At 38.7% G+C, this 50926-nt stretch overlaps 2 protein-coding genes and 1 pseudogene across 4 annotated transcripts; 2 read left to right on the forward strand and 1 right to left on the reverse strand.

The window, feature by feature from the left end:
• The first annotated feature begins 538 nt into the window (after positions 1-538).
• Positions 539-5182, forward strand: LOC146653459 (uncharacterized; annotated as a pseudogene).
• On the reverse strand, positions 2745-38333 carry LOC146653460 (vascular endothelial zinc finger 1-like). Of its 3 annotated transcripts, XM_085379491.1 has the most exons (7): positions 38184-38333; positions 30868-31625; positions 16156-16225; positions 15554-15722; positions 8447-8488; positions 7778-7843; positions 2745-7587 (listed from the first exon to the last, which is right to left on the reverse strand). In XM_085379491.1, exons 1-7 carry the CDS (start codon positions 38214-38216, stop codon positions 7220-7222), a joined length of 1506 nt encoding a protein of 501 aa, XP_085235617.1. In that variant the 5' UTR covers positions 38217-38333; the 3' UTR covers positions 2745-7219. The 3 variants fall into 3 exon arrangements, with proteins under 3 accessions (XP_085235617.1, XP_085235618.1, XP_085235619.1); XM_085379492.1 differs by lacking the exon at positions 7778-7843; XM_085379493.1 differs by lacking the exons at positions 7778-7843; positions 8447-8488.
• Positions 38334-42159: 3826 nt separating this feature from the next.
• LOC146653461 (gap junction delta-2 protein) lies at positions 42160-43266 on the forward strand. The gene has a single exon (XM_085379864.1). It carries the CDS (start codon positions 42160-42162, stop codon positions 43264-43266), a length of 1107 nt encoding a protein of 368 aa, XP_085235990.1.
• The last annotated feature ends 7660 nt before the right edge of the window (positions 43267-50926 follow it).

Genomic DNA, 50926 nt, shown 5'->3' on the forward strand with positions numbered 1-50926 from the left:
GGCGTGTAAGACTGCAACTCTGCTTCCTGGTCCCAACTCTGGACGCGGACTCATCAGGGCTAGTTCTTTGCAAATGCACCGTGACACCATGTCAGAACTGTAGGAAACCTAATGGGCCTCTGGAATTGGTTCAGCCTCCCAGAGCCAATGGATAGAAACGGTTAAGAAGGAACCCGAGAGCACTGTAAATGCATGTGCCCAACAGAACTGCCCCACTGCCCCCACGATATGGCCCCACAGTGGCCAACAGAACCACAGGAGCCAGACAGAGCCCCAGGAGGAGTGTGTGAGCACCGATGAAAAGCCCTCCTTCTCAATCGCCAGCAGTTCCTTCACAGATGCACCATCTAGAGGCAGCCAGGAGCACGACACAGTAAAGTTTGGATCAGCACCTACTCCAGGTACACATCAGAAATGTCAAAGCTGCAGTCTAAATGTATCACTTTATACAGCTAATAATAAGAATAAGAATAATATTAATCATGATAATAATAATAATAATAATTTATTCTAATAATACTTTAAAGTGTAAGAGATAATGTACAGTAGCTATAGTGAATACGATTTGATCAACTGGTCTCTGAATGCTATTGACACCCTTTTGTCAATGAGAAGTTTGGGCTCGGGAGAGCCCGAGTGCCCTGGAGGGACTTTCCCTGCCGGATACACGATGGACGGGTGACAGACATGGAGGATCGTGTGCCTGGCGGGACTGTCGATCGAGGACGCTGAAGATATCTACCTATTCGGAACCATGATAACAGGGTTCTTGCTGATCGGAGCTGGCTTGGCCCTGGCTTATCGGAGAATTAAGAAAGCGGAACCGGCTGTTCAAACCCCTCCCCCAAGGCTGCCCGCTGGGATTGAAATGATGGGACGAGGTGCGGCTTCTCAGAATGGGCTCACTGAATGCAGCATGGTTAAGAGCTTGGAGGAGCTAACGGCTGCAGTCAAGGCTCAGAATAACACCTCTGAGCGTATATTGAATTACATCAGGGAAGAATCCACTTGGAACAACACCTCTGGGCGGAAGCTGGATTACATCGCGGATCAGTTGGCTGCGGTCGTGAGGTCTCAGAATCTGCTCTGTGAGCAAAAGACTGAAAAGACCACGGAACTGAAGGTAAATAACATCATGGAGAAACTCACAACTACCCAACGGGAGATTGAGAGACCAGTGTCGGTGTTAAAAACAGCTTGAAATTCTCATGAGTTGTTTGTAAAAGAAAAATCACCATTATAATAATGCGTAGCCTCATTCCTCAAAGAGTATGAGGCAAGCCGTCAGGCAACTCAGGAGAGGAAAGCCTGATCTGTGTACAGTGGGGCGCTGCTGACCTTAACTGAGAATATTGTCAGGTGTTGAAAGGAATACTTGGAGGACCTCCTTATCTTCTATAGAGGAAGCAGAGGGGGATGACTCGTCCATCACAGGGGGGTGAGGCCAATGAGGCAATTGAACAACTTCTTGGTGGCAGAGGCCCTGGGGTGAATAAGGTTTGCCATGAGTTCCTGAAGGCTCTGGATGTTGACATTGACAGCTGCAGAGTCTGATGTGTTAAACATGAAACAGGAAGTGTTGATCTGAAATATGCTCAGAATGCAGCTGTGTCACAGGTTCATCCGGCTGGACTGTCAAAGTGACAGTGTAGCATGCGCGGACTAACATCCAGTCTGAGTGCAGATAACATAAAGTGTGAGCTGTAGTTAGGCTGGCAATCCTCACATCACAGAAAGGTTTGTGTGAAGAATAATAACGATGCCAAGATTTACTGAACAGTTTCATGTTGACAAAATTATGATGAGTGCAGACACCTGTCTGGTGGGTTAGGATTAGCGGGAGTTCAAAGCAGCCACTCCACTGCAAAAGATCAGCGACTCCATCTACTCATTTTCTGCTATTTATTTGTGTTGTGGGCGACAAAGATAACCTTTCAGAAATCTCAACTAAATCTAGTAAAAGCAACAAAAATTATTAGTCACTACAACTTCTCGCATCTAGATGATCTGCATCACTCCAGAAATTTATCTTGAATGAGCACTGAAATTCCTCTGTATCAGACGGTCCACAAACAAGTTTGATTCTTTTCTTTTATTTAAACAAATTAAAATAAAAGGCACATAAAACATTGGAAATATGTTTACATAATTATTCTCAATGGACATACATTTAAAAAAATGTAGGAATGTTTTACCTTTCTGCTAATCAGAAAGCCTAATCTTCATATATACAAAAATTACCACTGTTAATGTTCTAATACAAAAAGGATTTATAAAAGTTTTTTTTCCTTGTGTGTCATAACTAGCATGTCTTCTGAACTAAATGGTTTATACAAAGATATACATTCATTTGCCTTCACATCTGCCAAATTACAAACTTCACCAAAAAACAAAACAAAACTCAAATAATTATTTGGCCAAACAAATTGTTTTTCATATTAGGCTGGATTACAAAGTGAAACCACACAGAGAAATGTCAATGATACGTTAACAGGAGCATGCGCTTTTAAAGATCAATCACTTTGCGTTTCAAGATTAGTCCTTAAGTAGAAAACATTAAGTTCATTATTGTTAGCTTTAAAGAACAAAGCCAAAAACTGGCCATGCAGGACCCTAGGCCATTTGAACTAATGAAGGATTCCTTCACAAGGCTATTCTCTTGCACAGCTTAACTAGAAGAGGAAGTATCAATGTGTGAGAAAAGTCTTGTAAAGTATTTTAGGCACACTTGTTAACCAGCCACTAAAGAAGGACAAATGACACCACATACTAAGCTTTCATCCTGTATGTTTTTTTTTTTTTTAGTGTTTTTATAAAAAGTCTTCACCCTTCTAATTACCTTCTAATCAACTCATCATCCACAGGCAACATAAAAACAAACAAACAAACAAACAAACAAACAAACAAAAGAACCAGGAAATATATTTTCAACAAATAATGCCATTTAAAATTAAAAGCACCTTCCCTTGTGGACTGTTAGCATACATAAAATGAAATTAATGAGCTAAACAACTGAGTTGACAACATACAGATGAGCCAGGTGAAGTGGGACTGACAGTCATTGTCCAGTTACACCAAACTGGAATGCCCCTCTATGTACCATTGTCCTGTAGTCCCTATATCTTACCATTTACTGCAGGTGCTACGGAGTTCCTACACTGTAAAAGGGTAAAAAACTACAAAATCCAAGTATCAAAAAACTGTATATTCATGTTGCTCAAGACACTCACAGCCAGGAAACATGTTCACCCTTTCAAACAATCAAGCAGACATCTCCAGATGTAATGTGCTCTGTAAACCTATTCCTGCCCAAGAGAGCAGCAGAATATGTGCAAGCTCACAAGTCTCAACTGAAGGGGGCACAAATGAAAATTAAATGGCTGAAACAGCAGGAAAAGGTATGTAAACATTTAGAGTCATGAGCCTGTAACTTCTAAGGGCAACTTAGTGGATGCTGCATGCACATGGTTGCAAATTGTCAAAACCACTAAGTAATAACATCAGTAACACAACACCCATCCTTTAGCATCTTGATCTTTTGTTTACACCTAGGCAAATGTTCTTTATTAATTATCCCAATTATCTAGGTTGCTAGAGTGACAAGAAAACAATAACAACAACAATAAAATAAATAAAATAAGGAAGCATATGAAACCTACAGAGAAAACTCTTTTACACAGAATAAGGCTGTAGTTTATTTCTCTCTTTCTAGCAACAGATAACTTTCCTAAACAAATTACAAACATCGAGAACATTTCTCTGCTGACAGGTTTGATCTGTGCTGCTATAGTTTGATATTACTAACACTGTGCCACGGCTAATGGAAATACAAGCAAGACCTAATGTCCTACTATACTATTGCACTGGGGATTATTCTAGAAGTAATTAATGGCTTCATGTTCAAGCTCTAATTAGTAGCACCATTTGGAGTGGACAACATGTAGATAACTTTGTACTATGACCATTTTCCTATTTTGGTAATCTTAGATGACAGACAACACTCAGTATTCCGTATTGGAGGGATAAGGTATAGTTAAATCCACAAGCATTTGAATAACATTTTTATTATGTTGCGCTTAAAGCACCACACTGGCAATTTTAATTTTGAAACCAAAAAATTAAAAACCAATATAATTAAATTAAAAAAAATAACCAAGATGTGATTAAGATGGACATTTTCTGCCTTAAGTCAATAGTTTAGCAAAAGTATTGCTTTATCTGTTTACTAATGTTTAGCAACGGTAATAAAAATGATTATCGTTTGCAGTCAATGACTGCTGGAAGTCTTCAACCCATGGACATCACCAAGATGTGGACATCTGCCTAGGTCTCCAGTTTTGTCTTTACTAACTGAAAATATGAATTGACACCAGGTGACTGGTTTGGCCAATGAACATATCTCACTTCTTTTTCTCTTGGGCTGGTTTTGCAGTCTACCTTGCAACCTTATCTATTTGCCATTAATAGAAACAGAAAGTATAGTTGTACACTTCAGAATTCATCCTACTAATCCTATCAGAAGCCACGTCATCAATAAACATTTGTGGAAGCCGTACATGCCCGTGCCAAGGCTTTGTTTGACAAATTATGTAGTATGCTTCGGATCTCTTCCTACTATTCTGGTAAATGATAACATTGGTTTTATTTGTCCAAGACAAAACCAAAATGTTTTCTAACCTGGTCTTCTTTTTCTTGAGTGTAACCAATGGTTTGACTCCCACTCATATTGAGGTTAATAACTACCACATGCAAATTCAACATTTGTAATGATGTCCAGATAATTTACCAGCTAAAAATAATCAAAGAGGTGTCACTTTGCCATGAAACTGTTTGTCAGCTGTCTAATTGGGGCCTGTAAAAAAAGCTGCTGTAATTCATAATAGTTAATACAGAATGTATGTAAAACCTCTTAAATTAAAATTGAAAGTCTGCATTTTAATCACATCCTAATTATTTGTCTTAAAATCCAGTGAGATGGTGTACAAAGGGCAAAATTTAAAAAAATTGTGAGTGCGTCCAAATGTTTTTGGACATTTGCAGCTGTATAAAAACTGCAGCAAGTAAAACATGTTTTCCTTTTTAGTGGGATTTTTCTCATAATAAAAATAAAGTGACACCAGGCTTATGTATAAGACTCCTTATTCTCCTTTCTCTCCAGGCTGGACGGCCACATCAGTGTTGATGAAGTTTTTGCACCAATAACATGTAGTTAATAGAAAGGCTTTATCTACCATGGGTAAAGGCAATAAAATAGTGTTTTACATTATTGGTTTGAAAGGAAAGAAAAAGAAAAAAGGTCAGTGTAAAATGTCTGACATGTTGACACAAATGATGGACAGTGATGGGATCCACTATCTGCTAAATTAAAAATCTAACCAACTGAACACACCACAGAAACTTTGGGACTGCGCCACTTAAATTTAATGTCTTCTCTTTTGGCTTTCACGTTTAAAAAGTCTTAAAAAAAGCTAAATTTAATGTTTGACTTTTGATAATACCAGGATTTTAACAGGCAAAGCCTAAGTGACATTTTTCAGGAAGCAATACTTTCACCTGTCACGTTCAAATACAAAATAATACAACCCCTCCAAACTTAGTTCCACATAAACTTGTCTCCAGCAGTAAGGAATGATTGTGCTTCCAGCAACTTTAACTGTAGAAATTCTACTGGGGAGGGGCGCAAAATTTATCAAAACATACTCCAAATAAACATATCTTGTTTTAACTTTAAAACATATCAAATATAAAATACTGAGAAGTCCACTAAAATAAAAATCAGCTAAAAAGGACAAAAAAAAAGAAAAGAAGAAGCAACACAAATATTAAGACATTTCCTAAATATCAGTATAGCATCACACATTATCCATATTTTAAGATGTCCAGTTGCACAATATAATTTTTACTTCTCACTCTGATAAGATCAACAGTGTCTTGTCAAATAACTTGACAATAACTTGACAATAATGGTTTGCCTCCCTACAGTATATTGCGTTTACGGTAAAGACTCCTGCACTGAGTTTGCTCAATGTCAACCATTACAGTAAAATTATACATATTTGTAAAAGGGTAAAATGCAAATACAAAGTAGTTTAACATGGAACAGCTGGAAGTGTAATAACTGCCCAATAATTTAAAACCATGTTTAAGTGAAAGAACCTACTTTTTGGTTTGAGTCTATAGGTGTAATTAAAACTGTTCACATGATCAACTGTGAGTAATACAATTGACTAATACATCAATATTAGCATTATCAAACATTAAAATGGTACAAAAAGTAGAATTCATATTTGAGCAATATACTGGGTCCTGGAAACATTTGAGCGTAATCGTGTGATGACCAGGACACGTTAGCATCTACTGTGTTAGTCTCTTTAAAGGCAACAATTTATTCTCTCTGGTTTTCAGATGAAAAAAAAAAATCTCCATACTGGTTAAAAGATTCCCCCACTTCTTTTTGAAAATATAATTCATGGGCAAAATTACATTTATAAAATTCTTTGGCTTAAACCTATTTCCACTTCTCCCAAACTATGAAATCACATGTTATCTGGTTAAATGATGACGATGTAACAAATTGGAATTACCTGAGCATGAGAGCTCATTCGTGACGTTGAAAGCAAGCAATGACAGCTCTTTAAAACATGGACATGTAAGACTGGCTCTGCCTTCAGGGATCCAACTAATAGGTTTGACAACTATTTATCAATATTATTGGACATATTATTGGATTTACAGATTTTGCATCAATATGATGTAGGACTGTGGTTTTTCAGGTTCACTGAATTAGGCAAAAAAACCCAAACAAACAAAAAAACAAAACAAACAACTCACAATCAACAAAGTCTTCCCCTATTAAAACATTTCTACTAATGTCCTAAGGTAAAATGCATAAAACAAAATGCATATATATTCTATAAAAGAACAATTTATGTACATGCTAGTACTCTGATTAATTAATTTCTGACCATTGCTAAGTTACAAAAATATGTATTTTCTGTATTAACTAAAAATAAAATTCATAATTACCACATAATGTTGTAATAATGCTGACCTCTGTAAGTAACAATCATTGGTTACCATCTACGTGACACATTAGTTCACCTTTTTATGCCCAGTACACTATCAACTCATTTAGAGGGAGATTTTACTAATATCTAATGGCTTTGTCCGTTATTAGGCAGTTAAAACATCACTAACTGTTACATGAGGAACAAAAGATCTACCAAGGAGGGGAGGATGGCAGAACCTGGGAAAGAAAAGGCATAGACTCCATGGGCCTCATAGCAATATTGAGTGGCCCAGTTATATTCATGGGCATAGGAGTGGTGATAGCTACCGGGTGGGCAATATTCATGTGTGCTGTTGTAGGGATTCCAACAGAGGTCAGGTTCACAGGGCCAGTGATGGTGACAGGGTGCTGCAGGTTAACTGGCGATGTAATGTTAACGGTGCTGGTGGCAGTATTAATCTGAGCTGTGATGGTAACAGCATTGCTGGAATTGACACTGCGGTTCACAGCAGAGGTGTTGGCTGCAGAGTTGGTGACAGGTGTCGTAGCCGCAGAGCTGTTGTGTAAGTTGTTGGCATCTGTATTAGAAAAGAAAAAAACAAACAAACAAAAAACACATTTAGGGCTGGTCAGCCTTATAGATACATATTACCCTTTCAAAACAAGGAGACAACAGCCCTCTCAGCTCCTTGGCTGTGGGTGACTGAAAATATCAATACATCATTATCACATAGTGTCAACTGTGGTAATATATTTGAAGAAACCTACCTTTATGAGAGTTGTCAATTAGGACTTGGAAGGAGTTATTTAAAATCTCTCCTACCGTCAACTCACCTGAGGGGTAAATTCAAAAAGCAGGATCAATAGACTAACCAGTTAATTATTGTTAATGTTATAATTAAAAAATTTAAACAGAAACATATTAAGGACATCTTAAGTTCTGCATATTCCTAAGGTTGGACACACACTGCAGTGTAGGTCTTAGACCAGTAATTAGCAGGCCTAGGTAAGCTTAGGATCACTGACTAGTTTCACTCTTGCCCACAGATAATTGGCACATTGCTGGGTCATTTGTGATCCGTTCTCAAAAAGAAAATCTAAATTTCGAAGTCCAGACAGAAATGACAGCTCGGTAATAGCAGATGGCCTGTGATGAAATGTAAAGGAGTGCACATCTACCCCGAGTGCTATGGTCCTTTTTGTGGTTAATTTAATTGATCTACTGATCCTGCTTCATGAAATTTAACCTTACATTAGCAAAATATCTATTATCTACACATGAGAATAGCCTCAACTGTACCAGTGCTTCAAGAAAAAAAAAAAATCTCTTTGTACTTAGGTGACATGGTACAACATGAATTAAAACTGGCCACTAATGTTTTGCAGAGGTTATGCTTAAATAATTAGGGATTTCTGCTATTTCTGCTACGGGATTACCTTTTCGTGGCCCTGAGTGGTTCCACTGCCAGTCACTTATGCCTATTCAGAAATACAGACACATATTGGGTTACATAAACAAGGGGAGCACTGCCATTATTCTTGGAATCAACTTGATCAATTAGTCAAGTTGTGTGTAGGTGGGAATGGGGTACAACACCTCGACCAGGGTTTTAGCCTTTCTAGTATAAAATAAAACCAAAATGTTAGTCTCTCAAATTAAACTTTGTGTGTGCGTTTTTTTTTCTATTAGGGTAAGCAAGGCCAAATATATGATTTTCAAATAAATTATAAATGTCTGGGTCTTTGGGTGATTGATTAGCTAGGGCTAAAGAGGGTAACATTCCTCCATCTTGGCCTGTGCTTCGAGGATTCTGACAGTATGACTCATGGTATCAAGTTAAATATGTTGCAAGAATGTCAGTGCTTCTAGAATAAAATTTGGAAACGTGTACAAAACATTCATATTTACTTGTATTTTTTTCCCCACACTTGTGTTTTAAATTTACAGTTACAGAACAAAAATATTGAAAAATGTGTAGGTTGACATTTAAATCATGGCTTGTCTCTCATTTGACCCAGTTACTTCAAACCTACACTGAATTTTGTTACTACAATACACACATGGTGCATGCTTGTACACCTTTATTCTGTCCATAGAAAGTAGAAGTAAAGAAAGATTTTCTAAATGGATCAGTAAGTATTTAAAAGTACAATGGAAGTCAGAGCCTTCACCTTTCAGGCTCCTCTTCTGTGGAACCAGTTTAATTTGGATTTGGGAGACAGACACAGTCTCTACTTTTAAGATTTGGCTTAAAACTTTCCTTTTTGCTAAAGCATATAATTAGGTCTAGATCAGGAGACCCTAAATCCTCCCTTAGTTATGCTGCAATAAGCCAATGGTGCTGGAGACCAGTACCATTTCTTCTTCACTCACCTTTTTCACTCAGCATTCTGCATTAAATCAGTAGTTATCAATAATATCTGTCTCTCTTCCACAGTGTGTCTTTATGTTGTTTTCCTCCCATCACACCCAACTGGTTTCTGCCCTTTCCTTCCCACTGTTGACAAATGTTCACTCAAAGAGGTAATTTAATTGCTGGGTCCATTAAGCGTCTTTACCTTACAATATAAAGCGCTTGAGGCTGATTTGGCCCTATATAAATAAAATTGAACTAACTAACAGTCCTCTTTAACTGACAATGCTGGTAGAAACTAAGTGAGAAGACACTGCTGGCATGTGGACTGAACGCTTGCCAAATATCTGAGCAAATACTAATGTCACAGAAGCATACTGGTCACTGCATTTATGCTGGATAACTCGTTAGCAGTTGCAGATATACAAAATTCTCTTTCAACTTCATTTTTGCTGGTTGAAAGAATGAGGGATTTTGTGTCTGCAGTGATTTGCTCATGAATCACAGGTGCTTTGTGGTTACAAATCCATGTGGTGGACACAGGACAGCTGAGAATGAGACATCTTGGTCCTCTGCTTTGTAATAAACTGCTCGTTCAGCAGGTTTTGCAACATGTTTACCACAAAAAAATTTTTTTTTCTTTTTACTTTTAGGTAACTGTAAATTTAAAACACAAGTGAAAACATCTTAAAAGTAAAAATGTGAAAATACAAGGTCAAATTTTTATCCTAAAAACTTTCCCATTATGTAACATTTCTCAATTGATGTTGATACATTTACACCAACATTTTTTTCTCCTGGAAGCAGGTTTCTTTGAGACACTTCGTTGGTCTACGAGCTGACAGTCTTTGGGATAGGATTTTGGAAATCTGGGTGGTCACATTTTGGAAGCTTTAATAAATACTATAAATATCTAGAAATGAAACCTACCATCTAAGGTTAGAGATATGCTATTTCCCCTAATAAGACCAGGTTTTCCTCTGAAAGCTTTCCTTTATAATCCACACGCTTTGTAGACATCACCTAAACTGTCCAACTTCTAACATTTGCCCTTTCATGTGATGTGTGCAGTTTAGTAGTTAGGGATTACTTATAAGAAACATGTAAACAAACAAACAAACAAAAAAAAAGGTGATCTCAAATTCCACCAGCACTTAAACCTGCACAACCACAGTAAGAAAATATAATTAAAACATGATATTGTACAGTTCTGTGGAGTCCATTATCTCACAAGAAAACAAAAAAAATCATTAAAGACTATTTCAAGTATACAGTACAGTGCAAATGTCTTGAGCCAGCTTTCATTTCTTTATGACTTTCCAGGAAAACTGGAAATGGGTGTAGTCATTTTTTAAATGCAAGAAAATAAATGGAAATACAGTATATAAGGGGAAAATTGAGTTTTTACAATTTTAACAGGCTTGAAAGTCAATATACAAGTCAATATTGCTACCTTTACAGTTTAACACAGCCTGAACTCTCTTAGGCAAGCTTTCTTTAAATTTCTTTAAGTAGTCTTCAGGAATATTGTTGGCCGTTGGCTGCCTTTTGTTCTTTTCTCTGTCAAGATGATACCACAGTCAAATTAAAGTTGAGGTCCAGGCTCTGGGGAGGTCAATCCATAACTGTGTCTGTTTTTCAATTGAAGTATGCTTAAGCAATGATGCCAAAAGGACTGGCAGTCTATTCTGGCATCATTGTTGAAGAATGAGAGAAGCCATTTCCAATCAAATACGTTTTTAGATGGTAATGCACGGTGGATCGAAATCTCTCAGTACTTTTCAACATTTATAATTCTCTTCATTTTGATAAGATCCCCAATACCAATGGCTGAAATGGAGCTGCAAACCATAACAGTGCCTCCACCTTGTGGTAAAGATTGCATTAGACTATCACTCCTGACCTCCACTCTACATACTGATGACAAATTAAACCAAAAATCTGAAATTGTGTATCACTTCATAAGACCTGATGTCACTAATTATTAGTCCAGTTCTTGTGTAATTTAGCATACCTCCACCTTTCCCGTTTCCCCTTTCTTAAGAATAGTTAAAGAAAAGTTACCCTTCAAATTAGACCATTTCTGATGAAGCTTCAGTGAATAATAGATGGATAGATGGAATGATCAGCTGAAGAGCCAGATGCATCTTTCAGGTCTCGTGTTAGGTAATAATCTTATAATGATGCATTTTTAAGTATGTAAAGTGTATTCATTAAAAAAAAGAAAAGAAAAGAAAAAAATAGTATCTTCTAGCTGTCAAACTGCTATGTTTGGCATTTTTTCAAAGATTCAACTGGAGAACTGGGAACAAATTATGTGTTTTTGTCACAGGCTACTAAGGGTGGGCGGTATAAACGGTATACGGTAGAAATTATATAAATTGGGCCAACGGTAGAGATTTTGACTATACCGCTCTATCGCGATAGCGCATGTTGATGGTGTCATCAAGTTGCGCCTGTTTTGGTCGAAAGCATTGCAGCGGCTGCAAACAACATTATCTGCAAATTATGCCGGGTGACAGTAATAGCAAAGAGTCAAAGCACTTTTGGAATATGGGGAAAGCCAAAAACGGTGCTTCCTCCACTTCCATACCATTGATTCATTAATGCTGAATTCTCTCGCAGCTGCTCTGTTCCCATGTTGTTGCAGTATATTAATGACTAACCTCGTATTGTGGATGGATTATCTCAGTTGTTCTCCTGACTGAATTTTGGTCCGTTTATAGCATCCTGCCATGCAATTGCATTTGTCCCTAACCACCAGAAACCCTCACGTTAACTTTTATCGAGTAGAAAGAAGTTTGCGTTCATCCTTCAGCTTCACTTTGCTAATGTTATGCTAACATAGCTGTTTTGCTAGCGATCACGTAGGACATCACTGCTAGTCAAACTTCAGTAACCCTACAAACGTCACTGCGGTTTAGTTTTCTGTCTTCATTCCACTTCATGTTGGAAGTGATAGCAGAGCAGTACGTTTAATTTTTTCAGAAATCTCTCAGTCAGAACATGCTATATCATGTTTAGGTGGAAACTAGCGAGCTAACTTCCTGCTAACTTTAACTGCGTTGAATTTAATAAATTCTGTCTTCATGGATGCCTGGATGTTAAACTTAATTGTTACACCTGGTAAAGCAGCAACGCTGATCATTTTATTAAAGATGAAAGAATTTAGACAGTTGTTAACTCTCAGTAATGCCGTAGTGTTCGTTTGACTTTGGGACCTGAAGCTGACAGAGTTTTGGACCCAGATTACTCCGCAAGGCTCCTGACTACGGCAGTTGTAATGCTCCGACAATCCATCAAGCGGTGCGGCTTCATAGCTTACCAAAGTCGTACTAAAGACAGATTTCTGTGCACATTGTCGATTTTTGAAAAAATTAAAGGATTTTAAGTGTGCCTTATAGTGTGTAAAATACGTTCTACAGAAGAAAAGAATATATCGTGATATATATCATTACCGCACTTGCTTCAAATTATACTGTGATATTAGGACTGGGCGATATATCAAGTTTTTAAATATATCGATATATTTTTATACGAGATTTGAGATGTGACAATATCGTTTGTATGATATAGTCTATGTTATGTTATAATTATACTTGTGGAACCGCAAGTTTGCCTCTCTTTCGCCCACTTTTGTCTCTACGCAACGTTACTCTGCCTCGGCTCTCTCCTTCACTGAACACAACTCCCACTCCCCCATCGCTTCACCTGCAGGCAACGACAAGATGGACACAGCAGCTATCAAAGAGGAGCTGGTCGGTAAAAAGAAAAGATTTGGAGATTACCGTTTTAGTGCTGTCAGCGTGACATTAACGCCATAGCTGCATTAACGGGGCAAATCTCTGATAATGAGTTACCGTAGATGACCCTGCGCGTAGGGCTGGACGGCATCAACGAGCTGCGCTAACGCGTTGACGCCTAAAATCCTTTCATTTTCTCAAAGACCGACAGTGTGCCATATGTATGAATTCTGGTTGTGCTTACTAACCGCGAACTGATTTTGTGGTACACAGCGCTCAGAAACCTTTCAAAAAAATTTTTGGTACGACTTTGGTAAGCTACGAAGCTGCACTGCTTGATGGATTGTCGGAGCATTACGGCTACCGAGGAGCCTCGCGGAGTAATACGTACTCTGCTTCAACGTAATATTACCGTACTGTGTGTGTATAAGGACCACAAATGGCACCTGTAAGAGACATGGTTACAAAAAGGATTTCAAACTCTATGGGCTCAAATTGTGGTCATAAATATTTAGTACTTGTAAATCAGTTTTGCACTTGTAAATTAGGATTTGTATGTGTAAAAAGAATTTGTGTGCGTGTAAAAAAGATTTGTGTGTGGACTTAGCCCAAAAATACTTGTGAAACTCTGCACTCAAGTTTCAAGTTACAAATACGAATTTTGACCCTGTTTTTCTTCCTTTCATCTGATTGGCCAATGTCATGTCAATCACAAATTTAACTATCCAAACAGAGGGTGGGTTGGATGGGTTTGAAATGAAATAAACATTTCATTGTTTGCAATGATTCTTTTCTCTGTGATTACAGATGCTGCCCTGAGATTCCGACCTCAGCACCCCCAAGTGGCAACAGACAAATGATCCTATATATTCACTCTTTGTAGTAACTCCAAAATTAACTGATGAAAACAGTACTAAGACTAAAAAGTACCACATGAGATGCTGTCAGTGAAGGCTGCAGCCGTTTTATTGATAAAAGTCTAACATCCAGGTGACTGGTCTCACTATACAGGAGCATAAGCAGTAACTCAGCAGAAACCTGCTGATCTCAGATCTGCACAGCCTCTGCTTTTAACACTGACTGTAGTCAGCTGCATGAAAAGGACATGATTTGGAACGTCAAAGGTCTTTACTTGTATATTGAACTAAAAACTTTCACACTGTGTTTTGCTAATAGTGTGTTATTTATCATAAATTAATTAAGAGCCATTCATACAAGAGTAACAAGAGACAATAATGTGTATTTTAAATTTTAATATGTTTCTACTGGACTGAATACAACATTGTTATGTCAAAGTCCAGGTCCTCTGTGCTTTATCTGAGGATGATGTGCACTACTGCTAACATTACACAAGGCAAAGGTCGCCATCACATTGTTTATGAAGTGCTGGGTTTAAAGATGTTCTGTGATGGGTTTACAATGGAGATCTGAAGAAGATATCCCTCTGAGGGAGCTGCTAGTGAAGATAATGAGTCCTGCTTCATTCCTCCTGATGTTTCTGAAATAATGTCTCTCTCAGTGGGACAACCGAAAATCTGGCATAGGACAGCAGTGATGAAAGAAAGGGAGAAAGTTTCTGGAAACCTCTGGCTCCACAACACCTAGCTTGGTCCTGATGGTATCCTTCACTCATTTTCCCCTGGTGAAATGTGTCTGTGAGTAATAAGGTGAACTCTGGATCCTGGTATTAAATGAAAAGAACAAATTACACTTCTATTAACCTTCCACTGCTGTGTTTTTAAAATCTAATATTTTATTTTAAAGTTTCCATGATACCAGACTGCAGAGTGCTCTGTGAGTGCTATGGATCTAAAACTGCTTAAATCTTCATTTTTATATCATCCTCAGGCTTACGTTAAAATCTCAAAGGACAATATTTAAAAATCTAAGTAGTGCTGTATCATTCAAACCAAGTCTATGAAAGTAACATAGGCGTGTAGCATCACTAATTAGCTAGCAACAAGCCTCTAACACAGTGCATACACTAAAGGCTAATCTAGCTAACACATTAACAATAGGGGCTACAGAGTGATGCCAGATGTTGTAGAACTATAAGATGTTAAGCTGTGTCTTTTTAAATTATAGCAACATGGTTGTATTCACCTTCATTTAACGAACCATCAGTCGTGGTAAACCCATCAGCAGATATCCTCAAAATTGGAGCAGCTGGGCTATATAAAAAGTGTAGGCGGGTTTGTTCGCGGTTTCGTCCAGCGGGTGTGTGGGTGGGAGTGTGATGCAGCAACTCCACTTCAAGTCACTACTGTTCATACTTGGGCTCCAAAAGTGCAATATGGCAGCCCCCACAAAAAGGTAATTTTGACTTCATTTTGAGAGGAATTGGAGCCACGTTGTCCGTCTAAATGCTCCATATCTGTAATCATTACCGCAGCAATATTATTGCAAATGCAAAAGTGAGCAAATAAGGGAAGGAGATATGCACCTACCTTTATTGTTACATGGGCTGTTGAAGCTAGCTTGCCCATGGGTCTTGAGGTGACTTGTGATGTAGGCAGCACTTAGCATTTTGCCACAGATGTTGCAGGTCACTTTGCCTTCATGTCTGATCATGTGAGATCGCAGGCGGTCTTTGGTAGCAAAAGCAGACGTACAAGCCTGAGAAAAATGAGAAATCAGGAAATCAATTTTTCTTTTTCAACTTGTATTGTAGTTTCACTTCATTAACAAAACACTTTGCAAAAAGGACACTCTAGATATGCAGCTTGTGCTGCATTGGTTGCCATTTTCTGTGATCAACCTCAAGATTGTTCATGTTACTTTCATGAGCAGCATGACTGATCACAAATGTGTTTTGCCAAAAACCATGGACTACCAGCCACTACATTTCAGAAAATGCATATTTGAAGCACAGAGAACTCAGATATTATAATATACAAAGTAACCATAAGACATGATACAAATGGAAATTAACAGTTTCTGAGTGGCAGCTAATCTCTAAACAAAACTGCCCTTTATTGGCCTGTGATGAAAACACACAATGTAAACTTAAAATAAACATGAAAGCAAGAGACCCAGTCACAACTCTTACCGTTACTTGGCACTTAAATGGCCTCTCTGAGGAATGGACGTGCTTGACATGACAGCTTAGATGATCAGGTCTGAAAGGTGAGATATATACATACCAATTTAAGGCTGGGTAATGTGGTAGTTACAGTAACTGAAAAATCCAGGCTAAGTTTTAACCCAAGAATCCCTTATACTATTAGATTTCCCTTTACATAAAACCCAAATAACACAAAACCGATCACAAAAACAATTCCAAACATTATTTTGCTTGTCAGGAGGCCAGAAATATAGATGCATGGTTTTCTATGAAGAAGGTAACACAAACTTAATATCTATCTGGGACGAATCACCTAATTTTATTGAGAAGTTTTATCATTTAATTAAAATCAGTAAAATACTCACAATGAAATATTATGTATTTTAGGATTGAGAAATCCTACACTGCATAAATAGGTAGATACTTATGGAACACCAGGACTGCCATAATGAATTAATTAAATACACCATTAAATATTTAATTAAATGTGGCAATAATTAATTAAAATGTGAAAGAAATTATTAAATGTGGCAATATTTAATTAAATGTGTCAATAATTACATAAATATTTACGACACATGTAATTAATTAATTAATTACTTAATTACACATTTAATTAATTATTTATTTCACATTTTAATTAATTATTGCCACATTTAATTAATTATTTAATGGTGTATTTAATTAATTCATTTTGGCACAGTTGACTCCTTCAGGTCTCACCATGAAATAATTTTATCTGTCAACCTCACCCATCAAACTCAGGGGGCGGGGTTAACACTGATCGAGTCAAAACCATTGCTTTGGCCTGGTGGCCATTGTTTTTACCACACAACAACCGGCATGTGGAAACTAACAGAACTGAACTTTGAAAAACCCTGTTTGTGTGTCACCAAATACCGTTTTAATATTTTTTTTTTTTTAGCCGAGAATGTAGTGGTTTAATCTTCATATGTCTGGTTGGTTTGTCAAGATAGAGCCTCTTCGCAAAAGTGCTTCGATGATTTCGGAGATGTCTGCCCAGTCTCACGGCAAAGCGTGGGACAGACCCGCTTGCCTCGCAAGCAATCGAGCTGTTATTACCACCGACAAAGCGCAGACCCCGGTACACAGCTATAATAACCCCCGCTGACACTGACTTCTTTTACTGAGGTTATATTCATCGGGTTTTTATTTCCTGATGTTCTTATGTGTCCTACGTGTTTCAGTTGCCAATTCTGAATTATAAATAACATTAAAAACATGTTTAAGGAGGAGAGAGAGGAGTTAGCCCAGTTTCCCGGCTGACTAATCTAACTGTCATCTACGAATATGTCACGGGTCATATTAATATGATTTAACAGAAAATCATCCTTATTAATGCCAACTATTCCAGAGACGTGAAAATCTACAGCATAAAGAACAAGAAAATATAGCAGTCTAACGCAACACTAACAGAGATGAACCGTCAGTTTGTCACAGATCAAAGTGGAATAAAAGTGATTAGTTGAACAGGTGTTTGTGATCTGTGTTTTCTGCATTTTCATCAGCATAAGAGACTCAGCAGCAGATTAGAATAACATTTATACATTTAATAAATCACCAAATGAATACACGCAAGAAACGAGCAAACCTGTTCCGACAATTTGAGTTTGTGTTCCCTCAGCTGCAGACTCGCTGCCGTTTAAATGTTTGAGAGGAAGATTAGATATAAAGCAAACGTCAAACATAGACTCAGTCTGCGTTCACATTTGATATGAGGCCAGGACAGATAATGGCTGTGTCCTGTTTTAAGATCATATATGTAAAATTGTTGTCTGGCCTGTGTCGATCCAGCCGCTCAGAGTCCGTTGTTACCATGGTTACTGCATAAGCAGCTGTAATGTAAACAGCTGGCACAGCTGAAACCTACCGGCAGCATGGGTGTTTATGTTTTTCATTGCAAAAGAACTGTCTGAATGGTCAACTGAAGTTAACTTGGATAAATTATGGATAAATTTGCTTTCATGCTTCATTTATAACATGGCTCAGTAGCACTCAGTTGTTACCAAGTAAATTCAAGTGTTTCACCCACATTTGCAACTAAAAATATACCTGCAATAAAAAAAAATATTTAGGAGCAGGCATGTGAATAAAAAGCATGACAACATTAAGCCCACGCAGCCCCAGTATTTCAAAGAAAAGACTGATAACACAACAGCTGATGATGATGTTGTTATTGTTTCATGTGGAGTCGGTCTGCACACAGCGCAGAGCAAAGAGGTGAAGCCATTATAGACATGGTGACCTTGGATAGAGTGAAAGAAAACATTTTTTCCAGTGTCATCAGTTCCTAACAAGGACAGCATCCTCTCCATAAGCTCGAGAGCAGTACCATCACCGAGGCCTGAGAGAGAGCATTGGCGTTTGTAGGGTTACTAAAGTTGGGCTAACTGGTATATAATGATGTGCTACACAGCTATGGTTAACATAAAAAACATAAACAGTGAAGCTGGAGGATGAACGCTAACTTTTTCCCCCACACGATAAAGATTTCTGATGGTTAGGGACAAATGTAATTGCATGGCAGCATGCTGTAAATGGACCAAACTTCAGTGAGGAGAACAATACTGCTGCATGGGCTGGGCTGTAGTTACATTGTAAGGTTTTAAAAACTGAGCTTTAAAATGAATAATGATGATAAAAACCGAGAGGCCGACAATGATCAATGACTTTTTTTTGGGGGGCTTGTTCAGATTAGATACAACAAAATATAAAGCATTAAAACATGTTAAAAACACAGTTTTATTCAGTGTAGAGTAGCTTGGGCGCAGAAGCAGGTTACATCAGGTCATCATTTAAAGATTGGATATCCCACCTGTAGTGCAGTACAGTAGTTATTATTATCACTTGTCACATCCTGTTTATGACAGTTAAAATAAATAACATTCATATAAGAAATAAAATTGTCTGTGTAAACTGTATGTGGTGTTAAGTAGGCCTATACTACTGTACTTTAATGTTGGTGATAAGGGTGGTACTTGAAGAGCCATATACAGTGGAACCCCGACTTACGAAATTAATTCGTTCCAGAGGGTCTTTCGTAAGTCAAATTTTTTTTAAGTTGAAGCACCTTTTTCCATCGCCTTTTGAGTGAGGCGATGCTGGCTGAAGACGAAGTTCTTCATGCATGCGCGCACGCACGCACGCACACACACACGGGGTGCAACGATACTCGTATCGATATTGAACCGTTCGATACAGTGCTTTCGGATCGGTACGCATATTCGGTACGTATCGAACAATACAAAAGTTTTAATTTATTTTATCAACTTTGCTTCTGACGATGCTGTCTGTGTTGAGCGCTCAGTGGATCTGCGCTCGACAGTGCAGCCTAGGCGGAGTAGTCGAACGCAGATTCACTGAGTGCAGGGCAAGCTAGCGAGACAGAAGTTAAGCTCTCCTTGCAACATGGCAAATTGAACCTCCCCCACCCTCATTCAGATCTGGCGTTTGGAACTATTTGGGTTTTCATGTGACGTATGATCCTGAAGGTAAGCGCGTCATGGACAAAAGTAAAACAGTATGTTGGATGTGCCACGCAATGCTCAATTACATGGGTGGGAGCTATTGTGTTAGCGCAGTTAGCTCATTAACGTGTTGGCCGTCCAGCCCCATGCACGGGGCGATCCGCGGTAGCTCGTTAACGGAGATTTGCCGTGTTGTGGCGTTAACGTCATTTCAACGAGATTTACGCTGACAGCACTAGTGGGAACACAACGAATATGACTGCACATTTACGCCGACATCATCCTAGTGCAAAGACAAGTGGAAGCAGACAAAAACAACAAGCACGCATGCTACAAACTTTACCCGAGTCATTTAGACAGCTTTAGCACATGATTCTCCCTCATGGGGACCTGATATGTTTAATATGCTGCTGAGAATATAGCCCAGAAAAAGCGTATAGTATAGCTTTTATTTTGAAAAGAGACATTTCTCTGTAATAAACTCTCTTTTCCAAAGATGAGTGATTCCTCAATCAGATACAGGGCTTGCAAAATCGCTAGCCCGACGTCCCGGGGCTAGCGATTTTTCCAGTTGGGCTACCAAAATCTATCTCTGCCCTGCCCGTCGGGCTATCGTAGGAAGGAAAAATATATGTCAATGCTTTTGCATTCTTTCGGAAATTTAGCTGGGTAATTATGTCATTGGCATCGGTGAGCCACTGTCAATATGTGACATATTGAAATCGCGTTTGAATTTGCGCTTGTTTTTTGCTTTCACTTTGCAATTGCGCGAACTGCGTATAGAGAGCGACAGCACTGATTGGTGAGTGATGATAATTTGCGCACCAATTCCTCTGACATCGTCTTATTAATCGTTAGCTTACTATGCAAACATGACAAGTGAAATCTCCCGCAGCTTAAACATGTGAGAGGTTGATCGCGCAGAGAATCGCTGAGCGTTATGTGAGTGCGTGAGTAAAAGCAGCAGGATATATATTTTAGTTCTGCTGAGCCAAATAAGACGGGTCAGGGTGAAGAAGTGACAGCCAAAGAAAAGCTTACCACAAAACGGAAAAGTTATGACAAATCAGACTATAAGGCAAAAAGAAAGTGCAGCTTTATGGTTTCATGGACAAAAGAATTTCTGTGGCTGCAATATGACAAGCTAAATAACCAGGGGTGCACATAAGTGGTCCGCAGGTGCGCATTCGCTGTCAAAATAAAAAACGCGCACAAGATAAGAAGTTGCAACGCGTGTTTGCGTACATAAGATTTTCAGGAGGAGGACAGACATTTGTTTAGACCTCTTAAAGATGTCGAAGAAGCTCCTTTAAGCAATTACTTTGGTGTTCCTCCACCTCCAAACAAATGTCAGAAGGAGTCCGAACCACAAAAGAAGCGCGTATTCTCGGAAAAGTAGTTGCAGGAGGTGAGCTGGCTTCAAACAAATGATGAACGCACAGAGATGCGGTGCGGAATGTGCCGTGAAAATTTAATAAATGACAAATTAAAAAGGCATGAACATTTTTTTTGTATCGAAAAAAATATCGAACCATGACACCAAAGTATCGAACTGAACCGAACCGTGAATTTTCTGTATCGTTGCACCCCTAATACGTACGTATGTGTACATAACATTATGAAATTTAATTCTAAACATTAAAACTAAAACTTACATTTACGTTAATTAATGTACGTATGTACACTGTGCAATGATATATTTTAACTTTTTTTTTTTTTTTCTTTTTTTTTTTTTTAAACTCGCTCATATTTATGCCTTACGATAGGCTAATTGCAAACGAAAAGCACGCGAAATAGCGCACTGCAACAACAATACGTCTTTCACGTGGAACAGTGAAGCACATTTCGCAAACGGATTTCGTTACACAGGCATTTTGTCGTACCACGGGCAAAAATATTGCTGTTCAGTGCCTTCGTAACTTGAATTTTTTGTTAAATGGGGTCTTCGTAAGCCGGGGTTCCACTGTATTTTATGAGGTGGTACTCATTGTGAAAAATTTGAGAACCACTGGGCTATGAATTATTTTGTACTGGGATGGTACAAGCTGAAGCTGGATGTGAAGGCGCTCCACATATCTTGCAGGAAAGTGCTAAACAGTCTGCAAATACCCACTGTGTCCTGGTTGAACTGCCAAAGGCAAGCAGCAACTTAAGTGGTAAACTGGACGTGGTATCCGATTATTAAGCGATGACGTGACGAATCCTACTTCTGGGCCTAAAGTAGTCTGCACTTAATATGGCTTTTGTGTTGTTAACATGTTTAATGCTTTGTATTTTCTTCTATTTAATCTCAAAAAGCTCCTAAAAAAAGTCAGTGATCACCGTTGACCTCCCTCGGCGTTTATTACCGCTAATCATTTATTTAAGCTCAGTTTTTAAAAACCTTACGATGTAACTACAGCCCAGCCCATGCAGCAGTATATGAATGATTAACCTCGTATTGTGGATGGATTATCTCAGTTGTTCTCCTGGCTGAAGTTTGGTCCTTATACAGCATCCTGCCATGCGATTACATTTGTTCCTGACCACTGAGAACCCTCACGTTAACTTTTATCGAGTGGAAAAAAAGTTAGCTTGTTTATATTATGCTAACATAGCTGTGTCGCTAGCGGTCACGTAGCACATCATTATATACCAGCTAGCCCAACTTCAGTAACCCTACAAACGTCACTGCTGTTTAGTTTTCTGTCTTCATTTATGTTGGAAGTGATAACAGAGCTGAACGTTTGAATTTGTTTCCAAACCGCCGCAGTCAGGACATGCTATATTGTATTTCGATGGAAGCTAGCGAGCTAACTTCCTGCCAACTTCTAACTCCGTTAAATGTCATAAATTCCGTTTCCAGTTGTTACACCTGGTAGAGCAGAACGCTGATAATTGTATTAAAGATTAAAGACTTAAGACAGTGTTTTAACTCTCAGTAATGCCACAGTGATCATTTGATATATGGACCTGCAGCAGAGTTTAGGCCCAGACACTGCTAGTGACGTCAGACTGAACGATCGGATTGACAGAGGACAATATCACCAAACTGTAGAGCCATATAGGTACTCTTTCTTTGAGAGGGTAAAACAGAGGAGAGAACATCTTTATGAAACTTGCTTTTGTGTTATCTTTGTCCACATTCGTGAAACAGTCTGGCTGACAGTTTCACGAATGACATCCAGGTCGCTTTCTTAGGCTTCGTCCACACTAATGCGTTTTCAAACAAAAACCGATCGTTTTCTCTCCATTTTGGCCTCCCGTCCACACTGAGACGGCGTTTTCCCCCAAGGAAAAACGCAGCGTTTTGAAAAGGCTCTCGAAAACGCATACATTTCAAAACGGAGCTGTCCCATCACAGTGTGGACACTCGAAAACGCAGACTTTCTAAAACGATGATGCATTTCAGTCATGTGATGCAGTCATGTGACCAATTAAACAAAGATAGTGGAGTGCATTATATAGCAGTTGTTTTGATTGCTCTCAATTTTGACACCCCTAAAAAACATTAATATCAGTTTGTACATGCTCCAGATAGTGTGGACGTAGCCTTAGTACTCCCTCAAATCTCAACAGCTGACATTGAAGCCAAACAGTGTGTTGACCCTGTCAGCCAGCATGTCATAGCTCAGGTTGAGTGAGGACGGTCACCAACACCATCACTGAGGGGAGAACTTCCCAAATAAGGTCACTGCCATCAAGTCTAATATTGCCCCACAGTGTGCTCGGTATCATGCTTACAATTTGCTTTCCTTTGATACTTGGTCCTTCTTTGCTCCTGTTACATTACAGTAAATCAGGGCTCTGCTTGGTCATTTGAAACCAACTTCACGCCCTCTTGTTGTCCTACCTGCTGCATTTTTCATTAGTGTCTTTGACAATTGGCCCCTGTTTAGTGGAAATGATGAATACTTCTCTTCATACTGGCTTACTTCCCAGCTTCTTTAAACATGCTGTTGTTGAGCAAATATTAAACAAACCTCATTTGGATCAGTCTCCAAACAGTTACAGGCCAATATCCAAACTGCTTTTTGTGTTAAAAATGTTGGGGAAATAAACAGTAGCAAAACAACTATTTCTTGGAGAAAAATAATGTTATGGACATTTTTCAGTCTGGTTTTAGCAAATTGCACTCCACTGAAACGTCTTTACTTTAAGTGTCTAGTGACATCGTGATGGCTGCACTGGAGAGTACACAGTTCTGGTTCTGTTGGACCTAGCCTCTGCCTTTGATACCATTGATCATAGTATTATGATTAATAGGCTCAAGGACTGTTTGAGATTACTGGTTTTGTTTTAAAATAGTTTATGTCATATCTGAGAGATCTTTTGCCGTTTTTGTGAATCAAGTGACGTCTGAAACGACAGTTTTGCCTTGTGGGGTACCTCAGGGATCTGTCTTGGGTCTGATTCTCTTTTTGGTCAATATTTACCCCCCAGGCCAAATCATTAGGCATTACAATAATAATTCCCATTATCTCTATGCTGATGACATCCAGTTATACTTTTCTTTCAAAGTCTCTTTAGTTTTGTAAAATTGTCTAGTTTAAGTAATTGCCTGACAGATATCAAGCAGTGGTTAAAACAACTTCTTCCAGTTAAATTAAAAAAAAAAAGAAAAGAAAAAAAAAGAACTTTGATTATTGCTCATGACCATATGATTTCAGAAATTAGGCCGCATATCAGCTGCTTAAGACTGTTCTGTTTAATCAAGCATCAGAAACCTCAGTGTCATATTTGACAGTTCAGTGTTGCTAGAGCATCACTCCAAATGACTGGTTCAGAACTGTTTTTATCATCTAAGGCAGTAGTTCCCAAACGCTTTTTGCTAGGCCCCCCTTTGTTTTACAAGAAAACTGTTCGCGCCCCCCACCCCACGTGCACACGCACTAACGCATCCTCCAACCACACACACCCATATTTTGTTTATTTCACACCTCAAACATTTAGTAAACAATTAAGCTAATACAAGTAAACTGCAATAAATTACAGGTAGTAATAAAATAAACTACTAACTCTTTTATGCTACGTCCACACCTACTGTATTTTTGAAAACGCAGCTGTTTCGTCCACACAAACGGCGTTTCGAATCACCAAAAACTGAGATTTTTTAAAAACTCCTTTTTTGCGTTTACGTGTGGACGAGGAATACAGAGTTCGTCACGCAATGTCAAAGTTATGTGCCTTTTTTCACGTCACGCTGTGCGCCACGTTATTGTTTACATGAGATGAATAGCAGAATGGCAGATAGAGAAAATACTGTTAAGCTGAATATCTGCAGTTTTACACGCTTACATACACACACGCAGTCACTGTCCCTCCATTTAGAAAGGCAGAGGCATCACGGTGTAATTATTTTACGTGTAGTTGTTTTTTTCCTGTGTAATAATATTCAACATTGCTATCAATACATTTTTCAAAAAAAATGCCTCTCTGTGCAAAACGGGTTCAAAAACATAAACAGTTGTAGGATACTGTTTGTCCGTGATTTGGACAGGGTGAACAAATCGTGGCAGGATCAGCCTGATATTATTTGTATCCCACTGTAACTTCACTGTATAAAGAGCTAAAACCTCCAAAAATGTCAGGAGTAGTTAGTTATTATGAGAAGTGTTTGCGAACTAAAAATCAAGAATGTGGGATACTGTTTGTCTGTGATTTGAACATCCCAGTGCTGCTCCCGACGAAGGGAAAACCAATTCTGAAGGGGAGACCTACCTCGGCACTTGTGCAGGTGAAACCAAAGGGAAGATATGCTTCACCATATTTTCTAGTCTTTGGCTTAGAATGAAGTTGGTTTGGAAACATATTCAGCTATGCTTCAGCTCCTGCTTTGTGTTTGTGTGGCCACCCGTGCTAGCAGTGTCCAAACGTTTGTTTTTTTCCCCCCCCTTTTCATACCGCGCCAATGGCCCCACACTTTGGTAAGGTCTGATCTAAGGACTGTTTCAAAACTCAAACTTCTAAACACCGCGTCTCTGTGGCTTTTAAACCCCAAAACACGCTGCGCCAAAAACTGGTCCACCCCAAGGATCGGTTCCCCCGTCACAAACAGAGTAACATAGACAGAACACAGAAGAGCTATCTCGTCAGGCCAGGACTCTGCAGTCTATTTACACCTACAGGCCAGTGGACACTCTTTCAATAATGAGGATGTACACATTCTGGACAAGGAGGAATGCTGGTTTAGGCGTGGAGTCAAGGAGGCCAGTTATGTGAAAAGGGAAAGACCATCTCTGAATCGAGGAGGGGGCCTAAGGGTACATTTTTTGCCATCTTACAATGCTATGATTGCAGCCATTCCTCAACTCTCTGTGAATGGTACTCATGGCAATTGATCAGTGGTCTTTGATCAGTGGGCATAATTATGATGAATGAACTGACCTCGGAGCCCAGTGTTCTTTCAGTGGTGCTAGTTTCAGTCATTATGTAATGTTTTTTAAGATTGGGGAAAGCTGCAGTCAGCTGAGACTGAAGAAGTCACCTGGATGAGTGACAAAACATTTCTTCCACTGAAAACGCTACATCCAGATGAACAGAATCAACCTTTGGGGATTTATTCTTTGATGAGAAATTTTTTATTTATTTATTTTTAACCTTGATGGTCCTGATGGTTTCCCAACATTATTGGCATGACAAAAACCTGAGATGTTTTCTATGCACCACAGTGGAGGGGGCGTCATAGTAGTCTGGGGTGCTTTTTCCTTCAGTGGAACAATGGAGCTTCAGGAGGTGCAGGGGCGTCAAATGGCTGTAGGCTATGTCCACTGGGTTTGTTTTTTTTTTCCTCAACAGGACGACACTACAGTACACAATGCCCACAAGAAAAGGGACTTCTTCCAGGAGAATACCATCACTCTTTTGGATCACCATCCTGCGTGTTCCCCTGATCTAAATCCAATTGAGAACCTTAGGGGATAGACTGCAAGGGAAGTTTACAAAAATGGACAACAGTTCCAGACAGTAGATGCCCTTCGTGCAGCCGTCTTCACCACTTGGAGAAATGTTTCCACTCACCACATGGAAACGCTTGCATCAAGCATGCCAAAATGAATTTTTGAAGTGATCAACAATAAGGTTGGAGCTACTCACTACTGAGTTCATGTTTGAAACTCTAATTTCTGTGGGGATTTTTTTTTGGAGGTGTGGTCCTAAACTTTTGATCAGCAGTTTCATTCTTGTTTTCAATAAATTGCATGCTCCTAAAAATGTTTTATCTGACTCCCATTTCTTCTTGTTGCACGTTGGAGCTCAACTTGGAACTAGAGCAGGGTGATATGGCCAAAAATATTTATCACGATATGTATTTGAAAATTTGCAATAACGATATAACTGACGATATAATTGATGCGATACAAAATACAACTCCACAACTTTACTAGTGCACAAAACCCCCCCATTTATTTATTTTCACTTAAACAAGCTGTTTTTATGTGTATTAAAGCTATATAAAAATGTAACAGTGTAAATGCAAATTCCTTGCTGAAAGTTTAACCAAAAGGCATTTCCAGTAGAAATGGGCTGATATATCCTGAGCATAACCATGTATAATATCCACTGAAGTTAAAAAGAGGTGCTTTGCAACATTAAACTGCAGTGTGCCAAATAAAAAAGTCAAATACGCATTTTTCGGACCATAAGGTGCACAGGATTATAAGGCACATTAAGCGAAACAAAGCAGACAGATAAATAAAACTTTATTCAACTCATTCTTCTTGCTTCCTCCACTTCCGTACCATTGATTTATTAATGGTGTATTCTATCACAGCTGCTCTATTCCCATGTTGTTGCAGTATATTAATGACTAACCTCATATTGTGGATGGATTATCTCAGTTGTTCTTCTAACTGAGGTTTGGCCCGTTTACAGCATCCTGCCATGAGATTGCATTTGTCTCTAACCATCAGGAACCTTCACGTTAACTTTTATCGAGTGGAAAGTGGAAAGTGTTAGCGTTGATCCTCCAGCTTCACTGTGTTTGTTATGCAAACATAGCTGTGTCGCTAGCTGTTTTCATAGATGCCTGGATGTTAAACTTCATAGTTACACCTGGTAAAGCAGCAATGCTGATCATTTTATTAAAGATGAAAGAATTTAGACAGTTTTTAACTCTCAGTGATGCTGCAGTGTTCGTTTGACTTTGGGACCTGAAGCGGACGGAGTTTAGGACCCAGATTACTCCAAGAATGACGAGCACCTTAGTCTGACAAATACGGCAATAACAACGCCTGCTTGCATGTTCTACCCCCCCCCCCCAAAAAAAAGAAAAAAAGAAAAAGAAAAAAAAGTGCTTTGGTGGGCATCTGATGGATAAACACCGAACCAGTTCCACATCACTGAAGTGGCACCATTTTTACAAACCAATTCTGGTTCATCCGTTTCACTCAACGATCTGCTTTCTCCCTTCTCATTCTCCGTTGCCACCATGCTTTTTCGTTCATGTGTGTATGAAAACAAAAGGCACTGCGCATTTACCCATATTCTATCGCGATATTTCATTTTCTTATCGTTGCCTAACATTGTACCGGTATTACCGTGAACAGTATAATATGGCCCAGCACTAGATTGGAACCATGTTAAGATCCAACCATGCAAATTATTATTTTTTGGCCATTTTCAAGTAGTCATAAACTGGTGATCGGGACTGTATATCCTCCAAGATGACAATGCTCGTCCACACAAAACAGGGCTTATCAGAGAATTTTGAGTTGGAGGGGCTGGAATAGCCTGCTTGCAGTGCTGACCTCAACCCCAATGAACACTTGTGGAATGAGCCTGGATGTGCTGTTCATGCCAGAGTAACATACACAACAATGTTGACCGACTTGCGAAAAATCCTGGTTGAAGAATGAAATGCCATCCCCAAGCAGGAACTAAGCTGATGACAAGAATGAAGAGGTGGTGCCAGGCTGTTATGGATATATATGGTTCTTCCACATGCTTTTGACCATTGTTTGTTAAATGAATAAATTGTTAAATTGCCAATATGTCTTTCTTTAAACTTCAATTATTCAATCCAAGAAATGACACCAAAGAAGAGTCCATAGCAGAATAGGTTGTTTAGCATTGGCAGTGGAGATCTGTTAATTTTTTTTTGTGTGCGCAACCCACATACTCAACTCTGCTTCGGCTCCATTCACTAAAAAGAGCCGAGTCTTTTGGATCCCAACCGGCTCTTCAGGTTGTTTTGTTGCTTTGTTAATTAATTTATTATCAGCAACAATATAAATTTATGCACAAAATGAATTACTAATGTAAAAAAAATGTTTTTTTATTTATATATGTTTATACATAAATATGCTTTTATTTATCCCTTTAAGACCTAGCATAGAGCCAAGTCCGCCAGAGCTTATTTTTATGTCTTTACATGCTGTAGTACCATTTTTGGGAGCATTTCAAGTTGCTAAACATCAATACAATTGTTATATCCCAAATGTTAATAATATGTATGCATTAAGTCTATAGTAACTACATAAATTACAAGAAAGTGCAATAAACTAGAAAAAAAAAAAAAAAATTGAAAATCTTTAAAAAAAACAAAAAAAACAAACAAAACATATTTCTAGTTTGAGAAATTTAAGTGGTTTATCCCTCAAAACTGTAAATACAAAAAAGTTACAAAACATAGTTTCCCACCACAGGAAATTTATTTTGAGTGTCTTCATAGTTTTTTTTTTTTTGGAGACATCAATTTTAATATACTGCAGGAAAATCGAAAATAAATATTATAATGTAAATTTGCAAAAAAAACAAAACAAAAACCAGCATGTGCATCAAAATAAACTATTTCCAGCAGTGCAATTTGAGTTCTAAGCATCCCAGAAACGATACAGAAAAGCATCAAGTCAACATGATTTAAAAGCACCAGTATAGGATTATACGGCCCCGAAGGTAAGAAACTACATTTACATAACTTCAGGTTTTGGGCAGGCAATGGCAGACATGCGATAGTTCGCGCTGACGTCTATTCCAACGTAGGAAGTGTTATGAACAGCTGATTGGATCGGCAAAGCATGTTTCTAGAATATTATGTTTTTGTTGCTACAAATGCTTTTTAGGAAATTTTTGCAAGGCCATATGTGGAAGGAAACCATGACTTGGGACAAGGTGATTGCATGAAATTCCTCTGGTTTCATATGCCAAAAAAAATTATTGCTCTAGCTTATGTGGTTGCAGTTTTACAGGGATTTAGAAATAGTTACGCAAAATGAAGCGTGCCCGCTTTGACCGGTCACTCCACATAAAATGTAAAAAATAAATTATAAAATACAAAAAAACAACTATTTACATTTCAACTTCTATTTAAATTTTCAGCTTTTTCCTTTTAAACAAATTTAAAGTGAAACAACACAAAACACTGCAAACCACAACACAATAAAATATAAATTAAAATATGCAAAACAAAAAGAAGATGCACGTTCTCTATCATATAGGCCTGTGATGATTTTTTGGAAGAGTGTTTTCCCTCTCTCTCTCTCGCTCGCTCTCTCCTCCCCCCCCCCCCCCCCCTCGCTCTCCCCCCCCCCTCGCTCTCTCCCCCTCTCTCTGCTATTGGGAGTGTAGCTACCGCCCCCCCCTGTTCACGGCAAATACAAGGCTCATGTGGGCGTGAAGCGAGAAAAAAAAAAAAAAAAAAAAAAAAAGTGAGAGAGAGAGGGTGAGAGAAAGAAAACAAACAAACAAAAAACACCCTTTGTTCACTTCAAAGATCCGACTCTAGGAGCCGTTTCGTTTGCAACCGACACAAGACTAGTGGCTTAGGCCCCTTTTCTTTTTAGGTGCCACTTGTTTGAGATATAAATTTTTTCTTTCTGCACTAGTTGCTCTGCCCTCTTATTCTTTCATATCCCCCCCCATTTTTCTGTCCTCTGTCAATACTGGCATTGGGATATTACATATGCACTCATGAATAATGACAGAAATAAATACGTAAATGAAGAAAAGAGAAAAAAAAAAAAGGAAAGAAAAAAACAACAACAACAACAACAACAACAACAACAACCCCCCCCCCCAAAAAAAACCCAAAACCAAAACAGTGTGTACCCTCAAATGGAAAAAACAGTGCGACAGCAGCCTGTCTACAGCCTAAAACTGAAATATAAAATTGAAGGGGGGGGGGCTGGCTATTAGTGTGATCCCTCAAAAACAGTGTAGTGTAACAATTATGATTCCTTAAATTGTACAAATTTAGAAGAACTATAACAATAGAGAAATCAGAACCACATACCTAGAGAAGCCCTTCCCACAGACAGAACAGATGTAGGGCTTGTGAACTCCCCCATCATGGGAGCGGACATGGTATGTCATGCGATCCTTCCTTTTAAACCTCTGCTGACAGATGGGACATTCAAACGGCTTTTCGTCTGAGTGTGACAGCTTGTGGCGATTGAGGTGATACACATCTCTGAAGGCCTTACCACACATGTCACAACCATGGTTCTTTTTCACTGGCTTGGGAGGCTTTTTAGGGATGCTCTGTAGTTGTTGGTGTTGCATTGGGGTCATGCTGCTAGTGCCTGTGGATGCTGATGTTGTTGCTGTAGTCAGGACACCTGTGGCTACAGTAGTTATGTATGACGGATTTCCACTATTCTCACGTGGTACAGTGGATATGAGTGGCACCATGGTAGGAGCAGTCTGAGCCTTCTTAGGCCGTGACACCATCTTAACGCCAGTGTGGCAAGACTCGTGCCGCCGTAGATGGTAGCTGTCCCGGAAAGCTTTGTTGCAGTAGCCACAGATAAAGGGAGTCTTTGACTTAGGTTCCTTTTTAACCACAGCAACTGGAGCCACTTCACCAACTCCTCCAACAGCCCCAGTAGCCACATTGTTTTTAAGAAGTTCTGTAGCACTGACAGGTGGTTTCTGGTCCAACGGGATTGGCAGCACTGGTTTCTGATCAGGTGGCTCTGTCCCAGAATTAAGAAGAGGCAACAGGCTGTTTCCAGCTACTTGGTGTTGGTGATGCAGAGCCTCATTGGCCTGCTGTAATAACAAAATAAAACAAAATAAAAATCAAGAAGAGGACCTTTGAAAATTATGTTAATAGATACACATATCATCAAGGATTAGTAAAGTTAAGAAAGTACTGTGCATCTACTCTAACGGTCATGAGGATCATAGAAATGCTACAAATTAAAAAACATTAATAAATAGAATTTCAAAAAATAACAAAAAAAAAAAAAAAATACTGATGACCACCAGTGCTACCCTATAGCCTCCTTGTAGACATGCCTATCGGTATTAATTTAAAAATCCTACGCTGCCTTGTTCTCGAGTTATCACATTCATAAGATTTTCAGAAAATGTGACTTCTAACCTTAACTTTGGGGTCAAGGTCATTTGAAACTTAGTAAATGCAGCAATGGCAGGGGTGGGCAACTCCAGGCCTCGAGGGCCGGTGTCCTGCAGGTTTTAGATGAGTCTTTGATCAAACACATGAACTAATCATGTGATTCAGGTGTGTTGATCCAGGGTGATATCTAAAGCCTGCAGGACACTGGCCCTTGAGGCCTGGAGTTGCCCACTCCTGACATATGGTGAAAAACCTAGGTGACTTCATTCTTGAGTTTTCACATTCACAAACTTGGGTGCTCATGCTGCCCGCCTAGTAGGGCGACGACAATACCCCATCAGTCTTTTACGGCTGAGGAGTAAAAGGTTTATTAAATATGTTTGTGGTTTTCACAGTAAAAGCCTTTTTTACTACTACTACTACTGATTTTTAAGGTCATACAGTATGTGGGGAAAAACCAACAAAAACTAAAGCCATACATGTGCTATTGTACTGAAATAAAGGACACCAGGGGGTAATTTTAAATTGGGTTTGAGTTTTTTAAGAGACAGGAAGGAGTTTGTGAAATTAAATGGTTGTTGCTCCTTACGTATGGACACTGCTTGTGGTGTACTGCAGGGGTGAGTTTTAGGCCCCAAATTCTTAAACTTATACATTAATGACATTTGTAAAGTGTTCAAAGCGGTTAAAAAAAAAAAAAAAAAAAAAGGTACCATTTGCTGATGATACAAACATTTTCTGCTCTGGTGATTATCTGCAGCACTTATCGGATGAGATGACAAATGAAACTAGAAAAATTTGCATTTCCTGCGAAAATGCTGTGTGGATGCCTTAACGCTGAAGATGTCTGCTGAAAAAAGCTGAAAAAAAAAAAAAAAAAAAAAGCAAAAAATGTTGCTCTGAGCAGGATTCGAACCTGGCCCTTCTGGTACTCAAGGCAGGTTCTCATCTCACTGCACCAACATCTTTCTGACAAAGAAGAGGTGGAGAGACTGATAATTGTGCTGAAATGAGCAGAAGAGGCTGAGAATTGTGCTGATAAGAGGTGAATAAGAAGAATTTCTGCTGAAAAGAGTTTAATCAGCAGAATTTCTGCTGAAAAGAGTTGAATGAGCAGAAATCTGCTGAAAAGAGGTTTTTTTGCTGAAAACAGCTTAAAAAGCTTGGATTTGTGCTGAAAACAGCAAAAAAAACTGAAAATTGTGCTGATAAGCGGTGAAAAAGCTGAAATTTGTGTTGAAAAGAGTTTAAAAAGTTTAACTGTTAAGTGAAAGAAATGTTGCCACAACCTGGATTTGAACCCGGGCCTCCTACTCTGAGAACGGCTGCTTATCTCACTGAGCTAAAACATGGCTCAGCCAAGCAAGCAAAACTTGTGATCACACTGATAATGTGGTCCTATTCAGCAAAATGGGCCAAAAAAATGACATAAAAAGCTTAATATCTGAAAAAGTATAAAAGTTATGACTACCAAAAGTCATAGCAGGCATCAGGAGAAAGAGCTGAACAGTTTAGAGTTTGAATGGTGAAAAACGGCTGAAAACTGAGGGAGTAGTTAAGCGGCAAAGAAAGTGGCAACTTGAAGAATAATAAAGGATAAAGAATAAAGAGAAACAGGAAAACAATAGTGTGGATGCCTTTCGGCATCCACACAACTAAAACTAAATGTATGTGTGCGGGTGTGTGGGCAGGAGCACGAGGCAGCCACTACACCTCAAGTCACTACTGCGCAGATTCTGGCTTCAAAAGTGCAACATGGCAGCTTCCACAAACAGGACATTTTGGCTTCATTTTTGTATAATGGGAAGAAGTGCAACCAAGTCGGCAATCTTTTCTACAGTCACTGGTACATATTTACCACAGGTTTCAGGTTTTTCCAATTAGGTCATAGTACCTGGTACTAGGTACTAAAATAGTACCTGCTCGAATGGGTGTTCCAAGCAATCTGAGCAGGTACTAAAATGTGATGTTGTCAGACTGCATGCCCTGCACTGGTGCGCCTAACTTTTTTTTTTCTTAGGTGCACCCGAATTTCTCAACTGCATCGTTTAACACCGCAGATTTAAATGTACACTTTATAAAAAAAAAAAATTTAAAAAAAAATTGCTGTCCATACAGGCAATATTGACTTGTATATGATTAACTAACAAGCTTGTCAACAAACTTCTTTATTTGGAGCACATTTTTACAAGAAACATAAGTTACCATATTTTTTGGATCATAAGGTGCACTGGATTATAAGGCGCATTAAGCAAAACCAAACAGTCAGATAAGTCAAACTTTACTCAACTCATTCTAGTTTGAAATCCGCTTTGTAAGCATGTCTCTTAAAAGGTGCCATTTTGGGGTCCTTACATACACACAATACAGTAATTAGAGCAGGGCGATATGAACAAAAATATTTATCACTATATACATTTGAAAATTTGCAATAACGATATAACTGACGATATAATTAATGCGAGACAAAATACAAAATATAACTCCACAACTTTACTAGCGCAAAAAAACCCCATCAATTTATTTTCAACAAGCAGCTGTTTTTTTTTAATGTGCATTTATGTGCAAATGCAAATTCCTTGCTTAAAGTTTAACCAAAAGGCATTTCTAGTGGAAATGGGCTGAAATATCCTGAGCATAACCATGTATAATATCCACTAAAGTTAAAAAGAGGTGCTTTGCAACATTAAACTGCAGTGTGCCAAATAAAAAAGTATTTTTCGGCCCATAAAGTGCGCCGCAGATTAAGCGAAACAAAGCAGTCAGGTAAGTCCAACTTTACTCAACTCATTCTTCTTGCTTCCTCCACTTCTGTACCATTGATTCATTAATGCTGTATTCTATCACAGCTGCTCTATTCCCGTGTTGTTTCTGATGGACAAACACCAAACCAGTTTCACATCACTGAAGTTGCACCATTTTTACAAACCGATTCTGGGTCATCTGTTTCACTCAACAATCCGTTTTTCCCCCCCTTCTCATTCTCCGTTGCCGCCATGCTTTTTCGGCAATGTGCGTATGAAAACCAAGGAACTGCGCATGCGCGTTTTACCCAAATTCTATCGTGAAATTTTATTTTCTTATCGTTGTGTATCATTGTACCGGTATTACCGTGAACGGTATAATATGTCCCAGCCCTAACGGTAATATTATGCTGAGGCATGGTACATATTACTCTGTGAGGCTCCCGACTACTGTAGCCATAATGCGTGAACAACCCATCAAGTGGTGCGGTTTCAAAGCTTACCAAAGTTGTACTTAAAACATTTTGACAGATTTTTGAGTGCCAGTTACCACATAAAATCATTTCGCGGTCAGTAAGCACAACCGGAATTCATACATAAGGCACACATTTGTATGAAGTCTGTATTTTAAGTGCACCTTACAGTCCAAAAAAATATGGTACTGAAAAAGTTCCTGTGATCAAAGTTCTTCGCTGAGCTGAAATTTTAACTTAAAATATGATATGATATAATGTGTGTCTGTTGTTGACCACACAGAGACTTTCAGAGTTGCGGAGATTTTTTTCTTTTTTACTCAAACGGCTGGTCGCACTGGCGCTCCCAGCCATGTTTTTTTTTTTTTTTACAAAAAAGGAAGTAACCATCAACACTGACATTTCAACCCTGTGTCAAGCTTATAAACCACAAATGTTTTGAAACACTGTTCCAAAGTGCGGTCCAAAACCCCACATCATGTGATCACAGCTAACTCAGATTTTGGTGCAATTCATCCCGGTGGCTTACCTGCTGCTTCGTGGCTGTTTTTGACAATGTAGAGCAAAACCTGATGACACTGCAAACTCACAGAAAGCCAACCCAGCCTGAAAGCAACTTGAAAACTACTATTTTTCTATACAAACATTTACATATGACAAATATAGCTATTGATACTTTTCTTATTCATTTTAAATTTCCGTAAGCGTTATCAGCATCAAACATCTTCCACACTGATTGCTGTGGCCTATGCTTAACTTACCTAATAAAGTAGGCAACATTCAAATCCTCAAAACTTATCAAAATATAAATAGAAATTAGCAACCTTTTCTCAATACATTTTATTTTATGAACTGGATGCACTGAATTAATTAACACAATACGAGGGGGTAGTATAGGCATTACATTATTTAACTATTTTAACTCTTTCAATATTTGAACACTTTTCTTACTGTGTTGTATAAGGAGTTTTCCAAAACATACATTGATCATAATTATTGATATTGAAAAAGCAGGTTCAAATGAAATTTATTCTACAAGCCATCAGATTTCTCAACATGACCAACAGGTTGCCAAGTTTTTTTTTGGGGGGGGGGGGGGGGCGTAGCTCAGGAGGTACAGCCGGTCATCAATGATGCCTGGCTCCCGCAGTCTGCATGCCAAATATCCTTGGGAAAGTTAATAACCCAAAGTTGGTCTCCGATGCATCCCTCAGAGTATGTGTGTGAATGTTAGCTAATAAGAACTAAAAGCAAAGAACAAAGTGCAATGAAGGATGCAAGAGTCTGCATATTGTGTGCTTATGTTTTTTATGTTGATGTGATTGATTTTGTTGTGGTGTGAACGAATGTCAGGTGACTTCTGCTGCAACCCTGGTATAGTATATAGCTTTGTTTAGAATTTTGCAATGATCACCAAATATAATTTTCAATATGTGATCATAGCCACAATGGCCAGCAGGTGTCCCTGTCAAGATGGCTGTAGAACTGATTTAAAACCTTGGCACAATCGCAGCGTAATTGCTTTTTCACTGATTCACAAAGGCTCACTTTACCTATCATGACTATTTAGTACCGCATTTGTATTAGCATTTTAGCAATTGGCATGGGTTGGCCAAATTCCTCCTTTCCGAGCAACAACAAGTAGAGTAGATTGCTGGATAGTGTAGTAGTAAGACTACACACCTTTGGAGCGGGTATCCAGTAAGGGTCCTGGATAGACCCATGTACTCTGTATGATTGTGTATGTGACAAATAAAGCTTGCTTGCCAGCTGCTCTATCATGCTGCTCCAAAAAAATATTTATACAAATCTTCTAAGCTAAACATCATTAAATAAGATAATGGAAAAAAAATTGTACAACTGCCACTGTTAATACAATGTATAGATTAATTATGGTAAGACTCCTATTTGAAAAACTGTTGGCATGTCTACAAATCTTATATTGATGCAGGTAAATATTGTCTTGCTGTTTATATTCAGATCTCATGAAAAGACTAGAAAAAAAATATCAGGTTATGGCGCAGGGTTTCTTAAGGTTTTGCAGTTAAGATGTACACAAAGTGTAGATTTAATACCAGTTGTTCAGAGAACATGATACACTATAAAAATAGTGCGTGTCAGTTATACTTAAACAGATACAAAGTTGACTGCGGACAGTAAAAATTAAGCAAAAATTAAACACCGACCTTCTATAATATGGGATTATTTCATAAAACTTAATTTATTCGGCATATAGACTATATACAATTTACAACCTCCTTTTCGTTTCTCAAAACAAGATTAAATGATCAAACAGCATGTGAATTGATTCTGAACTTACTTACAAAACTAATGAACCAGATGACTTTATAGTTTATTTTTCTAGTTTGCAAGTCGTGGCTATTGATCATTGATAAGATAAAGGGTAACGTTTGGAGCCTTGAATGTGATTTAATCACTTCTCTTGGCGTGCTAAGTAGCCCCTTAGTTATAGTGCTAGGGTTAGCTCCGTTCTTGTTAACGGGGCCAGTCAAGAGCTTAAGCTCCCCACCGCTTTCTTGCTTTGTTAACCCTCTGTACTATTGCAATAGCCACGGTGCACACGGGAAAAGTGTCTGGTTAGCGAATCCGTTAGCCTATTAGCTTAGCTTACCTATATACAATAGCAAAAGCTTTGCTTAAAGCTAATTTGCTAGCGCGCGCATCACCAAAATCCGAGCTACAAATTAGCTTTATAGTCACATAATGTGACCATTAAGCTGTAAATGGTACAAATTGCAAATTATGAACCGACACAGATTTCTGGCTATTTAACTGATACCAAGACTATACTGTATCTAAGTTGGCAACACAAAGTCTGGAGCTCTTGGATTCGACAAAGCTAGTTAGCAGTTCGTTACAGGAAACCACTCAGCGGAGCTATCTAGCAGGGTATCGCTAACACCTTTGTTTTTCTTGGCTAACTCTTAGTAATTTCAGAAACGGATAAAACCCATTTAGCAAACAATATTTACGCTTTATGGCAAACGTTTATGGAGACTGTGCCACTTACTTGAAATAAAAACGTACTCCAGCTCGGTTCCATTGCAACACTTGGGCTAAAATCTGAAGGAAGCCTATAAGGAATCTACAACAAAGCAGCTAAATATGGCAGCGACAACTTCCTGTAACCCCAAGGACTAAATCAAGTCCAATATACTTTTTTTAAACTTTACTTTAAACAATTCCCCTTTCATATAGTTCACATATATTTTGTCACTAGAGACTGAAAAAAAAATGTTACAAGACAGATGTACTTAAACATGTGACATACGTGCTGCTGAATCAAACTGTGCTGTACGGACTATTTCGTTATATCTCTCTCTCCTTCTCTCTCAGTCTTTATATGTACTGTTAATAGTAACAAATAACAAGTTATCTATCCCTTATTTATTCCATAATTTAATCCAATATCTCTGCCCCCTGCACAACTGCACCATAAACATAAATATGCAATATATGTTTCTATTGTAAATATTGTCTGTTTTCTATTATGTTACATTGAGAACTAATAAGTAACCAGGCTAGTATCAGCTTTACTGACCATAAATAACTACTGGTCAGTAAAGCTGGTTCTGATAGATGTTGAGGGCAATTCTTTTTATTCCTAAAAAATTCTTAAGTGAGTGAAGTAGGTAATTCACTCACTTGGGAATTGAGTGAACCCAGAATCTTCATTTCTAGCTTTTCTTGTTTACAAGCATCAGGACCAACTCATCTTGCTTGATGTTGACTTCATTCTTTGTTTCACAGTGCGTTTTTTGAGGATCAACTTTTCACAAAAGCGCGACATTGAGCGACGGATTCAGATCCAGAAAATTTGGAAGTTCATGTTGTTTTTTTGTTACACGCTCAGTGTGTAAAGGCCTTTAATCCAAAATTGATAGTTGAGTCTGAAATCAAACATGGCACAAATTCCTCTAATTAATCAACCATTTACTTGCCAAATGCTAAAAACTTATAAAAATTCTTTTCACTGCACTCCAAAGGCCATTAAAGGCCAAGAGTGTTGCAAAAAAGCGATACAAAATTCATAATTTTCCAGATCTGAATTTACTGTGTAACGTATATACAGAACTTAAGTCATTCTGTGATTTACTATAATAAATCACAGAATGCTCACTTACATGTTTAGCTTTTTTCACAGAACTCACAGAGAGTAACTGGTCTCAGAGCAGTGAAAGCAGAAACAGCCCAATAGATCCAAACCCAGGATTTTCATGTGAGGCAGCAGTGCTGACCACCTCACCAACAAATCAGCCAAATTTAAATCAGGCAATCTTCTGTTTTATTAGCTATAAGGTCACTTATCAATTATTTTTGAATAAATGTACTCAGTTCATTTTATTTTACTTTGATTTATGATGTTGTTCACATTTAGCTAACTGGGTATTTTAGTTTTATCCTGCTTTGCTGAAGCTAAATCAGCCTTTTTCTAAATCGGTATAAAATCATAAGTTAGTAACAAATTTGAGAACAAGACACAATTCATCGGAGAAGCTGCTCCTGAACACTTCTCCAGCACAATTATTTCCACTGTTAAGGCCCTTGTGACAAGAGAAGAGAGTCTGTGTTATGATCTACAGAGTCTGGGACTTGATTACATATGCAAAAACCAAAACATTTTTTTCCCTTTTGAACTCCGCTGCTGCATGCTATCAAAGGATACAACAGATGTGAACATACTGACTCCAGCTGAAACCTGCTATAGTCTAGAAAGTAACAAAATTTGTCTGTAACTTGTACTGTTCGAGGTGGTTCAAGCAGAGCCTTTGCAAAGACCTGCATTATGTTTACTTTCCAGCCTGTTCCATATGCTTTTTGTTTTACAGTTCCCGGGTGTTCAGAAAATGAGCCCACTCATTGTGCTTTGTTGTATTGTACATTGCCAGCCTTTTTGTAAAATAGCACAATGTCAGCTTCAGATAGACTGGCTTAATGTGTGTTCTCTCTTTCCACACTCAGCGGGATTCAATTCATCAACATTTTAAATCAAAAATAGCCATGCAAATGGTGCAGTAAAGGCTACATTATGCGGATTTATGCTGCAAACCTTAAGGTTAGGTGAGTTCAAATGGGATTCTATTGAGTTCAAATGCTGCTTTTTCATGGTTGTATTTTTTTAACACTTCTCTGAGTCTACTAAAAATGCACTAAAAAAGTATGTTATTGTCCAGGAAGAAAATTGAAAATGACCAAAATTTGGGTATCCTAAGGTCAAGTTTTCTCTATATGATTTGTTGTTATTCATATAAAGATTTTCAGTGAGACCTTTCAGTAGATTATAAATAATTTAAACATTTTAGAAAAAAATAACCACCATCAGAGTAAAGATAAATATGTAAATAGCTTTTTCTACAATAACAATAATGAGCTAAATACTGTAAAAAAAAAAAAAAAAAGAATAAAAAAGATAAAAAAAGAAAACTGAAATGAGTTCCTGTAAAATCCACTGTTTAGGGTTGAGAATGGTTCCTTGATATATTTCTTTTGAGGGGGGGGGGAAGCACCATTACTATACAACAATAATATTACCAGTGTCAGACATTAGGTTTCACAATACTTCATTTGCTATAATGCTTTATTGATTTGCCTGAGCATGCATGATCAGTAATGTGGTTAAGCTGCTGAATACGCTTAATGAACCAGTCCTATATTTTAACAAGTAAAAGTGTTTTGGGTGAAGATGTAAAACAGATAAAACAAAAACCTTTGGCCATTTGATTTTATTTTAAATTTTTGTCTGCTTGTAAATTTAAATTTCCAAAAAACCCTAACCCTAGCCCTAAACTAATAAAACTGAGAGTTTTATACAAAGATTCTAGGTTTGACAGCCGCAGTTAAGAGCAAAGATGATAGACAGAAAATTGTAAAATATAAAACAATAGTCACATCACTGAGATCAATGAAAAATACTCCCAGGTACTATATTCATCACATAAAAGTTGGGGAATGAAACAGTTCAGTGTCCCACTTGCAAAACGGAATAAAAAATACAGTCCAAATTTCAACAGAGAACAGCAGTTGTCCCCCCAGACTCAACACCCTATACGTAATAGGCTGACAGTCACCAATATTAATTATATATTTCACAGAATAACAGCAAATGATTACTATAAACTGTTTTAATCTAAGCCATCTTGAGTCTGGGGCACATACCTGCAGACAGAAAAATATGACAGCACTGTTTTCAGTGTGGAATATAAACAGTGTAGATTATGAGTACAGTCAGATACACCTGCCCTCAATTAACTCAAGCCAATCACAGCGATTGGCTGACCAATTGTGAAACACACAAAGCCATTTCCCACAGCAAATATGGAGATGAGTTTATGAAGGTGAGTTGCTACATAGGCTGCACTGTAGTCGACCATGTTACAAGAGAAATGCACAACATTTCCCTCTGAAATGAAGTGCAGCAGAAGTAGAAATTAACACATTAAGTACATATTTAAGACATATTTAGATATTTTCATATTTAAGTGTAAGTTCTTCAAATTTGTACCTAAATACAGTTTTCAATAAATGAACTTAGTTACGGTGACAAACCACTCAGAACTGTTGGAAGGTCTCTTTCTGCTCTCTAAAACAGATGTTTCTAAAAGCATAATTGTGATCCTGAGATGCTTCAACAAACTTGACTGTAACAAATATATTTATATATTTCAATTGTTAAGTGATAACAAAAAAGTGTTTTTACATGGCAAATGCTTTATTGTATATATAATGTATTTAAAATCTAATATATAATATATTATAATGTAATATATACAGTAGTGAGTTAATATAAGTTAATATATTTTCCAGAGTTTTCAGCTACATATCAGAGTCTTCATCAGTGAATAATATTACTGCTTATCATTTTACCAAGAAATTGGCAATAGGTTTAAGCTAGTATATATTACTTCAGTCAGTTGAACCTAGTCTGAGTACACCCTAAGTTGTCCTATTATTAATAGCCCCTTTTACTTTCTGTCTAAGATTAAGCCATGGGTGACTGGTCCATACTTGGTCGCTTTCTGTCTGAGGTCCAGAACCACTCTACAGTGATAGGCAAGATCTGGCTCACTATGTTGCTCATTTTCCGCATTCTGCTGGTAGCCTTGGTGGGTGATGCTGTCTACAGTGACGAGCAGTCCAAATTCACCTGTAACACCCAACAGCCTGGATGCAACAACGTCTGTTATGACACATTTGCTCCTGTTTCACATCTACGGTTCTGGGTCTTCCAAATTGTACTCGTCTCTACTCCATCTATTTTCTACATAGTTTTTGTACTGCATAAGATTGCCAAGGATGAGAAGCTTGATGGCCAGAGGACACAGCTGCTATCCCAGAGAGTTCCCAAACAAAGGTCCGGGGAAATTAGGAAAGATGGCATGGAAGCAATAAAGGTCAACATCCCCACTTACTACCCTCATTACAGTGGGGAATGGAATACAAGTGAGAGGGAAGATGTAAAGAAAAGCCTTCTGGAAGAAGCTTATGATGAAATGGGAGAGGACCCCACCCAGCAGTCCAACCAGGTTCTTCTTATTTACATTCTTCATGTATTACTACGATCTGTACTGGAGATCACCTTCCTGGTCGGCCAGTACTTCTTGTTTGGGTTTGAAGTGCCTCACCTGTATCGCTGTGACTCGTATCCTTGCCCTACTCGTACAGACTGCTTTGTATCACGTGCCACTGAGAAGACCATCTTCCTGAACTTTATGTTCAGCATCAGCTTGGGCTGTTTCATCCTTAACATTGCAGAGCTCCACTACCTGGGGTGGATTTATATTTTTCGCATACTCTGCTCAGCTTGCTCCACCTGCTGCCGTCAGGAGCAGAATCCTGTCAAATTATACTCAAACCATAACCCCCTGATGCTGCAACTCAGGCATTCTGTGAGGGGTCAGGTGTTTCTGCAGACTCAAGCAACCATGGCCCAGGAAAAGAAAGGAAGCCTACTTGGACATGCCCCAGCTATCTCGTTTGAAACAGACTCAACTGTGGAATGCACCTCCAAGAGAAGTCCAGACAGCAAAGACAAAGTAAAAGTTAAACTGGCTAATATGGCCAGGCTGGGATGGACTAGGAAGTCTTGGCTATGAGAGAGAAATTTTTTGTATTTGTATTAGCTTTGTAAAAAAAAAAAAACAACAAAAAAAAAAACGGACTGAAAAGGGAACTAAGGCCTAGCGTACCCCTTTTTTAAAAATTGCTTTTCATTTAAATAATTGAATATATTATGGGAGGGACTTTCTGTGTGGGACTCTACTATTAGTTTTAGCTATTGTGAAATCTAGTGCTCTAAAGTAACCCAGCTAATACCTCTTAAACACCAAAAGTACATCATTATGCAAAGAACACTTTGTTTGGAAACCTGGAGTCATGGAATGATATTACTAGACATGTAATAACTCATAACTGGACCAGGGAAATTTCATTTGCAGTATCTTGTATCTAAAACTTTATTATTTTAACATTTTGAGATCCAAGAGTTCAAAAACTATGAAAAAAAAATCACAATGCAAATGATACAATCACTATATACAATTGACAGTTGCAAGTTTCACAAAGACATGTATAAAAAGTTAAAAATGTGAAATTTGGTGAATTGCTAATGCTAATTTAAATCTGTATGTACAACTTTGCTCCACTTTGGATTTAAAGCGTGTGTAGATTTTTATTATTGGAGTGTATAGTAGGTGAATGTTGAGGGGGCTGTAATCTGCATTGTCAATGGGCTTCTTAGAATTGTTATAGATTGCCTTGTGTTGCTCCTTATATGTATTTATTTAAGTATGTTTCTGTTGCACTATCCAGTGAAACGTCACTTATTCCTTTTGCACTTTGTAAACCTTGGCAATCACCAGAAATAAAATGTTGCTTTATGTTACTTCTGTCTTCAGTGTACTGCATTTGAGTGCACAATTAAACCCTACATTCCACACAACAGTTCATGTCAATATCTAATGGTTGTCTAATTTGGGCCTTCAGGCACTACTGCATTACACACATGCATCTGAATTGAAATTCACTATCGTAACTCAGGAACACCTAAAAATTGTGGTCAGTGTAATCGTTTGTTGCTGCATGTAGAAATGTAATTTTAAAATTTAAAAAAAGAACTTTTAGCTGCTCCCTTTTGACAGTGGGTTGCCACAGAAGGTAGCTTCACATACTTGATTTTCTTTTTTAGACGAAATGCCCTTCCTGACAAATATGGACTGAAGTACTGTGGCAGTCCAGATGAGTCATGAAATAAAGAGTTTTGTGCTTTCATCATGAATTGTACAATAAAGTACATTAGTAAATTCATTTAAATTCTAAATTCTAAATTAATCTCTTAATTTTTTATTTTTCTAATTTTTAATTAAAAAGCTGATTTTCAAAGTCTTTTTGAAAATGCAATTTATTTATTTTTTATTTTTTTTATTTTTTTAAATTAAAAAGAAAATGCAATTTAAAAAGAGAAAATAATAAATGGATATAAAAAAACAGACAGACAGACTTCATTAATCCCTGAGGGAAGTTGAGTTGTCAAAGCAGCATACATACAACAAAAGTCAAGAACCCATATAAAATGAAGTAATAAAACATTTATCAATAGATAAATATTATAAACTGGACTGGACTCATAATTCAGACGCCTTCTACAGGCAAGTAGTGCGGAGACTCAGGTCTTTTGGAGTGAAGGGCCCACTCCTGAAGACCTTCTATGACTCTGTGGTGGCCTCAGCCATCTTTTACGGTGTGGTCTGCTGGGGCAGCAGTATTTCTGCTGGGGACAGGAAGAGATTGAACAGGCTGATCAGAAGGACCAGCTCTGTTCTAGGATGCCCTCTGGACCCAGTGGAGGTGGTGAGTGACAGGAGAATGGTGGCTAAGCTGTCATCCCTGTTGGACAACATCTCCCACCCCATACAGGAGACTCTGACAGCACTGAGCAGCTCCTTCAGTGACTGCGGCACCCACGATGTGGGACGGAGAGATTTCGCAGGTCTTTCCTCCCCACTGCTGTCAGACTCCACAACAAAGACTTTAACTGATCAAACACACACATCCACACATGTGCAATAACACTAAGTGCAATAATCTTTTCTGGCATCGTTGTATTTTACTCAATTGTATATAGCATCTTATCTTATTCTATTCTATTGTGTACAGTTGTGTACAGTATCTTATTGATATCTTATTCCAATGTTTTTTTTTCTAATGTTTCTATGTAACTTTGCACTGTCCACTGCTGTAACAAAACAAATTTCCCACGCATGGGAGTAATAAAGGTTATCTTATCTTGTCTTATCTTATCTTAAGATAAATATAGATATAGTTAACCTTCCTGTTGTGTTCGGGTCAAATCCGACCAATTTACAAATGAAAAAACTCATAAATATTGTGTTTTACATCCGATTACCTCGAGTCCTTATGACATCCTCCACACTATGCACTTGAACATATAAAAGTGATGAGCACCTCTTTCGTTGAATTTTGAGTGTTTTAATCAACTTTGTTAGATCTGTGGTGTTCCCGGTCAGAAATGTGACCGCCATAGCAAATGAATGGGAATCCACCTATGGGAATCCTAGGGAACAATATGAGAACAGCCCCGCAAAGGGTGGAGACTGAGCAATACTGGAAGAGCATTAAGAAGGACGAAACCCATAATGGCAATGCTCAGTGGCTAGTGGATCTAAAGAGCAGACCTCCAGTATGAAGAGTGGGACAGCATCAGGCCCTGACATAGTTCATGGCTACTGGCTGAAGAAGCTGACTGCACTCCGTGAACTTCTGGCAGCACAAATGAACCAGCTGCTAGTCGATGAGACACCTGGAATGGCTAACCGAAGCCTGGACGGTCCTGATCCCCAAGGACCTCCGGAAGGGTCCCATCCAACTACCGGCCACTAACCAGCCTCAGTACTATATGGAAGCTCCTGTCAGGCATCATAGGAGCTAAGATGAACCTGCACATTGTTCAATACATGAGCGGGGCACAGAAAGGAATTGGCAATACCAGCTACAGGTAGACTGAGCAGTCAGCTGAGACTACAAGACTAGACTGACCAACCTGTGCACTGCCTGGATTGATTTCATTTCAATTCAATTCAATTCAATTCAATTCAATTCAATTCAATTCAATTCAATTCAATTCAATTTTATTTATATAGCACAATAACAGCCACCTCAAGGCGCTTTATATTGTATAGCAGATCGTACAATAATAGATACAAAGAAAAACCCAACAATCATGTGACCACCTATGAGCAAGCACTTTGACGACAGTGGGAAGGAAAAACTCACTTTTAACAAGAAGAAACGTCGGGCAGAACCAGGCTCAGAGAGGGGCGGTCGGCGGTCATCTGCTGCGACCGGTTGGGGTGAGAGAAGGAAAACAGGATAAAGACAGGTCCAAGCCAGCTCCGATCAGCCAGAACCCTATTACCATGGTTCAGAATAGGTAGATATCTTCAGCACTCAGGCTCACCCAAGCCCAAACTTCTCGTTGAGAAAGGGGTGTCAATTGCATTTAGGGACCAGTTGATCCAATCCATAATTCCTCTTTTAGGTTTTAGAGAACAGACTGTGAGAGAATGTTCCAGGGAAAAGTAATACAAAAAACACGAGACTAGACAAGGACATAAGAGGCTAAGCATGGAAGCTAAGGGAGAGGAGGAGGAGGAGAGGAGAAAAGTGTGACCGCCTTCGTCAAGAGCAAGAGCAGATATGGTTTCATGTAAGGAAACCCAAAGTTCCCTAAGGTGGAACCTGTGAACTTCGAATTTAGTTGATTTCCAAAGGCGTTCTACTTTCCTACAGATTCTTTTGACCTTCCTTACGTCATCATTTATCCATGGATGAGCTCTTTTTGAGGCAACAATGACAGATTTCATAGGTGCCACTGAATTTAAAATTTCCAAGCAGTGATTGTTAAAACACTGTGTAGCAACATCAGCATCAGTGCAGCCACTGATCACATGAGGGTCCAACATATTAGAAAACTTCAAAGCAACATCCTGATTTATGAACCGCTTATGGAACATGAGATTAGAAGGTGGTGTGTACAGAGGGAAGCTAAGATTAAAAGTAACACAGGAATGGTTACTCACTTGTACGTCCTTAACACACACATTAGTTATGTCTAAGCCAAGAGAAAACACAAGGTCCAAGGTGTGGCCTTTAACATGGGTGGGTCCAGAGACATGCTGAATAAAATTAAAAGAGTCTGTAATGGATAGAAAGTCAGAGGCCATGCTACAGCTAAGATCATCCACGTGGAGGTTGAAATCCCCAATCATTAAGACCTTCTCAAGTTTAATAATGGAAGATAAAAAGTCGGTAAAATCTTGAATAAAAACACCAGCGGGGCCGGGATCAAATGGCCAGAAGGCAACATTGCAGACATAGAGGACAGCTACAAGTACCTGGGGATCCCACAGGCAAATGGGAACCATGAAGAGGCCGCTAAGAAAGCTGCAACCAGAGGGTCAGAGGGCCTGCAGAGGGTCAGGCAACTCTTGAGGAGTCAGCTGAACAGTAAGAACAAGATCCGGGCTATCAACACCTATGCCTTGCCCATGATCAGGTACTCTGCTGGGATAATAAGCTAGCCAAAAGAGGAGATACAACCCACTGATATCAAGAGAAGGAAGCACCTTACCATGCATGAAGGGTTTCATCCCAAGTCCAGCATCGTGAGGCTGTACATTTCAGTGGATTTTCTATCACATACATTGTGTTAGCTCCGTGCATAAACTGGCAGTCTGTCCTGCCTTTGCCCTGTGGCAGCTGGGATAGTCAACCCCCCTGCAGCATTGACACATTGTATTCCAATTGTGTAATCGGATCATTTGTGAACTCAAAGTATCTAATCAAAATGTAAGTAATTACCAATTATAACAATGAGAAAACAAACATAAGAAGTAATTGTGTCACATAAAACTGACAAACAAGGATAGCTACATGTTGTTAGGTGAAATAAAAGTGGACAGATTACTCAGACAACCACAACTGGAGTGAAACAGGTTTTTTTTTTACAGTGTAGTCATGGGAAACACAAGATGGTGAGGCGAGGGAGATGTGCTGGTGGGAAACTCTAACTATCTAGAGAGGGAAAAGGAGCATGAGGTTTGCGAGTAAACGAAACAGGGCATAGGAGAGCAGTTTACGTACCTGAGGAGAGCTTACTTGTCACATGTTTACTCTGTACTGGGGCAAGGGCAGGGAGCCGTGGTGGAGACAGACGTGGTCCAGTGATCATGCGGGTGAGCTGGGTTGCGGGGTCCTGAGTTGATGTATCCAAAGCATAGTAGAGCTGGCAGATGGGGAAGTCAAGCTGGCAGGAAACACAGAATGAGGGAATCCATGAATACCTTGATGAACGTAGTTAAATATAAAGACGGCTGGCTCATTACCACTTAGGCTAAGAAAATAATCTGATACTTGCTCTTTAAATAGCCCATCTGATGATGTTCCACAGATGTGCCTAGAGAACCCTGAGGATCATTGCCTCGCCTACCTGCTCCAAAAAAGGAAATGCAAGCACACATGCCATCCCAGCTCCTAACACATGTAGTCTGAAAAACAGCAGTTTTGTCAAGTTTGCAGGTATATCAGTACGACACATTCCTACATAGAAAAAACTCTTTAAAGTCTCTAATTCAGTGAACCTCGATTAGTTCAGCCTGTTTGGATAAATACAGTTAGTTGATGTATGATCTTAACTGCTTCAGCAGTTCCAGTTCAGGATCACAGTGAGGCTGCAGCTGGATATGTTAAATAAGCTTTACAAAATTTAACAATAAACCTGCATCCATGTGTTTTATTGTCCACGGGATGAGAAAATCAAAATGGTAAACTGTAAATAACTGTGGAATATGTGAATACATGTTTGTGTGCCTCCAACCATTCAGAGTTCCTCCAGCCTCCTCTGAAAGGATGCACTGAAAGGCTCCCCTACCAGTTTATAGCAGAACCATTAAGGATGCTGAACTGCATGATGGCCTTACTCCTGAGAAGCCATCCTGTTATTGAAGGAACCAATTAGAAGCTATTTTCAAAGCAGCTGAGCAGATTTCATCTCAGGTAAGTGATTAACAGTTTGTTCATTTGTTCTGCCACTTAAAATACATTCTTAAATGTACTTTAAGTGTCTGGATCAGGAGTGGGCAACTCCAGGCCTGGAGGGCCGGTGTCCTGCAGGTTTTAGATGTGTCCTTGATCCAACACAGCTGATTTAAATTGCTAAATTACCTCCTCAACATGTCTTGAAGTTCTCCAGAGACCTGGTAATGAACTAATCATTTGATTCTGGTGTGTTGACACATGGGTGAGATCTAAAACCTGCAGGACACCAGCACTCGAGGAGTTGCCTACCCCTGGTCTAGATTAATGTTATTCACGAGAATTCATTCAGAAAATCCTTGCAGAATTTGAGGTTGGTAGATTGGTTACCATACAGCAAACTAGCTATTCCCACTGAATTTTGAAGGGTAGTAGTAGAGTAAAGAGTAAGACAGTTTAAGCTATTCTTGTAAACCACTGCTATTTACTCACCAGCACCTTAGAACGTTCAAAAATTTGGTATTGGGTGGACAAAATTCCACAAGCAATTCCAATTCGCAACAGTCCTTTAAGTTTCAATGGAGCAGAAAATGTCTAATTTTTGAGAGCTGCCTGTGTGTACCTTGTAGAGTTGGAAATGGAGGTGGCTGACCTCGAGACTGGGAAATCAGGTGCAGTAGTGGTAAAAGTGTTTGTGCAATTTAACAGATGCAAATTTATCTGGTAGTAATGGTAAGAGAGCAGCTGTACCTGTAATAGAGCATGAGTTAACAGGATTTTCCTGCATTTCTAGAACTAATTTTGGTAAATAGACTTGTTCTTATATAACATTTTACTATTCTACCTGAGCACCCAAAGCATTTTTATACAACATGCTCCATTCACCCAAGCACTTTTTCTGTATGCTTCTTTATTTCTATGCTAGCTCTTAGTGCTTCCTATCTAATATTCACACACATTATTAATCTTATGGATGCTTCGATGAGCAACTTGGGGTTAGTATCTTGCCCAAGGATATTTGACATTCAGACTGGGAGCAGCCAAGGACTGAACTAGTAGATGACTTGCTCTACTTCCTAGCACCCAAATAATGAACAACAATGGTTCTTTCCTTGTATTGGGTACCTTTTTATGCTTGAGTAATTCATAGGCCAGCAGGTCATTTACTAATCAGAAGACTCATGATTTGACCCCTGGCTGCTCCTTGGGCTCTCTGATGCATTAATCGGAATATGAATGTGTAAGACAGACAGATGATAGAAAGCACTTCCTTCATACAAAAAAAGTTGTTGTATGAATGGGTGAATGAGAGATGTTGTACAAAAAACGCTTTGACAATAAAAAACCACCCTTTTCCCTGAAAAGTGTCAGGCACAAGGCCTGGACTAAATGAATGGCCTAAATAAATGGCCTCCACTCTGGAACAAAGTGCCTGCTTCCTGCCTGTTTAGAATGTCATCATTGAAAGAGTTGCCACTGGTCTGTAGGTTTAACTAGACTGCAGAGTCTCTTCTATATTGTGCTCTTTAGCCAAAGGTTGTTTGGTTTGAAATCCACAGAGATGCAGTGTTTTGAGAAAATTATGTCTCTGTTCCAATGCCCCTGGCACATAAGGGATCACTAAAAGTTTTTGTTTAGATTGTTGTTCTCTCCTGGAGCATTCCTTAGGTACCTTTCCAGCTTTGTCTGGCTGGGATAACTACA

The sequence above is a fragment of the Rhamphochromis longiceps genome, linkage group LG14 (genome assembly GCF_057381845.1).
Source record: "Rhamphochromis longiceps isolate RC_006_pf linkage group LG14, R_longiceps_female_GT1.1, whole genome shotgun sequence".
Lineage (NCBI taxonomy): Eukaryota > Metazoa > Chordata > Actinopteri > Cichliformes > Cichlidae > Rhamphochromis > Rhamphochromis longiceps.

Bases quoted from the DNA above. Each gene is read 5' to 3' on its own strand.
- LOC146653460 (XM_085379491.1), bottom strand. From the start codon at position 38,216: ATGGAACCGAGCTGGAGTACGTTTTTATTTCAA. The intron at 7,844-8,446 runs GTAATCCCGTAG...TTTACCCCTCAG, and splicing joins CCACTCAGGGCCACGAAAAG to GTGAGTTGACGGTAGGAGAG. The intron at 7,588-7,777 runs GTAGGTTTCTTC...TTTCTAATACAG, and splicing joins AATTGACAACTCTCATAAAG to ATGCCAACAACTTACACAAC.
- LOC146653461 (XM_085379864.1), top strand. From the start codon at position 42,160: ATGGGTGACTGGTCCATACTTGGTCGCTTTCTGTCTGAGGTCCAGAAC.